This window comes from Drosophila sechellia, chromosome 3L (genome assembly GCF_004382195.2).
Source record: "Drosophila sechellia strain sech25 chromosome 3L, ASM438219v1, whole genome shotgun sequence".
NCBI lineage: Eukaryota > Metazoa > Arthropoda > Insecta > Diptera > Drosophilidae > Drosophila > Drosophila sechellia.
Window position 1 is genome coordinate 24,620,460 of NC_045951.1, and position 67,115 is coordinate 24,687,574.

The 67,115-nt window shown below is 40.3% G+C and overlaps 1 protein-coding gene and 1 long non-coding RNA gene across 5 annotated transcripts; one reads left to right on the forward strand and one right to left on the reverse strand.

The window, feature by feature from the left end:
* Positions 1 to 3,814: 3,814 nt before the first annotated feature.
* Positions 3,815 to 5,129, reverse strand: LOC116801102. 2 transcript variants are annotated; one of them, XR_004361775.1, is made up of 3 exons: positions 5,002 to 5,129; positions 4,507 to 4,922; positions 3,815 to 4,449 (listed from the first exon to the last, which is right to left on the reverse strand). It is a non-coding gene; the product is annotated as an uncharacterized LOC116801102 (long non-coding RNA). The 2 variants fall into 2 exon arrangements; XR_004361774.1 differs by having other exon boundaries at positions 3,815 to 4,458.
* A 9,101-nt stretch (positions 5,130 to 14,230) lies between these two features.
* LOC116801292 (eIF-2-alpha kinase activator GCN1) lies at positions 14,231 to 43,086 on the forward strand. Of its 3 annotated transcripts, XM_032719947.1 has the most exons (4): positions 14,231 to 14,299; positions 14,353 to 14,455; positions 30,278 to 31,242; positions 36,174 to 43,086. In XM_032719947.1, exons 1-4 carry the CDS (start codon positions 14,285 to 14,287, stop codon positions 42,984 to 42,986), a joined length of 7,896 nt encoding a protein of 2,631 aa, XP_032575838.1. In that variant the 5' UTR covers positions 14,231 to 14,284; the 3' UTR covers positions 42,987 to 43,086. The 3 variants fall into 3 exon arrangements, with proteins under 3 accessions (XP_032575838.1, XP_032575839.1, XP_032575840.1); XM_032719948.1 differs by lacking the exons at positions 30,278 to 31,242; positions 36,174 to 43,086 and adding an exon at positions 28,740 to 29,923; XM_032719949.1 differs by lacking the exons at positions 30,278 to 31,242; positions 36,174 to 43,086 and adding an exon at positions 17,583 to 18,077.
* The last annotated feature ends 24,029 nt before the right edge of the window (positions 43,087 to 67,115 follow it).

Consider the following 67,115-nt stretch of genomic DNA (forward strand, 5'->3'; position numbering starts at 1 on the left):
TCAATATTGGCACAGCAGCAGGAACAATTTATGAATTGGCAGCAACAGCTTTATCAACAGGAGCAACAACAACAAAATAAGACAACGACTCGAACGGCTAGAATAAAGGGATTTTGAAATGGCCAATATGCTGAAGCAACGGACTGATGAATGGGGTCTTCAATTAAGGTCTCCAGCGAACTGGGAGATATAGAATATAGCGCGATATACTGTCCACCAACAAATAGAATTGAAGAAAGGCACTTTCGTGACTTGTCTCTTGTGGCCAAAGGTATCTAGTTGGTGGGGACTGGAACGCCCGACATTGGCTATGGGGCGATACGTACAATACACCCAGGGGTTGAGAACTAGCAGAAGCCATTTCAGGCAGAGGTGCTTATATCATGTGCCCAGTCACAGACCTACCTGCATTGATTTTGCTGTGACATAAACTTAGACAGAACAAGTATTTGCGAAAACTGGGATCTAGACTCCGATCATGTGGCCCTTGTTGCTACTCTATAAACAGAAGGTGCCTATGTTAGGCCATGCTTTCGGTTATTCAACAGCCGAACTGATCTTTTTGCTTTCAGACAACATCTAGAAAACTCTTTTCAATTAAATACGGTTCTGAGCTCGAAGAAAGACATCGAGAACGCAGTAGACATTCTAACGCAAAATATACATAGAGCTGCTTCTGAAGTTATGGTATTGTACTAAAAGGAGAGGCCAGAGAACTAATCAGAACAAAAAGAAGTCTTCGAAGAAGAGCAATTCAAACTCAGGATCCAGATCCAGACAGAATCTTGTGGAACCGAGCAGCAAACCAACTCAAGACCATCTTAAGGGAACTCAGAAGTGATTTCTTCGAGCAAAAATTATTTTCCATGGACTACACCGTTGATGCAAACTATTCGCTGCGGAAGTGCCAAAAAGCGCTTAAACGAAAACAACTTCGATGGGTTCCCGTACGTTGTCCAGATGGGGAAATTGCAAAAACTGAGAACAAATAAGAGAGACTCGCCAGTACCTACAAATGTCATTGCAGATGTCTTGGCCTATTAAGCCAATAAGGATAAAATAAATATCTGAAATAATCAAATTACTGCCGAAACCTAAAGGTCCAGAAAGTTGATCCTGAGTCGTATCGGCCTATAAGCCTCTTACCCTCGGTTCATAGATTATGCGAGAGACTTATTGCCAATCGGATCAACGACATTATAAGGCAAGGTAATATCTTGGAGGATCATCAAATTGGATTTCGAAAGGGACACGCAAATAGAACAGGTCAACAGACTTGTGAAACATATATTGCAGGCTTTTGATGACTGCGAGTACTCCAACGCTGTCGTTTAGATATGCAACAACCCCTCGACATAGTATGGTATGTTGAACTGTTATGCAAGATAAAGTACCTTCTAGCTGCCCCATAATTCTGTATTTTAAAGTCATATCTGGAAGAACGAGATTTTAAAATCACGGTGAGAAATAACTACTCCATTATATATCCAATGAGAGCTGGAGACCCACAGGGCAGTGTTCTAGGACCGCTACTATATTCCGTGTACACTGCTGATATCCCTTGCCCAAATTTCGAACAAATGGAAATACCGAACAAGGCTCTTATGGCAACCTATGCAGTTGACATCGCAGTTGTATATAACTCTAGGCACAGCAGAGAGGCAGCTAACGGACTACAACAATATATTAATGCTCTGGCAGCCTGGTGTAAGCGGTGGAACCTAAAAATAAGCCCACTGAAAACAACAAATCCATGCTTTACATTGAAACGCTCATCCCGAGCACACCTCCAATCCTGCTAGAAGGAGTTACCCTGAATCAGCCGCTGCAAGCAATAAACGGCTCATCTTTGGGCCGCATCTCAAAAACACAGTAAAGAAATGTGGTCACAGATCACAACAGCTGTTTAATGAATAGAAGGAGCACTCTTTCATTGAGGTGCAAAAGAGCTGTGTATGCGCACTGTATCGTACCGATGTGGTTGTACGGGATCCAGATTTGGGTAATTGCAGCCAAATCTAATTGCAAAAGGTGATGCAAAATCGGGTACGACAAATAATCAACTGTCCCTGGTATGTACGTAACTCCACACTCCATAAACACATCAAAATTCTCACAGTTGAGACTCAAATTGGGAGACACACAAGTCGATACAGTGACAGATTACTGAGTCATAGCAGTCTTCTTGCAAGACGACTCATCTCCGCTCAACCTCTGAGACGAATTAAACGGCAAGGCTTCCCTAAGACAATTGGACTTCACTTATTTTGATATAGTGCACAGTAGTTCCGCTTGTATGGAGCAGCGGCCATAAATACTTCCAGTATAGCTAGAAGCCTAAGATTTTGTTTCAAGCATCTAATAGAGCTTATGAAAACATGCGAAAAAGATTTTTAAGATTGGAGCCCTCCAAACCTATTTTTACGGCAAAGAAAATATTCTTCCCTCCGTAAAAGTATGCAGCCTTTTTTTAAAATCAAATATAACATGACCATACATCATAGAAGACTGATACAATCATAACTTATGGTCTAAAAAAATATTTTTAAAATGTGGTAAGAACATGTTTATGATTTGGTATGATAATAATTAATTAATAATGAAGCGGAGATAAACCAAATTCAAAATATTCAGTTTTTACGTCATTACTCATACATTTTGCCAAGTTATACATTTCTGTGGGACTTGCTCGACATAAGTAACATTTCATAGACGAAGATTCGCTTAAGGCGTTGCATATTTTCCCATCCACTATGGTTAGTTGTAAGCTTTGTTCAACTTGTACCTTTTTATCATTTTTAAATACTTCAGTTGGATTCAGAAGGTTTATTTTTTCCTTAAAATACTTTTCGTCTTCGATTGAAAGTTTGGTTGTCTCTTTTTTAAATTGATATCGTACTAGCCTGTAGTAACGTGTTGACGATAGTCTGTAGTTTTTCCAAATTATTTGTTGGTTATATTTTGAAATTAGGATGTATCAAATAAACTTTTATCCTGTAAATCATTATTGGGAAACTTTTGATTATATTCGCTATGACCGGTTCTTCCATTAAATCTCCATTTTCCAATTAATAAAAATTTTTTAACACAATCATCAGTAAGTGTTTCGACTACCTCAGCTTGAAGCTCCAATATACTTGACAAATTTTTTCAACATAGGCATGTGTCCGCTATTTTCAATATTACATTGTACTGATGACTTCTTGTAATTTTTCTCCGTGGGTACCCTTCTTTGTGCACCATAAATCAAAAATATATAGGTGTGAAAACACACAGAGCTCTGAATCGTCTTCCATAAGCAAAAATAAATTTAAACAAGTAAATATAATTACTTGTTTAATATAATAAAAGTTAAATTAACATGGAAGATTATACACAAACACAAAAGACATAACCACACAAACTTAACCCAAAAATAACAAATATGGGCGTTTAGTAGATTCAATATTACAAGCACATCCGCAAGTTTCCGCAGCTGAACTCAACACTTTTATTACCTTAAAACTATGCTTAATTTAATATATAAGGAATCTAGCTCTGCATTTTTGAGGAACACAACTAAAAGTTTAAGTAAACATGAAAATACGCACAAAAAAGACGATAAAAAGGCCATTTGAAGATATTAATTTTACTTAACTTAGTAAACCGATTAGTTAATTATAAGTTTTTGTATACAAAGTAAATACCTTCTACTTTAAAATCCACTTTAAATTATTTAAATCGAAGCTCCTCACTGAAAGTGTGATGCCTTTGAAGTTTGCTTTTGGAATGCAGAAATTACAATGCATGCAATTTCGCTTCACAAAAACCGTTAGTTTTGAAGCAAAAACTCGTTTTGGCTAGATATATTTGGACTATTTGGAGACAATTTGGTTACTTTATGCGTAAATATATTTGGATGGTTTTTTTTTATTTTTGGCCTCTGACACTATAGTGTTTGTTAATTCTTAAATAAATAATATATATAAAACAAATACAAAAATATACACAAAAAAAAAAAAAAAAACAGGCAGAAGAATTCTGCCTATTCTTGATCAGGATCCATAGCCAAGTCGATCTGGCCCTGTCCGTCCGTCTGTCTATCCGTCGAATGAATGTCGAGATATCAGGAGCAATAAAAGCTAAAAGGTTGAGATTAAGCATACAGATTCCAGAGACATAGACGCAACGCAAGCTTTTTGACCCATGTTCCCACGGCCATTCCAACGCAAACCGCACACGCCTGCCACGCCCAAATTTTTGAAAAATGTGTTGATATTTGTTCACATTTTTATTTATCTTGTAAATTTCTATGGCTCGTACAGCGACAGGCCGAGAGCACCTGTTCTTCTTTTACTTCCCAGCCGAACAAGGCGACTCGAAACCACTGACGGCAGCCACTCATCATACCGCAGCGACACGACACCCTCACCGGACGTCAAGCCCACAGAGGGGAGCCCGATGCGGACTCTGCTGTAACTTTTCTCTAGATAAATTTGTGTTATTCTCAATGACCGTTTAACTCACCCTGAGTTTTACTCTGGCCCGGGTCGGCCTCTGTCATAGGGGCAGCTTGCAGTGATCGTCCTTGTATGTCCACTTCGACACTCACTGACTAGTTCCATCTGCTTTCTGCGGGTGCGCGTTTAATTTCAAATACAGTTGCCGACAAGTTTCCTTTACTGTTAATAGGAATCCGCACTTGAGAGGTTATAGATTGTGTTAGATACTCTACGAAAGGCTGGGTTTTCATTCATTGCTGAAAAATGTTTAAGGACTTAAGAACTTCTGTAGAATATTTAGTATTAAGTCCAAATGCCTGTAAATGGTATCATTTAATTCTTTGCCAGCCCCAAGATTCGTAAAAGTTTATTGGGTTAGCATAGTACTTCGACAGCTTGTGCCCGGATTTTCACAGCTACTGAAGCCTCTATATTTTCTCGCTGCAAAGAAAAATAAGTTCGATTGGAATATAAAACATGAGGAGACTCGAAGACAGAAACGGTATCTGGGCTTACTTACAGACATTCAATATACAGTTAAGAGAAGGTAAACGTAAGGCCCATCGAAAAGAAATCACAGAAATCCACTTCCTCCGAGAAACTCGACTGAATATCAAAAGGTTGTTGAAAAGCGCATCGAATTAACCAAAGTATCTGAAGATTGAATTCGTGCAAAGCAACAGAAAGGTCAAGATATTGAATGAATTTGCATATAATTTGCCTATGGCATAGGACATGTATAAATATGTAGATTTTGTTTGCCTCGTGGATATCGATGGTCGGTTATTAACCGTCTGGGAGAAATCGCTTAACACACAACACAACAATACGATTACTTTTGGTTTGTGGGCATGGCCAAAGACGTTCGAAGATTTGTTGAAAACTGTACAACATGCTGAGTTTCTAATTGTAAAAGTACAAATGGAGTTACATCCTATCCCTAAAGTTAGCATTCCATGTCACACACATAGACAAATCAGGCAAGCTTAGTTTTAAAAGCGATCGTAATGAATATATTATTGCACATTTTAGAACGATTTTAATCAAAGACGTCTACATTTGGTGAATTTTAATTTCACTGAATTTATTGTGTATAAGTCCTAGCTTAATTCGAGAATCCTAAAACTACTTATCTACAGAGTTCTATGAATAGCACTTATCTCTAAAATATGCTACAACCGCTCAAAGGAGGTTCAATTGAGTGTTTTCAAGTGCATACATAATTTGGTGTTACAATCTAAAATTGTTGTTTTTAAATTTACGGTGTGAGGCAAACAATATTATCTTGTAAGTTAACTGAGTTAACTGGACTGATCGTCGGCACTCCAGCACCGGTCAAATTGCTGACCAAGCATTTGCCCGGAAGCTCATAAATAGCCGGCAAAAGCTCTGCACGTTTTCAGAGGCCGCTATGAAGCTTTTTATATGTTAGCTTTTAAGCCAGTTCGTTTTGGATATTCAAAGAATAAAGAGCACAAGCTCATAAAACAATAACTCCGACTTCCTGTCGTTAACCACTTTATTTTACAATAGCTAGCTGAGTCTCTAGGCCAGTAGTCAAAGGAAGACAGTCATCTTCCCAACATAATCATCCTATATCTTCAATTGCATTCACCAACCTACGCCTCTGCACGCGGAAGAGTAAAAGGAGATTCATCCACCGGCCAACTGGCGAATCCACCACAGTGACTGCAGAGAGGGAACCACCTGTGGCGCATAACTATTATAATTTGTATACAATGTCATGCACATGTGTGAACAGTACAGATTCCTGCAATTACCAATTATGATTATGTTTATCATACTTTCACATTGAGTGCAGAAACTTGTGTAAGGAGTTTTACAGGTGCTAGACATGTTGAACTTTGCTCTTCACAAAAGATGAAACTGCATTTAATTGCAGCTGGAGCAAGTCGTGGTAATGGTCAGGTCGAGAAGGCTATGAGCACTTTGATTTTAGACTTCTTTAGAATTATTAATTGGAAAGGTTGATCGTCCTTTAGGTCTGGTCCCCATTAATGATTCAGATAATGAAAAAAGAAGAAGATAGCACCTGCCCCCAAGCGAGCTGGAAATCGAAGAAGAGCTGGAAACATAAACATATTTGTACCTACAACTTTTGATAGTTTAATAACTATCGAAGTAGATGAAGAGGAAGATAAGAGGATTTCAAAGAAAAAGATCTACACGATCTAAAAATACCAGCGGTAATAGAGTTGACAGAAATAGAAGAGGAATCTTATGAAACATACTCTAACAAAGGTATTAATGAGGTAAAACCCGGAAACAATGACAGACAGCGTGGCAACGTCCAGGGAATATTTTCGACATATTTCGTCCACAATACCTTAATTCGACGGCCAGAAAATGAAACTTTTTTCGATTCCCCAGGGAACTCTCAATAGCGGATCTTACAAAAGAAGATCAGGAACCACTAGCAGTAGAGGTAATCAAAACTAAGATAACTGATCCTTTATCACACAAGGTTGAACATGAAAAGATCATTATTGGTAAAATAAATATATTAAAGGCATCAGTTCAGGCCGAATCGACGGATGTCATTAAAGCAAAAAATTATTAATCTACATCAGCATGGTAAAACAGCAGCGTAATATAAATCAGAGATAGAAAATCTCCGTAAATCACTTGAAGCAGCGTATATAGACGATGATCTAGAGGCCAGCAATGCGTATAGATACGCTACAAAATAATAGATTTCAATGAAAAAGAATTGTAAATTGTGCTTTTCCGAAATAGCCGGCAAATGGAACAGCGTACTATACTATAATAATAAAGGTCACTATCGAGTTTCTAATAACCGAGGAAATTAACAAATTAAAGGTAATTGCAGGGGTAATTATAAGAACTATAATAATAGTTATAGAGGACGAGGTATTTATCGCGGCGGTATTTAACCAAGATAACAATAGAGGAACAGGTTCCTATAGAAGAAACCAAAACGGATACAACCTTGGGAACAGACCAACAATAAAAATGTATAATATCAATCTCAATTTAAGCATTTTTGTTAAATTTAAAAATATGTATACTAATTCAACGGCAACTTTATTAATATATACAGGTGCAGATATTTCACTGCTAAAGTGCAGAAATAATCAATTAAATACTCTAAATTTGCGGAAAATTACAAACATAATAACAGGCATAGGTCATGGGACAATACAGTCCCTAGGTACGAACAAAGTAGATGTGTGTTGCAAATGCAGCAATACCATACGAATTTCATATAGTACCCGACAATTTTCCTATACCAGGTGACGGTATAATTGGCTTGGACTTCATAAAAAATACAATGGTATTTTGGAATTCCAAGACCAAGAAAATTGGTTCACAGTATGGCCCAATAGTTTCAGGAATATTAACATTCCTATAATACATTCAGCTAAAAATAAATTAGTTCTGCCTGCAAGATCTGAAGTCATTGATGTTTATTCAAAAGACATTTACGTCTTAATTCCAAATCAGGAATTAAAACCTGGTATAATAATAGCAAGTGCAATTGTAGACACTGAGAATGCAATAATTCGAATAATAAATACAACAAATAAAGACGCCATTGTGGACAGTGCAGATATAAAAAGCGAATGACTGCAGATGAAAAAAAAACAGCATAGAACTTCAGAAGTATTTAACCTTCTTAAATTTCCATCGTTATTTAAAAACGACTTGACTAAATTACCGAATATAAGCACCGAATATAGCGATGTTTTTGGTCTTGAAACAGAAACCATATCAACTAATAATTTTGATAAAGAAAAATTAATATTAACCGATAATACCATTGTGTAGATAAAAAGCTAGAATCCCAGAAAGTCAAAAGCCAGAAATACAAAGGCAAGTTTACAAACTGATAAAAGACGGTATTGTAGAACCATCTATATCAGAATATAATAGCCCACTTCTCTTGGTACCCAAGAAATCACTGACTAATTCCGCGAAGAAGCGAGACTAGTAGTTGACTACCGGCAAATAAACAAGAAAATGCTAGCAGATAAATTCCCTCTCCCTAGAATAGAAGATATTCTTGATCAATTATGACGAGCAAAAACCCGATTAGCATTTCGTTTAAAAATAGCACAAAATTCCTTCCAAAGAATGATGACACTGGCTTTTGCAGGCTTACAACTTTCGCGTTTTTATATATGGATTATTTAGTAGTAATCGGTAGTTTTGAAAAGCATATACAAAAAAACTTAACAGATGTATTCAAATTATGCAGACAGCATAACCTAAAACTACATCCAGAAAAATGTACTTTCTTTATGAAAGAGGTTACATATTTAGGTCACAAGTGTACTGATAGAGGTATACATCCTGAGGATTCCAATACGATGTAATCAAAAACTATCCCAAACCAGCAAATGCAGACGAAGCTAGACGATTCGTTGCATTTTTTATTTATTAGAGAAGATTCATTTTAAATTTTTCAGAAAAATCATGCCACTTAACGAGGCTTTGTCAAAAGAACATACCATTTGAATGGATGGCCGAATGCGAAGAAGCATTCGAGTGTCTTAAAAGGGAATGAAACCTAGACCTACAACCAGATTTTAGAAAAGAATTTGGCATAACCACAGATGCTAGTAAACATGCATGTGGAGCGGTACTATCGGAAGACCATAACGGTCAACAGCTACCTGTGGCTACCTGTGGCTCCCAATCCATTGGGCAATAAATAATTTCAGACCATATAAGGTAGGCATTCTCTAGTTCAAAGTGACCACAGACATTTAGCCAAATTAATAAAAAATGCAAGTTCCAAACTCACGCTGCGACGCCCTTGGCCCAACGTATTTAGGAGTCATTAAAAACGACGAAGTACGAAAGGTAGTGAAAAATATGATTCGTTCTTTCAAACATGGAAAGAAAAACATTAGAAGATATAAAATTGGTTATTTCTACACTAATAGAAATCTCGATTTATATCAGTTTTTTCAAAGGATAGAAAAGCAGACTGGTATATACAAAATCAACCAAATTAAAATGGCACCGTGGGAAAATATTTTTGAAAATATTTATAGATCCTTTCAAAAATATGGACAATACAAAATTAAACGTATTGAGAGTAGCGCTACTCAACCCGGTGAAGAGAATAGAAAAAGAAATATAAAAATAAGCAATAATATCTACACTACATGATGATCCAATACAAGGAGGACATAAGGGCATTGCAAAAACCTTGGCCAAGGTGCAAAGATATTATTATTGGAAAAATATGCCTAAGTACATAAAAGTGTAAATAGAAAAAAAAGGCCATCATGTCGAAAATAAAAAATAATTAAACATAACAAAACACTGACGATGACAGAAACACCAGAAAAAGCGTTTGATAGGGGAGTAGTAGGAACAATTGGCCCACTATCAAAATCGGAAAACGGTAATGAATATGCAGTCACTCTCATATGTGACCTGACAAAATACTTGTGGCAACCAATACCAAACAAAAATGCAAATACCGTAGCCAAAGCGATATTTAAATATTTTATTCTGAAATACTGTCCAAGGAAGACGTTCAATACGGACATGGGAACAGAATATAAGAATTCAGAATTCTGATCTGCGCAAAGACCTAAAAATAAAAAATATAACATCAACTGCACACCATCAACATAATGAATATATACGATCCAAAACTGATTGGGACATTTGTCTCAATACTTTGAATACTGCTTCAACACTTCTCCTTCTATGGCTCATAATTATTGTCCATACGAATTAGTATTTGGTAGAACTAACAATTTAGCAAAACATTTCCTTACAACCTATAACAAAGAACCATTTTATAATAATGATGACTATGCTAAAGAAAGTAAATTCAGATGTTGGGATATGACCACATATTGAGCGTTATAGCCAAGCTCTTGAAATCTACAAGCCAAGCATATCGTGGTTGTGACTGTATGGCAGCCAAACTGGGCTTGACAACCTAGATGTAAAAGCGCCGGGAGCGCTTCTCCTCGATTTAGGCTAAAACTCTTTATACTGTAGATCTAAAAACCGACACATTATCCAATTTGATAATAAAGGCTCACTGTTCGGACTGATTAAAGAAGTTGTAAACATAAATGTTGTTCACGCTATTTACTGCAACCTCCCCACACTATCATGCATCCAGCATCCCTTAGTGACGGAATTCCCAGCAACCAAATTTTGGCATTGCAAAAACTTCATGCCTGATATCATGGTAATGAACAGACAGAAATTATTACGTGCCAGCAAGACCACGTCCACAGGGCTGCCCAGGAAAATGTTAAACAAGTCCTCCAGGATTACTATTTTCCAAATATGTCTAAACTCGCCAACGAAGAAGTTATAAACTGCAAGACATGCACCAAGGCTAAAAACAATGGGCAAGCCAAGAAGCAGGGATTGGGCGTCACAAAAATCGCCTCATATGCGGGCGAAATGCTGCATATGGACATCTACTCCACGGATAAGAAATTATTTTTAACCTGTGTGGACAAGTTTTCAAAGTTCGCCGTGGTACAGCCATTAACTTCTAGGGCCATAGTTAATTTTTAATTTTCCAAATTTATTTCTCCCAAAACCCAAAACAATATACTGCGATAATGAGGCTTCCTTTAATTCGGAGACCGTAACTTTGTTATTGAAAAACCAATATGACATTGACATTGTTAATGCACCCCCTTTACACAGTAGCTCCATCGGCCAGTGGACCGATTCCACAGCACCCTAACAGAAATAGCTATGTGCATTAAAATTTACAAAAAGGTTGAAAACACCGTCGAGCTCATCATGAGAGCCACGGTAGAGTATAATAAGACATTACACTCAGTCACAAATTTATATCCAAAATATGCCTTACACACTGCCAACGACACTCAGAGACTGGCAATTAGGAACAGCATCGAAAAAGCGCAACAGGCTAATGTAGATAGGTTCAACCCTACTAGACAAAATTTTTGAGGTAGAAGAAAAGGTATATCTCAAAAACAACAAACGGTTAGGGAATAAACTAACTACCCTTGTTTATGTACTCCATACTTAAGCATACTTATACGCACAATAGATTTAACCTCCCGCCTTCTTAGAGACTTCTCGCACTCCCAGTATATTCCTATCACGGACGGTGTTGTACTGGTGTGGGAACAGAAATATTTGCTCAGGCATTCAAGTAATCTGACCGAATTCTTAATGATGGTAGAAGAAACTAGTAGGTTGTCCGATTTATTCCCAGAGTCGCATATGCGAAAATTGTTAAATGTCGATACCGACCATATAAAAAGTTTATTGTATGCATTAAAAGTTCTTCATAGTATCGCCAGGAGCCTACACTTTCTAGGCACCGCACTCAAGGTAATAGCGGGCACACCTGACGCCTCCGATTTTGAAATGTTAATAATTTCGGAATCCCGGTTAATAGAGTCAAATAATAGGCAGGTAATCATTAACACACAACCCCAAAATAAAATGAATGAATTAACAGAGGTAGCTAACAAAATCATTCAAGCAAAACAAAATAATATGGTTGACACTCCTCACTTGTATGAGATACTGTTGGCTAGAAATAGAATGTTAATAACGGAAATTGAAAATTTATTGATTACCGTCACATTGGCTAAAGCCAATTTAAAAAAGCCTGCAATTTTTAACCATGACGATTTGAAGTATCACACCAACACATCATTCTGCATCTAACGGAGAACATATTAACGGAATGCAACAAAGACGTCCTGGCAGTCACCGATTGCGTACTAACAACATACGCATAGTACTGTAAGCTGGCAATCCACGATACTTGCGCGAAGCACTGCACTATGCAAAACACAGCCATTTAAGCCCAATCACCTTGGTAGACGACGAAGTGATAATAACCAATGAGTGCCCAGCTAAAGTCTGCACTGACGACGACCCCGAAATAGCTAGCAACGGCTCACATCTGATTATGTTCGAGAGAGTGGCTTTCACCAACGGCACCAAATACTCCAACCAACGTGAAGCCATAAGGAAAGGAACATCATCGGCCACGATCCAAGACTAAGCATGTCAAAGGATTGATAACGAAAACTTGGAGGTCGTCCAAGGACTTAAGGAGGAAGTGAAAGCGGCTGGAACTACCGACATCTGGTTCGCGGTCGGCGTGGGATCCAGCGTCCTCATAAGCTGCTCTATCCTACTCATATTGGTAGTGAGGAGGAGACGAGATGCACGAGACATACGACAAGTCGTTGACAAGTTCCAGATGACCGAGGACGGTCAAACTTCTAAGAGGGGAGTAGTTAAGACAATTTATGAGTAAACTTTAGTCGGTATATGTCTTGTGTGATTATTGGATAACCCTAGAATCATTATATGCAGATTCAGCAAAAACGCCGTTAGGGGACGTACCTGATTCTCATTGGTTGCTGGTATGGTGACATATGCTGGTTTTGCTAGTGTCAGCACTTTGCTGGATGAGCGGTCGGCTTTCCGGCCGCTGTTAGCTCTAGTACAGTTGAATAAGTTTTACAGGTTTGCTTTGACCTCTGATTCAATAAAGAGCACAAGCTCATACTCTGGTAACTCACCGTATATCTTCTTATTATCACTCTATTTGAGTCTCTAGGCCAGAAGCCTTCGTACACATCCTAATTCTACATTTGGATCTACAACCTGCAATCCCGTGCAAAGACCGTTGCGTGGGAAACCATAACTCCCGTATAACTGAACTGAACAGAAACGCAACATAACAACAAAAATGATTTGTGCTTTTCTGCTTTTATCGTTTTCGTGATAAATACTGTTTCTTTTTGTTGTGGTTGTGGTTGACCTTCTTACTATGGCGATAAAAAATATAAAAAATGTAAAAAAAAATACAAACGTACAGACTTTTAGAGAAAATATTTCATATGGTATATGGTATATTAATCAAAGAACGCATCCAACACCACTTTCACCGCAGGCTTGCAACAAATAACTTACAAACTATAAAGATGCAGTCAGGAAACGGTCGTGTAAGGTTATTCTTCCTGGCTTACGGGGCGATCTCGGGCTAGAGGTGATAATTCGTGAATTATCGTGTGTGGCTTTCGTAGCCTAAAATAAATTTATTAATAATTGTCGGGCATGCTCCGGTAATCGAATTTGTAAGAATTTTCCGATTTCGATTTGAAATCGCTAAATCGGTCCTCCGGTTTTCTAATTCGTCAGAATTTTTTAATTTGTATAACTGTCACTTTTGTCTGGCCAAAATGAAAAGTGAATGCCTTTTTTATATTAAATCGATCTTATTTACTTAGGGAAATAAATAGTTTAGCGGTGATGTGTATACCACGTAGTTATTTTATATACAGTTTATTTCTGGCCCCACCTCAAATTTTACTAACAAAATTTTGGCGTCGGCATAGAAAAAGAATTTTCTAATTATATGATACCTTCTTCACTATGATTTTAAAATCCGTAAGAGTTGTTTTAAGTTCACGTTTAAAATAGTTAATTCCAAAAAAAAGTCTGTACGAAATGGTGTAAGCCTACTATTAAGCGGCGAGGACGAATAATTCTCGCAGCTGCTCTAGGATTAGAATAATGCTGAATTAGCGAAAAATATGACCGGAAACATTAAGTGACTTTAAATTTCAATTATTTTTTCCTGTCATCTTCTCAGATGTGAGTGTGCGTTTTGGGTATAATTCCGAAAAGTATGCAAGCAGTACTGTTCTATTATCAATATTCCATATTTAACATATATGTATATTTCTTAATTTTTGATCCTCCTTTTGTTGTTACCCCGTTAACATATATATGAAGTATATCTAATTCATTGGAGTACACGTTTCTAAAATATGGTGGACGAACAGGTTCTTATTTATTATTATTCCAGTAACAATTGATTACCATTTCATTTTCCTAGCTATCTGCAGCTTTGCGAGATTTACCAGGCAGAGTTCTAAACGTGCCTGTCGAAGAACGACAACATTTATTTCAAAATGTATCATCAGTTTTAAGAAATTCTGGTAAGGGATTAGTTAATCGCCTAATTCTTTCTGTTCAATAATCAGATGAATGAAATTTTATCATATTCGCATATCATTTAATGTACATTCATTTTTACAATTCAGTGCTTTTGTATAATTAGTGAAAACACTGTGCGATAAGTTTAAATTAATTTGTTGCCAAATTAAGAACAAAAAACAAAAAAAATTAGACCCCTTTTCTTATTCTTGGATTGGAAAAAAATTTTAACTAAGCAAATGTGCGGACTACTTTAATGGCGCATTTTGGAGTCGATAAAAACTAGATTGTCTATGCCAGAGGCTGCCATACAGTCTCAGCCATGACATGTTTGGCCCGTAGGTTTCAAGAGTTTGGCTATAATGCTCACTATATGGTCATATTCAAACATTGCATTAGTTTAAAACCGAAAAGTTAAAGTTATGTTTAAAATCAACAATAATGTCGTCTTATAATCATATCGAAAATAGTAGATGTTTTTTTGTAAATTTTAGTCGAGCAGCAATGAATTAGATAATATATTTTATATCATATATTCATACTAATTATTTAAATCTTAAGCAAACTAACGAGCATACATTGGTATGCAGCCACAAAAAGGAATACATAGGGAGTAACAGGAATCTTTAAGGAATCCAGGGGAATTCTCCATACAAAGCGTCAAGGATTTTTCCTATAACATACGTTTGTAAGGATGTATTCAAAGTGTCAAGGAATATCCTCAGAAATTCCTGGGGAGTATCGAAAAAAAAATCATGATTTCCTTGCGCTTTCCTCTAGAATTCCTCTGGATAATATTTTTAAATTCCCCCATTTAAAATACAGAAAAGCCTCTCTAAATGACTTAATAAATGTTTTACATTTAAGAGTAAAAGGTAAACTAGATTTATTGAAAAGTATGTAACAGTCGGAAGGAAGCGATTCCGACAAGTATGCTAAACTATTTGTTCCGTAGCCGCATACTTTTAGGTATCATTATAAATGGATAGAACTTTCAAAGCGAACACCAAGTTGGATCACATAACTTCTATATATCAAGCTTCTTCAATCGTCCCCTGCATTGTTTTGGTTTGTTTTATATTTCTTATTGCGATCATGCTTTTAGATGTATTTATGGGGAGGAATTGGACAGGGTTTGGGCAAAGACACTAGAATAACAAGATGCGTAACGCCATACAAATTTTTGGCACGCGATTTTTTGGCCGTGGCTCTAGAGGTGGCTCCAGGCTCTCTCGAGTTTTTGTTCGAGAGAGAAAGAGCGGAGAGCGCTACAGCAAACAGCTCTTTTCTACGCATACAGTCATAGCAAACAACTGTATGTGTGCACACGTATGCTCATGCATTGTAAATTTGACAAAATATGCCCTTCACCTTAGAAGTTCGTTGACTTTAAATCTATATTATTTTTTCTCAATTGGCACCATGCGAAAAATTCTTGTTTTGCATTGCCTCAACGTTATTATTATTTAAATAAAGCTTAGAAATAGTAATAGCCGAATCTATGTACATCACAAAATAAATTTCGAAAATGGCTTTATATTATTATATTTGTCATTAGAGTATTCATCTTGCGACGTGAGAAAAAAAAATAAGGCAATGATTGTTGAGTGCTTGGTCCGCACTTCGTGCCTCCAGATATGACTTTTGCAATAAACAGTTTTAATATTTTTATTTATTTTATTAATTTTTATTACTTAAATTTTTAATACTTCGGGAAACTAAAGGCACCATCTGATCTTTTTATTAATATTTGTAAAATACACATTAAAGTTTTTGAAATATTTTTAAAAATAATAATAATAATAAAAAAAATTTATTGTTGAGCATTAGTGCACAAATTAAAGTAGTGTATATATATTACACATAATTAATTATCAACATAAATATAAATATGTAAAAGGTAGCTAATTCGAGCGGCGATCTTAACAAACGAATTTAAAAAATTTTACAATTATAGTCAGGGCGTGAATTTTTATTTTGATTCATCATATTGTTACGAAATTGGCCACAACTCCAAATATGTAAATTCGTTTCTTCGATCAGAATTGATTTCGGCCCGAAAATCGTCTTCTAGCACAACACGCACACATATACGCATTCTCGTCTCTTGTTTTTACTCACACAAGCAAGAAAATTCTATTTTTAGATTTCTTACGCTCCCAGCGTAAGCGAGCGGAAAGAGAGCAAATGTGGCCTTCACCAAAAAAGTGGCTGCATAGTGCCAAACGAATGTATGGCCGTTACGCATCTTGTTATTCTAGTGTCTTTGGTTTGGGCATTGGTTTTGGTTAGTTAAAAAGGAAGAACTAAGATTGCGTATGGCATCCTAAAGGGATCCTTAGGGTTCGTTGAGATGATGATGTTCTGATGATGTTCAACACTAACGTGTTGTTGCTGATTTGTGGTCTGTTTTTGGTAATTTATGCGAATGGGAGCAGAGTGGTTTAAGTGTTACGAGTCCTAAGAAAATGTAAATGCAATTTCCTTGTATTTGTTTTTAATTTTGACTGCTATCAATTCTTGTGGTGTTTTGAAGATTTCGCAAGTTCTGGTTAATATTCTCCTCGCAGGTGAAGTCAATTTGTTTTTTGATTAAAAATTGAGAAGTGTTAGAAAGGTCGACAACTGAGTCGGATTTTGAGATAATCATGAATTCTTATTGTGTCCACGAATATTATTGGATGTTGTTATTAGTGGTCGATTTTCCGGCCGTCGGTCGGGTAGATCTCCCATCTAGGTATTGCTGTTAATATGTCGCGTACTTTAATAATTATTAAATATTAAAAGGTATTTATCAGTATATGAAAAACGCCTGGTCACCAGGTTCCTGGTTTGGAACCATATTTTCTCATATTATTACCCAATATCTATCGATATGCCAAAAAAATAAATAAATTTTGCGTTTGCATTTCATTCTCTCGTGTTTCTATTAGTAATTTTGGCCTTTCTGTAGTGGCCTTTTCTGTATCTTGTGCCGACTTCATACACCGTTCTTTTATTATTTATTTTGTTTATTATGTTGCGTGTCCAATTTTGGTTGTCCACCTTTCCTCAAGCGACATAATTATCCTGTTTACCGACAAAGCTAAGATTTTACAATTTCGTCCTATTTTATTTCCTCTACTATAGAAATTATTTGTGACAACACCTGGACCTTCAAGCCATTTATCTGTTGGAAATGTTCTTTAACTTTTGTTTCGAATATTTGAGCTTGACGATTAAGCTCTGTTTATAAAGATAATTCCCACATTTGTGATAATATTTGTTTTTTCCTAGAATTCGTCATAGAGAATAAGAGCACCCAAGAGAATAAGAATTTTTAAATTATGAATTTACGGAAAAGAAGTTTAAAAATTTTGGGTTCTCAATATAGTTTTTTGACTAATCCGATTTTTTATAAAATTTCTAAAAACTTACTAAAAGTTCACAAGATTTCTATTAAAGACTAAGATTTTGTTACTTACTGCTATGATTTGTTGTTTGTTGAAAAGGTGCTCCAAGTGTGGAACACTGACAACCATATTGGGAAGATCCTAATCTTCACCCAAACTCAGCGCATTGAGAGCAAAGGCCGAAAAGAGTAAACGCGAAATAAAAATCTTGAGCCGAGCGTCCGAACACGAAGAAGTTTTATTTGAAACTAACAACTGATACACATAAAAATGCCAGCTTCATGCGGCTGCTTATTTACTAATATATATACATACATACAGTTCATTTGTATGTATGTATGTTCTCATACAAAATTACATATGCACTGTGGAAATGGCCTATATTCAACACACATGTGGGCATTGCCTATATTCAACAGCCTTCCTCAATGCCAACATGTTTACAAAAATTAAAACAAATTTAACATTTTCATAAACCCATTATGCTTTCCCTTTGAAAGATTCTTTGTCATAATGTCTGCTATCATCTCATTCGTAGAAGTGTACTCTAACACAACGTGACCTTCTTTCAAGACTTCTCTAATGAAATGATATCGAATGTCGATGTGCTTCGTCCTAGAGTGATGAACCGGGTTCTTCGCTAAGTGCTGCGCACTCAGGTTGTCGCCATGCATAACCGTCGGGGTCTTCAGATCGCCGCATCCGATCTCCACTATTAGCCTTCGTAAAGCTATAGCTTCCTTGCAAGCCGTGGTCAGAGCCATATACTCGGCTTCAGTACTGCTCAACGCCACGCTCTGCTGCTTCTCGGACCTCCATGATACTGGTCCACCAGACAGGAAAAACACGTACCCTGTGTATGACTTTCGGTCCAAACGGTCGCCTCCCCAATCTGCATCCACAAATCCGGTAAATGCCTGACCGCACTTTTGATAATGCAGCTTGACGTCCACAGTTGACGCCAAGTACCGGAGGATGTGCTTCACAGCCACCATGTGCTCAGAATGCGGGTCCTGGTTCCTCTGAGCCAACTTCGCCACCGAATGTAGTATGTCTGGTCTGGTTGTAAGCCCAAGCCACATTAGCTCACCAATTGTAGACTGATACTGCCCTGCGTCGACCTTCTGGCACTGCTCACCCGAGCACACCACTTGATGCCCTGCATCCAAAGGTGTCGTCGCTGGTCTACAGTTCACGCTGCCATATGCCCGCAATAGTTCCTTGATATATTGCGAATGGCCCAAAGTGATTTCTCCAAGGTCGCCATGTCGTTGCACCTCCATGCCTAAGAACAAATGGAGTGGACCCTTGTCCGTGCACTCGAAAGACTCTGAAATCTTGGCTTTCAGATCCTCCAAATCTTCTCTTGACTGGCACGCTAGAATTAAATCATCAACATATACTAAGATGAGCATCAGATTACCTTGACCACTTTGCTGATAAAGACATGGTTCATGATTACAGGCCTTAAATCCCAAGTCTTTTAGAACACCGTCGAGCTTGGAGTTCCACTCTCTGCCTGACTGCTTCAAGCCGTATATTGCCTTCCTCAGCAATAACACCTGGTCGGGATTAGCAGCATCTGTGTACCCTTGGGGCTGCTTCATGTACACAGTATCCTTTAGCTCGCTATTTAAATACGCCGTGCATACGTCCATGTGATGCAAGTACAATTGCATCTCTGCTGCCAATGCCAAAATGAGCCTCACACTCTCGAGCCTGCACACGGGTGAAAAAGTCTCGAAGTAGTCCACTCCGAACTTCTGCGAACACCCCTTTGCTACTAGTCGTGCCTTGAAGCGCTCAATTCTACCAGAGACGTCTCGTCTCAGGGAATACACCCACTTGCAAGCCACACACCATTTCTTGGTAAATCAGCCAGCTTCCATGTCTCATTTGCAAGTAGTGCCTTGTACTCCAGGCCCATTGCCTCTTCCCACTTTGCAGAATACTGCGAATTGATGGCCTCCTCATAGGACTTGGGAATTTCGACGTCGCTAGCCATCAACACGCCAAGTACATTGTATTGCTTCTTCGGGCGCCCTGGTCTGCCCGTCCGAACAATCTTCGGCCGTCCAGGCCCCACATGTACTTCAGCTTCTTCTGCCTCAGCTGCACTCTCATAGTCGTCGCTGCTGCCCACGGGTTCTGTATCGTCACCTTCCCGTGCATTCGAATCACTCTGCGGCTCCGGGTCATCAGTTGCGGGAAACTGGAACTCAATGGTATTTCCATGATTTACCAAACTACCAGACTCATCAAAAAGGACATCTCGCTTCTCGATCACACACCGCTTCTCTTCGTCAAACAGACGGTACCCCTTAGCCGCTATTGAATATCCAATCATACGATATTCCTTTCCTTTGGATTCGAATTTGCCTTTATGGACTCCTTTTTCCAATGCCACTGCTATGGCACCAAAAAACCCTCAAGTGGCTCACTGCTGGTATTTTTCCGGTCCACTCTTCCATAGGGGTTTTGCTTTGTAATGCTCTGCTCGTTGATCGGTTCCTCAGATACACCGCAGTGTTTATCGCCTCAGCCCATAGAGCCTCACCCAACTCCGATTGCAGCAACATGCACCTAGCCATTTCTACTAGCGTGCGGTTGGCTCGTTCTGCAACTCCATTTTGTTGGGGAGTGTGTGGAACAGTCAGCTGTCTAGCGATCCCATGTGCCTTTAAATAGTCATCAAAAACATTATTGACGAACTCACCACCATTATCGCTCCGGATACATTTTATCTTTCTACCTGTTTGTCGCTCGACCAGTTTCTTAAACTCGACAAACTTAGTGAAGACCTCGTCCTTCTTCCGCAAGAAATATACAAAAATCCGCCTGGACTTGTCGTTTATGAAAGTGAGAAAGTACTTTGATCCAGCAAGTGACGGTGTGCTAAATGGCCCGCACAGGTCTGAATGGATCATATCCAACAGCTCCTCAGCTCTGCTCCTCGTTGTCTTCGGAAATGGTTGCACATGGATTTTTGCTAGCATGCACGTCTTGCATACTGCGTCTGGTTTGAAAACGACCTTTTCAACACCGTACACCATCTTCTTCCTCACCATCTCCTGTAGGCTGCTTGTATTCAAATGGCCATACCTTTTATGCCATAGTGAACCATCAGTATCAACGGCCGCAAAACAACTGTTATGTTTCCCTTGAAACATATACAAATTACCAGCTCTCATTACACGCAGTATTCGCTCGCCTTCCTGAATGACGTCAGCGAAATGTGGTCCAAAATTGACAAAACATTTATACTGAGCTGCACGGCTGACTGACATAAAGTTGCCGTTCAAATCTGGGACGAAGAGTACGTTATTCAATACCAGAGTACATAAATCAGTCTTCAGCTTCACTGTTCCTATGCCCTTTGCTAGTAGGAATCCATTTCCAGCAAGACTAATTTTTTCAGTGTGCTCTTCATACTCAGTAAAAACACCTCTGTCACAGCACATGTGACTGGTAGCCCCGCTATCGAGACACCACTGTGTTTTGCCAAAACCACCACCATCCAGCGCATTTAACAAGGAGCATTGTTTTTGTGTCGCGCTCTCTTTGTTTACTTTCTCGCGACGACAGTTCGCTTTAAAATGCCCACGCTCTCCACAGTTATAACAAACTACGTCTTTCCTCTTCTTTGCGCTCGGCCGAGCTTCTCTCGCCGGCGCCTGTGGCTTATGTACTGCAGTAAATGCCTTTGCGCTCTCCGTTTGTTTTTCTCTCTGCTGCGCCGCTCCTCCCCTTCTCGTGTCTTCCTCGATCAGCTTTATACATAGAGCATCAAAAGGCGGCAGCTCGTCGCGCGTCTCAATGGCGACAACGAAATTCTCGAAACTCTCTGGAAGGCTCGACAGCAAAACAACACTGCGCAATTTCTCGGTGATACCAATTTCCACCGCATCAAGGGCATCAAAGATTTCCTTAAATTCTTTAATATGTGACGATATACTCTGCCCTTCCAACAAACGTATGCTCAGCAACTTCTTATACAGCATGACCGTTCGTAACGGTCCTTTCGGCTGGTGGACATCCTGTAAAACTTTCCAGGCCTCAGCCGCAGTGAGACACCCTTTTACATAACCAAGTTGCGAAGACTTCACACTCAAGATGATCGTGGCCAATGCTTTTTCATCTTGGGATTGCCAAGCACCTCCAGTATCAACCTCAGGTTTTACGGACTCTCCTGAAACCACCTTCCACAAACATGCGTGCACCAACACTGAACGCATCTGGATGCTCCACGTTTCATAGGAGCCATCCTCCAGCTTATCGATCTGATACAGGTTACTCATTCCGGCAATCTTGAGTAGACTCCAAAATCTAACTCCTGAGTTTCACTACACGTTTCTCCTTTAGGCAGCTCCTAGGGCGCTGGGCCCATAACCTGTTGTTTGTTGAAAAGGTGCTCCAAGTGTGGAACACTGACAACCATATTGGGAAGATCCTAATCTTCACCCAAACTCAGCGCATTGAGAGCAAAGGCCGAAAAGAGTAAACGCGAAATAAAAATCTTGAGCCGCGCGTCCGAACACGAAGAAGTTTTATTTGAAACTAACAACTGATACACATAAAAATGCCAGCTTCATGCGGCTGCTTATTTACTAATATATATACATACATACAGTTCATTTGTATGTATGTATGTTCTCATACAAAATTACATATGCACTGTGGAAATGGCCTATATTCAACACACATGTGGGCATTGCCTATATTCAACATGATTTGCCCACTAGGTTTTTTTTTGTTATAGGTGGTATGAAGCAAGGGCCCTTCACTAACAGTAATTCTGAAGGGCTTGTCTACAGAATTTTAACTTATTGTAGTTTATTTCTGTCACAGATGCTTTTCTTATAATAATTTCTTCATGGGTTTCCGTGAATTCCATTGGGGATATTAAGCACAATACTATCTTCTAGACTCCAGAAATATACAATATATTTCAAGAAACAATTATTAAGCGAATTGGCGCTAAATGCGATGTAAAGTTAAATTTTTTAAATAGTTGTACCAATTGCTTTCTTTTGTACAACTCATCTATTTCAAAAAAAAACGTCAACTACATCCGAATAAAAAGAAAACTGAGCAAACAAAATGATTCGACGAGAAACAAAAACATATGTAGATCGACCATAACAATCAAAGTCACAGAACGGAGACCTAAGAGATCACCAGTAGATTGGGAATACTGGAAGATGACGATAAGGATAATTGCCACAAATATGTCCTACTGCATACTGTGCACTGTGAGTTGTCTTTAAACTCCCCACAAATCCGGGTGCAGGAGAGCTGCATAGCAACAGCGAAATAGGCTGGTATGCGAGAAGAGTGAAGGGCAGAAAGGTCAAACAGGAAATAGTGGACCTTGGACCCCGGCAAAGCGGAGAGACCGTGAACTAATAGAGCATGTACCCAGCGGTCCGTCCTCAAAAAGATATATAACGGGATCCCCGAGGCCCATAAATATCAGTCAGAGCACGCGAGGAGCCGTCCGTGAGGATATTAGAGGAGAGTGCATGCGCTAGTCACGTAGTCAGGACGCGGGCTCGGTCAGACCAGTCAGTCAAAGCATAGTCGACGATAGTCGAGGAGAGTATGGACGCGAGACGCGCATTCTGAAACGCCACTCGGGGCATTGAGTTACAACACGCAAGTGAGAACGGTCAACAAGAGATCCGCGAGTCAGAACGCACAGCCAGTAAACAAGCAGTAAGGGATTGAGTACATGTAGTCAGCCGTTAGAGAGCGGCCGCGAACAACCAGTCAGTGTGCACCTGGAACCGCGGTACGAGGACGGTTACTGCAAGTGACGCAGCCGAGAAAGGCGGCGATCCACACGAAGAGGACAGAGAAAAATACTAGGACCTGGTGTGGTCAGACGGGACAGTTGAATCTTTGGTCGGCAAAGGTGATTCGGGAAAGTGCGCTGACTTGACATAACGGACGGTACACATCCGTCACCATAACCTGATATAATAATATTATTTCTGCCCTCTATACATTCTATCTTATAGGGTCTCATATATTTGGCATTTAATTTATGACTTACTTCAATTATTAATAAAACTTTATCTCCTACTGCTAATCCTATATTTTCTGTTTTTATTTTTTTTTTATTATCATTTTCCTTGCTCTTTTATATGTTACGTCTAATCTGAATTTACTTTCTTTAGCATAGTCATCATTATTATAAAATGGTTCTTTGTTATAGGTTGTAAGGAAATGTTTTGCTAAATTGTTAGTTCTACCAAATACTAATTCGTATGGACAATAATTATGAGCCATAGAAGGAGAAGTGTTGAAGCAGTATTCAAAGTATTGAGCCAAATGTCCCAATCAGTTTTGGATCGTATATATTCATTATGTTGATGGTGTGCAGTTGATGTTATATTTTTTATTTTTAGGTCTTTGCGCAGATCAGAATTCTGAATTCTTATATTCTGTTCCCATGTCCGTATTGAACGTCTTCCTTGGACAGTATTTCAGAATAAAATATTTAAATATCGCTTTGGCTACGGTATTTGCATTTTTGTTTGGTATTGGTTGCCACAAGTATTTTGTCAGGTCACATATGAGAGTGACTGCATATTCATTACCGTTTTCCGATTTTGATAGTGGGCCAATTGTTCCTACTACTCCCCTATCAAACGCTTTTTCTGGTGTTTCTGTCATCGTCAGTGTTTTGTTATGTTTAATTATTTTTTATTTTCGACATGATGGCCTTTTTTTTCTATTTACACTTTTATGTACTTAGGCATATTTTTCCAATAATAATATCTTTGCACCTTGGCCAAGGTTTTTGCAATGCCCTTATGTCCTCCTTGTATTGGATCATCATGTAGTGTAGATATTATTGCTTATTTTTATATTTCTTTTTCTATTCTCTTCACCGGGTTGAGTAGCGCTACTCTCAATACGTTTAATTTTGTATTGTCCATATTTTTGAAAGGATCTATAAATATTTTCAAAAATATTTTCCCACGGTGCCATTTTAATTTGGTTGATTTTGTATATACCAGTCTGCTTTTCTATCCTTTGAAAAAACTGATATAAATCGAGATTTCTATTAGTGTAGAAATAACCAATTTTATATCTTCTAATGTTTTTCTTTCCATGTTTGAAAGAACGAATCATATTTTTCACTACCTTTCGTACTTCGTCGTTTTTAATGACTCCTAAATACGTTGGGCCAAGGGCGTCGCAGCGTGAGTTTGGAACTTGCATTTTTTATTAATTTGGCTAAATGTCTGTGGTCACTTTGAACTAGAGAATGCCTACCTTATATGGTCTGAAATTATTTATTGCCCAATGGATTGGGAGCCACAGGTAGCCACAGGTAGCTGTTGACCGTTATGGTCTTCCGATAGTACCGCTCCACATGCATGTTTACTAGCATCTGTGGTTATGCCAAATTCTTTTCTAAAATCTGGGTGTAGGTCTAGGTTTCATTCCCTTTTAAGACACTCGAATGCTTCTTCGCATTCGGTCATCCATTCAAATGGTATGTTCTTTTGACAAAGCCTCGTTAAGTGGCATGATTTTTCTGAAAAATTTAAAATGAATCTTCTCTAATAAATAAAAAATGCAACGAATCGTCTAGCTTCGTCTGCATTTGCTGGTTTGGGATAGTTTTTGATTACATCGTATTGGAATCCTCAGGATGTATACCTCTATCAGTACACTTGTGACCTAAATATGTAACCTCTTTCATAAAGAAAGTACATTTTTCTGGATGTAGTTTTAGGTTATGCTGTCTGCATAATTTGAATACATCTTTTGTATTAAGTTAAGTTCTTTTGTATATGCTTTTCAAAACTACCGATTACTACTAAATAATCCATATATAAAAACGCGAAAGTTGTAAGCCTGCAAAAGCCAGTGTCATCATTCTTTGGAAGGAATTTTGTGCTATTTTTAAACGAAATGCTAATCGGGTTTTTGCTCGTCATAATTGATCAAGAATATCTTCTATTCTAGGGAGAGGGAATTTATCTGCTAGCATTTTCTTGTTTATTTGCCGGTAGTCAACTACTAGTCTCGCTTCTTCGCGGAATTAGGCAGTGATTTCTTGGGTACCAAGAGAAGTGGGCTATTATATTCTGATATAGATGGTTCTACCGTCTTTTATCAGTTTGTAAACTTGCCTTTGTATTTCTGGCTTTTGACTTTCTGGGATTCTAGCTTTTTATCTACACAATGGTATTATCGGTTAATATTAATTTTTCTTTATCAAAATTATTAGTTGATATGGTTTCTGTTTCGAGACCAAAAACATCGCTATATTCGGTGCTTATATTCGGTAATTTAGTCAAGTCGTTTTTAAATAACGATGGAAATTTAAGAAGGTTAAATACTTCTGAAGTTCTATGCTGTTTTTTTTTTTCATCTGCAGTCATTCGCTTTTTATATCTGCACTGTCCACAATGGCGTCTTTATTTGTTGTATTTATTATTCGAATTATTGCATTCTCAGTGTCTACAATTGCACTTGCTATTATTATACCAGGTTTTAATTCCTGATTTGGAATTAAGACGTAAATGTCTTTTGAATAAACATCAATCGTTCTTATGACTTCAGATCTTGCAGGCAGAACTAATTTATTTTTAGCTGAATGTATTATAGGAATGTTAATATTCCTGAAACTATTGGGCCATACTGTGAACCAATTTTCTTGGTCTTGGAATTCCAAAATACCATTGTATTTTTTATGAAGTCCAAGCCAATTATACCGTCACCTGGTATAGGAAAATTGTCGGGTACTATATGAAATTCGTATGGTATTGCTGCATTTGCAACACACATCTACTTTGTTCGTACCTAGGGACTGTATTGTCCCATGACCTATGCCTGTTATTATGTTTGTAATTTTCCGCAAATTTAGAGTATTTAATTGATTATTTCTGCACTTTAGCAGTGAAATATCTGCACCTGTGTATATTAATAAAGTTGCCGTTGAATTGGTATACATATTTTTAAATTTAACAAAAATGCTTAAATTGAGATTGATATTATACATTTTTATTGTTGGTCTGTTCCCAAGGTTGTATCCGTTTTGGTTTCTTCTATAGGAACCTGTTCCTCTATTGTTATCTTGGTTACCGACGCGATAAATACCTCGTCCTCTATAACTATTATTATAGTTCTTATAATTACCCCTGCAATTACCTTTAATTTGTTAATTTCCTCGGTTATTAGAAACGCTGTTCCATTTGCCGGCTATTTCGGAAAAGCACAATTTACAATTATTTTTCATTGAAATCTATTCTTTTGTAGCGTATCTATACGCATTGCTGGCCTCTAGATCATCGTCTATATACGCTGCTTCAAGTGATTTACGGAGATTTTCTATCTCTGATTTATATTACGCTGCTGTTTTACCATGCTGATGTAGATTAATAATTTTTTGCTTTAATGACATCCGTCGATTCGGCCTGAACTGATGCCTTTAATATATTTATTTTACCAATAATGATCTTTTCATGTTCAACCTTGTGTGATAAAGGATCAGTTATCTTAGTTTTGATTACCTCTACTGCTAGTGGTTCCTGATCTTCTTTTGTAAGATCCGCTATTGAGAGTTCCCTGGGGAATCGAAAAAAGTTTCATTTTCTGGCCGTCGAATTAAGGCATTGTGGACGAAATATGTCGAAAATATTCCCTGGACGTTGCTACGCTGTCTGTTGCTGCTTTCTCTTCAGTGGTACTATTGTTAGAGTCTGTTTCAGAAGATTCCTCCTCTATTTCTGCCAACTCTATTACCGCTGGTATTGTTAGATCGTGTATATCTTTTCCTTTGAAATCCTCTTTTAATTCAATTTCGAGTTCATCTACTTGGATAGTTATTGGACTATTAATCATTGCAGGTGCAGATATGTATTTTTAAATTATATCTGGGTTTTACAGTTAGATTTTCGTAAAGTCTGTTTAGAATTTTCTTGATCTATCTAGTTAGTTGCTGTTTATTATTATGTAATAATTGGCGTGCTTTGTTAAAGCATTATACCAATATACAGGCATAGGCATTTATTGTGCCTTTCTGTACCTGTATTTTGTGTGAAACATTTGTATGACCTTTCAAATGTCGATTTCGTGTCTTTAAGATCTGTTATTAAAGTCTACCAGTCCCATTTCTATCGCTTAATATGACACAAATCAGCGGTGCTGACGGACTATTCTTTAACACTATATTCCATTGTTCTATTTTTATTGTTTTGTTTTATTTTAATATTTTGTTCATGATTTATGTTAAACATTTACCATTTTTTATCTCTTAATCATTCATATATAAATTGGCATATTTTGTTTTAGGAAAATTTTATTTTTTTACTATTTTCCATAGTTTATGGTGCCTTTATTTTTTCCTTTTTTTAATTTCCCTTTTCTTTTATTTGTTTCTAAATGATCAGCCCGACTGCCGTAATTTTTGTGTAATTTGTATGCCTTTGTGAATGCATTTATAATTAACAGTATAAAAATTCCCAGCACCAGAACGTTAATTAGATATGAATTAGTCGTTTCCACTTCCACTTTATTAATTACATTAGCAGTGGTATCCATTGCCTTAGAGTCTATTAATAAAATTTTGGGTGCATTTGTTTAATATGTTACAATATTCAATTGTTTCTATTATATATTTTAATTATCTTATCATTGAAATTGGGATTATTCATTTTATTTTATTGTTTTTATTCTTGGTTTTCCGAACCACTGATATCTGCTCTTTGATTTAGTTTTCGATTTACATGTTCCTACCAAACTTTTTGTGAACTTTACGGCTCCACGAGCGTATTGTGCAGTAAAGATACCGCTCAATATTATAATGCATGTTTAATTTTACATTAAGGTAAGAAAAAAATGTAATTTTCTTTCTTTCCAATCGTTCCCGTAGTGAGCGGTATTGTCACCACTATATTCCAGTGTCAGCTGGGCGTCGCCGGTGTTGGCACGCTGACACTCTCTCGAAGACGCAAGGATCGGCTTGCCCCTCTTCTGCTGCTATTGTCCTGGGCCTATGGGCTCAGGCGGTACTGGTGCCGGTCATCGCACTGGTTTTTTTTTGTGGTTGCATGTGTATCTGCACTCCGTGCTGTACAACGGTCCTTGGCCGTCCTTTGGGCAGACGTCTGGTCTCTTTGGAATTTACTTTCTAGGTAGAGGTTTGTTAATTATTTCTTTTTTAATAATTTGTATTATATTTTCTGAGTCAGGTTTAGAAGATGTGGCCTTAATTGCGATTATATAATTTTTTAAATTGTCCAACTCTGCTTGTAATTTACAGGCGGTTGACCAATTTGGTGGATTTTCTTGTGAATATTTTAGCCACTTTAAGTGCTATTTTCTTTGTATTCCTTTCCTCACACCACCGCGCCTTTTTGCCATCTGGCAGTTCTATAACTCTACTCTCTTAGAATTTTCCTCGGGTTTTTTATTATTTGTTTTGTTTTATACTCGTCCGTTTTCTTTTCTCAGTTTTAATTAATTCTCCTTTTTATGCTTCTCTGAAGTCCGAAAGTCACGGTCGCAATGTAGAACACAGTTCCAATAGATTTGATGGATTTAAATCACAACACTTGTATTCATATTTTAATATATTTTTATTTAAGTAGAGATTGGAGCAGGCAAGGTCCCGCTCCAATCGAAGTATCTTTTGTAAGTTTTCTTAGGATCTAAAGTATAAAGGGTTAAAGGCCTAAATCGCAGCGGCGCGTATCTTACATATATATATTCGAATTGTCGGTGAGCGACGGCGCTAGAGGGGGGGAATGTTATAGGCACTCATGGTATGCGGTCAGCGCTTTGGGCCAGCGTGAGAGCGCTTACTATGTAGTTATGGTTTGTTGTCCTTCTAGTGGTTGCTCGCATTGCGCTTTCACTTGGGCCAGACTGTTATAATTAACTTGCGAAAACGATAAGTCGAGATATATGAAAAATGGCTCTAAAAAACTTAATAAATGTTTTACATTTAATTGAAATTTAACTATACCTGTTTCTCGTAGAGAGTTTAAAAGAGTTTACTACTTTTTTCGTTGAAAAGTATGTAACAGGCAGAAGGGAGAGTTTTCGACCATATAAAGTATATATATTTTTGATCGGGATCAATAGCCGAGTCGATCTGACCCTAGGTGTCTTGATGAACCTCGAGATCTCAGGTACTATAAAGGCTAGAATGTTGAGATTAAGCACACATATTTTGCCACGCCCACAAACCGCCATTTAAGAATATAATTGCTCTTGGATGCTAAAGTTGAGAAGAGCTTCAAAAAGAGCAGGCAAAACTGCTTACGTCAGGCTTTAAGGTTTGTTTTCAAGAATGGCTTAGCGCAAATGGCATGCAGTATGATAGTCAATTAAGTACTTTATTGTTCATTGTTCTGCGAAATAATTTAATTGGATGGCTTGGTAATAACTATTATTTTTCTATTTTAGGTATAAATTCAACAATTATTCGTGGAATATGTAAAGTGATTGGAACTACGATAACGAAATATAAGGATCCTACATCGCAACGAATTGTTAGAGATCTTATAGTAGACCTTGTAACTATTCATCACGATTTAACAATTGAACATATGTTAAACGTCTTTAAAGCTTTTATATATAAAGAATTCGCTAGTGTGTCACCTCAAAAATCGTGTAAATTGGCCGTTATAGCATTGGGATGGATATCTATCATACAAAAACAAGCGCAACGTGAATCAAATATCTTTAAAACCGAGAAAAAAAAATTGATTGAGTATCAGACTCTGTTATATCAAATAACAGTAATATCACCAAACCAAAGAGTTACAGACGCAAGAACAAAAATATTGTACGATCTATGGAATAATTCTGATATTTTTAATGAAACAATGGACACATTATTCCAAATGGAATCAACTAGTAATGTTACAATTTTTTGTATGGCCATGTTTCAATTTAAATATAAAAACTGCAATGCTGTAAAATTAAACCAATATACAGAAAAGCTTTCAGAATACTTCGTAAAAAGTATGATTTCATGCAAACACAAACCTGACAAGTCCTTTATTACAGCTTGCAGTCCATTATTGGAATCCCTCACCGACACTGAATTTGATTCTTACATATATCCATCTTTACAACGGTCCATATTGCGAAGCCCTGAAAATACACTTCAGAGTATTGGATTAATTTTTAATATGTTGAACTTCGATTGCAGTCGTTATGCTCAAAAGGTTGGAATAGTTCTCATTCAAAATTTATATAGTAAAGGTGACATCGCACGACAAGAGTCACTTGAATCTTTAAAGCTTCTGTCAACAAAATGCTCTAATTGGATTATCATAAAGGAATTATTAGAACGTATTTTCTCTGTTCTAAATGGATCCGACGGCAAAATTAATGTGATCGAATATAGAATAAATATCCTACAGGTAATTTTAAAATGTACAACTATGAAATTTTATCTACAAAATATAAAATGAAAGAAATGCACTACAGTAGCCTTAGTGGCATTTCGAGGGACAGATTAGATACGTTTTTTTTTTGGCAAACCTAGGGATCCACAGACTACTAAGGCAAACGTGAGCTGCATCACTTAAGTTTTCAGCTCAAAGAAGCTGGGGTCGGAAAAATCGAATTTTTGAAATTGGAAAGCTGGAATCGTTTGGCCATTGTTTGCCCAGTTTTTTTTGTCCACGTTTTTTACGTTTGCCCATCCTTTAAAATAAATAATTTCGTTTGCCTATCCATTAAAATAATTTTTTTAAATTAATTAATTTAATTAATTATAATTAAAAATTAATTTAATTAATTAATTAATTGCCCACTTATTATTATTAGTTGTCTCTCTGGCCACTGATAACTTGTCTGTATTACGAACACAGCTTAATCAAAAAGAACAATAAATGAAATCATGTTCGTGAAACGCAGCTGAATTACCGCTGAATTTTCCTAAAAAAAAAATGGAAATCAACTAGCCACGTTGCATAACGGAATATATATTTCATATTGTGAAGTTAGGTTACATTTCCTGATTTGGATTATAAGCTTGGCAATCAAGCTTAGGCACTTAGCTTTGCATAAACAACAATTTCACTTTTTATACCCGTTACACGTAGAGTAAAAGATTCGTAGACTAGATTCGTTGAAAAGTATGTAACAGGCAGAAGGTAGCGTTTCCGACCATATAAAGTATATATATTCTTGATAAGGATCAATAGCCGAGTTGATCCGTCCGTCATTCCGTCGAGATCTCAGGAACTATAGAAGATAGACAGTTGAGATTAAGTATTCCAGAGACATAGAGGCTGCGCAAGTTTGTTGCCTCACTTTTGAAAAATGTTTTGATAATATTTCATATTTTTATCAGTCTTGTAAATTTTTATTGATTTGGAAAAAAATTGTTTAAAACCGCCCAAAACTTCTACGCCCACATTTTCAAAACATTTAAAGAAATTTTTTCATAAGTTTTGTAGTCTTGTAAATTTTTATCGATGCTAAAAACTTTTGCCACGCCCACTCGAACGCCCAAAAACCGCCCAAAAGTACCACGTTCGCATTTTTGAACCATTTTTCGATATTTTTTTGTATAATTTTATTAGTCTTGTAATTTTCTATCGATCTGCCAAAAAACTTTTTGCCACGCCCACTCTGACGCACCGTCGCACTACATACCACCTTCTCGTCACCCACACTGGGATCTGGCGAGCAGGTTGTTGGATTTTTGATCCCGTTCTCAGTATCACCACGTTTCTTTGTTGCACTTGTGACGATCTGTCAGTGTCGGATGGCTAAGGGATGGCCAGGAACCTATATTTGGTTCAGGTGGGGTTGCGTAAGAAAATACGACCCGTTCCCATAGGAGAAGAGGAGGAAATTATACAGTATCTGATTATTTGGTCCTTATTCATGGGTTTACAATAGTCCTCCAGACGACTGTCTTCGTGGTGGATCTGAATGTCGTTCGGTCCCAAATCCAGGGGTGGAAGCCCAAGAGTCTTCTGGGTTCAGGGTAGCGAGATTATCAATGTCTGTAGACGGGACAAAATTGCCACACTTTAAAGCCATTTTTCCCCATATTTTTTGTCGATTTTCCCGGAAAATAGTCTTTAGCTTAAGAAGTGTCTTCGCTCGAGGTGCACCCAAGATAAGTAACTTAATTTGCTTTTGGGAGTACGCTGTTGGTAATGGTGATCGAGGGGTAGTCTTGCCGGTTAAGTGTGAATGTTACATGCTTAAATTTTTCTTCGATTAAAACTAATAATAATAATAATACATTTGTATCGACCTAAAATCGCTGCGAAGTCATCAGGTATTTTTCAAATAGTCTGGTAAGACAAGACAGGCTAATGGATAATGTCTGTACGATGAAGAATCTGAATGGTCCATTACTATGATCGACTTTTTGCATCTCTCTGTAAAGTACCGCAGTTTTGTGATAGTTAAAGAGCAGGAAAATAATGCATACAGCAAAGTATGGTAGCTCAATAATCATCTTGGGAGTTTTTAGGTCACATTCTGTGGATTATTTCGAGTTTAGTTGATTTTTTATAATTTACAATTTATCTTCGAAATGTGCTGCTGGTCGTTGGCTGTTACCGTCGCTAGAACAAACATGTTTAAGTTGCGTTGCAAATGTGATATCTCCGTCTTTATCGCCTTGGCCCCATCCACCTGCGTTATTTCTTAAAGGTGATAATTTGTGCTGGTGTGGATAAGTTGGATGAGCTTTTCATAGTGAGTTTTTACTGCTGGATGTTAATAGTTGATCTATATAGCGACGTTGGGCGTTTTTGTCTTATTGCTTAGGGGCATTGGAGAGTTTTGTGATGCACTTTTTAATCTTTGCCTTGCGATTGGCGATCTATGAAGCTGGGTGTCTAGGTTTGTCATCTTAGAGCGGCGAGTGGAACTTTGTGTTTGGTGTGTTTCCTGCAGATTCTATATCGGCATCATACCTTAGCCTTGGATTCAAATGCGAACTTTAATATTTTCTATATTTGGCTCAGTTTTATTTTTTTTTTATATTAATCTGTTACTGTGCATCATAGTATCAGCTCTTTGGAGGACGTTCAGATTCAGCACTACTGACGAGTGGTCTGATGAAAGATTCGATAGAGATTCGGCTTTTACAATGTTTCAAGGGATATTTTTGATGATTGCGAACTTTGTTCGGGTCGGTGGCCAGTATGATGGTCTAACTGATGCTACGTAGTTAAGCTTGGCATTTATGATGGCGTTATATAGCCGTTTTCCTTCAGGTGTGACGATGCGTGAACCCTAGTCGGTGTGTTTGGCGTTGTAGTCACCTGCAGCAATAAAGAGACCAGGGATTTTGAAGAATTCCAGAAAATGTAGTTCTGATGCGTGATCTCGCTGTAGTCATCTGCAGCAATGAAGTGGTCTCCTATGGTGTTGAAGAATTCCACAATATGTGATGAGTTGTGAGTTGTTCATTATGCGATTTCTAATGAGGTGTTTTTTTTTATTATTCGGCTTACGGTAGGAAAATTAAAATCTACCACCTACCGTCTGTAGGTGGCATGCGCGATTCATAATCCATAGTGGAATAGTACCTACGTACTAAAACAAAAACCTCCGTGTGCTCTTCAGTCTTGCACGCTCACCGGGACTGCCAGTCAATGTATGACTTCGATGAGCAGGATGTGAGGCCAGGTCGCACTCCCTTCCTTAGTGTAGGCCATGAGGGCTCCTCCTTCCCCTTAGTCGTCTTTTACGACAAGTCGGGAACGCTGAGGTAGTATTCTTCACCCGCCACCACACCTGTTTGGGTAAAGCCAACCATTCTGTCTGATCGGATTCCTTTCGAGACTCTTCTTGCCTGACAGTAGTTACGGTCGCGGTAGTAGATGTTCTCCAATTTTTTATGATTATCAATATGATTTTAATTAAGGAATTTGGTTATATATATTTAATGCCATGAACGCCGTTTGCGTTCCACAATTATATTCACAGGCCAGCCGTGGATTATTTGGATCATTGTGATATTTGCATCTCCATAAGGAGATTTTGGTTCTGCATAAGGTCCGAATGAACGACATGAATTCAATCATATGCTGCAGAGTATGCATAATGTTTTTAATATTGCGTTGATGGTGCGTCGATGAGAAGGTTATGGGAGGTGAGTCCGAGTATAAGTTCCAGGGCGGTGCTATTAGTTCACGGTCTCTCCGCTTTGATGGGGTCCAATGTCCACTATTTCCCGTTTGACCTTGCTGCCCTCTACATTTCTCGCATTCCAGCCTTGTTCCCTGTTGCTAGACAGCTCTCTTGCACCCGGATTTGTGGGGAGTTTAAAGACAACTCACAGTGCACAGTATGCAGTATGGACATATTTGTGGCAATTATCCTTACCGTCATCTTCCAGTATTCCCAATCTACTGGTGATCTCTTAGGTCTCCGTTCGGTGACTTTGATTGTTACGGTCGATCTATGTTTTGTTTCCCGTCGAATCATTTTGTGGGCTGTTTTTTTTTATTTGGATGTAGCGATCCAATTCTTTTTGCTTCGTTTTTGGCTTTATTAGTGTTTCAGCAGAAACGAGCGTTGCAGTTGACACCATGCGTGAGGCCGATTAGTATTTGTTTGTTTGTTATTGTTTGGAATAGAGTGATGAACGAGGTCGACGTATTGGTTATGATGGGTATCATCAGTTTTTTTTGGGTCATCGTTGATTTTAATGGTGAGCTAGAACGCGCTGTTAGGAAGTTCGTCTTTTTACCTAATTAACAAAAAGAATGCTACAGTCGAGTTATTTCCCCCTATTAGATACCCGTTACGCAGCTAGTGGGAATGCGAACGTAAAATGTCATTATTTTTCTGGGATATCGATAAATATTAGGGAATAAAATGGGAAAAAACTTAAAAATTTTTTAAAAGTGTGGACGTGACTGGTTTGGGGGCTTTCGACCGTTAGAGTGAGCGTGGCAAAAAGTTTTTTGGCAAATCGATAGAAATTTGCAAGACTAATAAAATTATGAAAAAAGATCCAACAATTTTTCAAAAAATGTTGTCGTGAAGCTTAGGTCAGTTTTACGGCGTTAGAGTAGGCATGGCAAAAAGTTTGCAAGGCTAATAAAATATTAGATTGAGATTCAGCAATAGATTCTAGAGAAAAAGACGCAGCGCTTTTATAGTTCCTGACATCTCGACGTTCATACGGAAACACGGACATGGCTAAATCGACTTTTATCTAGTCGGAAACGCTTCCTTCTGCCTGTTACATACTTTTCAACGATATGCCAGAAAAATTTATAGTTCGTAAATATTGTTACTTATAAGCATCGTTGCCATTTTATCGCTCTTCCAATGTTATAATGTTATATTGGAATTTAAATTTCAGGGAGCCGGCAATTTAAGCTTCAACAACATAGATCAAGATCATATGCCCAACATTTTAAATGAAGCGGTTACCTTATTTTCGAAAGCACTGGAGTGTGAAACGCAAGAAAAAGTTATTTGCTGCACTTTGGAGATGTTTGGGTTGTGGACTGAAAAATTTATACACAAGTTGCCAAATGTTATTATCAATATTTTTACATCTGGAATGCGGCTGAAAAACACAAATCAAATTATTCGGCAAAGTTATCTCGAGTGGCTTCTACTGTCAATTCAAAATACGGAGGTTGATAACCATGTTTCTATTATACCGGATCTTATTTCATTTTATACTAAAGCTTTGCAAAACTCATCACAGTCATGCAATTTGTCTGAAGCTGCTTGCATTGCGTGTATATTGCTTATTTTGGAAAAACCATCTGAAAACTATAACTTTTTTTGGACCACAGTGTTCGATATGAAAAAACTATTTTTTTATAATGACAAGTTTACTACAACAGCTCCGATTACCACGTTATGCAATATATCATTAATGGCTAGAATATTGATAAATTCATATCCTGATAAAATTAAAGGCAAACTAGAACCTTTAGCTCGAACTTTAGTTTATAACTTATGTTGTAATTCAGTTAAAGTTCGAGTATATACTGCTAAGCAGGTCAAACAAATAATAAACGCATCAAGCGGAATCGACTTTGTTAAGTTAGCCTTATGCGAGTTTGGTAAACGTATGAATTTAGTTAATATTGAAACGGACGGGGAGCATTCAATGGATCAGTTTGGGACTTCGAATCAAGTGTATGTAGACGCACTTCTCACTTTAACAAGCATAAAACATATTACTTACGAAGATTCTGTGGATGTTGCTATAGATCTACTGCTTATATCACATCACCCTGCAATTGTATCGAATGAGCCATACCTATGGGAAACAGCCATACAAAAGAATTTAAAATTGGATGCAAAAAACGTTATACTAGCTAAAACAAATGAAATTGTTAATAAATACATTGACAACTATATAGCTAGTGCGCAATACGAGAATACAATATCAGCATTGATTCGAATTTGTCCGAGTCTTATTGTTCCAACAGTTGTCAATAATTTAAAGAACTATCTTAGTAACTTCTCTAACTATAATGCTTCTAATGAAGAATATTTAATATTTTTGACTCCGGATGGAGAGTTATTTGATAAAAGTGTAATACCTCATATAGATTCGCAATATGAAACAGTTCGTCTTAAAAGAGAAAATAAAGTTTACAGCTACAAGGAACAATTAGAAGAAATTCAACTTCGGCGTGAAATTGACGATAAAAGGGAAAAAGAAGGAAAATTAAAAACTATAAGGTATACTCAGAAGCAAGAAGAACAAATTAAAAATCAAATGGAAAAAGAACTCCAAATAAAATTAAGAATTACACTGCTTTATGAAAAATTAATTTCGAAAATAAGCTTGCTAAAAGCATCATGTTCTGGGAATGGAGAACAAATTGCCCAACATTTTTATTCTTTATTAGACGGCATATTGAATGCTTCTAAAAGTCCCCTATGTGCCGAGGTTCTTACTGACCTGTACATATTTTTGCGTAATATGTGCTTTACTTTTCAGCCAAAACTTGGACGTGCAATCGCATTAGCGACAATCAAACTTCAAAGCCCGTCCTGTATTTTAAAGAAGGAATTTGAAGCTTTAAATATAAATCAAGCTATTAATGATATAATAATTGATCTTGACAATCACGTTAAATCAAACTTTCTTGACTCGCCATCATTTTCATATGCCTTCGAGTTCTTAAAGCGGGCGTTATTATTGTTAAATACCGATTCGGATTTTGATCTTATTTCTAAAGGTATACAGATAATAGCACTCCATACAAGGGCAGGTAATTGTTGTCAGCCACAGTTTATGCCTCGATTTGGTATGTTTAAAATGTTGTTAGATCTTTTAAGGAACAACAATAAACTCTGGGAACAGACTTCAGATGCCATCTTACAAGTTGCGAACTGTTCTAATGGTGATAATTGTTCTTCTAGTCCGGATAACCATATTATAACCATATTTCTGCAAGCATTGCAACATTGTTCTGGCGCTGTAAGAAAAGTGGCATTGCAATCTCTAAAAATAATGGTTAATGGAATTGTAAATCATATAAAAGTTGATAACAGTCTTGAAAAGGTAATTATAAAACGACTTTGGGTTGCAAAACATGATCCAGAAGAAGAAAACCGAGAACTGGCTTTATTTTTGTGGAACACTGCAAAATTTCCTTTACCCGGATATGTCGATATTATTGATGATATCACACACTCCGAGACCTGCATTCAAAAATCCGCTTCAGAATCCCTAATTCCGCTATTAGCTGGCGATGAAGTTGTAATAAAATGCGTTATAAAGAAGTTATTTTCTATTTACAAAGCAAAGCTGGCCCTATTACCGCCGGTATTGGATCAATTTGACCGTGAAATTGAGCCTGCAATCGATCAGTGGGAACCACGAAGAGGTGTTGCTATTGCATTCTCCACTATCGCTTTCCTATTATCTATTGAAGATGTAAACGATATTATGAATTTTATGGTATCACAAGGACTCGGTGACCGAGAAGATGTTGTACATAAGGAAATGTTAGCTACTGCATTAAAGATAGTTGATTTACACGGAAATAAAGCAATTGTAAATTTGCTACCAGTATTTGAAGATTTTCTCGATAAGGCGCCAAAATCCCAAAGTTACGACAACATACGTCAAGCTGTTGTGATATTGATGGGTTCTCTAGCACGTCATTTGGAAAAAGATGACAAACGAATTGACCCAATTGTTAAAAGGTTAATAACAGCACTGTCTACTCCATCACAACAAGTTCAGGAAGCGGTGTCGAATTGCTTACCTCATCTTATGCCATCCGTAAAGGATGAGGCCTCTTCAATGATAAAAAAACTATTACACTCATTGGCGAAGTCTGAAAAATATGGTGAAAGACGTGGAGCTGCGTATGGTATTGCCGGGATAGTTAAAGGTCTTGGGATTTTATCACTAAAGCAACTAGACATAATGTCAAAGCTGACCGCTTTTATTCAAGATAAAAAAAATTATAGGTCCAGAGAAGGCGCTTTGTTTGCTTTTGAAGTTTTGTGTAGTACACTTGGACGTTTATTTGAACCTTATATAGTTCATGTCTTGCCACATTTGTTACAATGTTTTGGTGATCCATCGCAGTACGTAAGACAGGCAGCCGATGATACTGCTAAAGTAGTTATGAGAAAACTTTCCGCACATGGTGTTAAGCTAGTACTTCCGTCACTTTTGGAAGCTCTTGACGAAGATTCATGGAGAACAAAAACAGCATCAGTTGAACTGTTAGGTGCAATGGCATTCTGTGCACCAAAACAACTTTCATCTTGCCTTCCAAGTATAGTTCCAAAACTAATTCAAGTCCTGGGAGATTCTCACACTAAAGTACAAGAATCGGGTGGAGAAGCTCTTAAGGTAATTGGATCTGTTATAAAAAATCCTGAAATTCAAGCTATTGTCCCCGTGCTTTTGGATGCATTGGAAGATCCATCCAACAATACATCCACTTGTTTGCAAAGCTTGCTAAAAACTAAGTTTATTCACTTTATTGATGCTCCCTCATTAGCTCTAATTATGCCAGTGGTGCAACGTGCCTTTATGGACCGATCCACAGAGACTAGAAAAATGGCTGCACAAATAATAGGAAATATGTATTCCTTAACAGATCAAAAAGATCTTGCGCCCTACTTACCAAGTATTATTCCTGGTCTAAAATCATCATTACTGGATCCAGTCCCTGAAGTGCGAGCTGTGTCGGCTCGTGCGCTTGGTGCTATGGTTAAAGGTATGGGTGAAAGTTCATTTGAAAATTTATTACCCTGGCTTATGGAAACTCTAACTTCCGAGTCTAGCAGTGTGGATCGCAGTGGAGCAGCACAAGGACTCTCTGAAGTAGTTGGAGGACTTGGCGTTGAAAAGATGCATAAACTTATGCCGGAAATAATTTCGACTGCAGAACGCGTAGACATCGCTGCACATGTTAAAGATGGATATATAATGATGTTTATATATATGCCTGGAGCATTTCAAGAAGAATTTACACCATATATCGGACAAATTATCAATCCGATTTTAAAGGCTTTGGCAGACGAAAGCGAATTCGTTCGTGATACTGCTTTAAAGGCAGGTCAACGTATTGTTAATTTATACGCAGAAACTGCTGTGGCACTTTTACTTCCTGAGCTTGAAAAGGGGCTGTTCGATGATAATTGGCGGATTCGATATAGTTCTGTTCAATTACTTGGAGACCTGTTGTATCGAATATCTGGAGTATCTGGAAAAATGACCACGGAAACAGCAAGCGAAGATGATAATTTTGGTACGGAACATTCACATACAGCTATTATTCACTTTTTGGGCGATGAACGTAGAAATAGAGTATTGTCAGGGCTTTACATGGGACGTAGTGACGTTTCATTGATGGTGCGACAGGCTGCACTGCATGTATGGAAAGTTGTTGTGACAAATACTCCGCGTACTCTGCGTGAGATTCTACCAACACTGTTCGGCTTACTACTTGGATGTTTGGCAAGCACAAGTTATGATAAAAGACAAGTGGCAGCGCGAACTTTGGGAGATTTGGTAAGAAAACTTGGGGAAAGAGTTTTGCCAGAAATAATTCCTATTCTTGAAAATGGTCTAAACTCTGATCATCCTGATCAACGTCAGGGAGTATGCATTGGTTTGTCTGAAATAATGGGTTCTACATCAAAAGAAATGGTACTTACGTTTATTGAGAGTCTGGTCCCTACAGTCCGAAAGGCTTTGTGCGATCCCTTACCTGAAGTTCGAGAAGCAGCAGCAAAAACATTTGAGTCCTTACATAGCACAGTGGGATCTCGAGCGTTGGATGAAATTCTGCCATTTATGCTGCAAGGTCTTTCAGACCCCGACCCCTTCGTCGCTGAGAATACTTTAGACGGTCTTAGACAGGTAATGTCTATTAAATCAAGAGTTGTTTTGCCATATCTTGTGCCGCAACTAACATCCCCACCAGTGAATACAAAAGCCTTATCTATACTAGTCTCTGTCGCTGGAGAAGCGTTAATCAAATATTTGCCTAAAATATTATCAGCATTATTGGAGGCTTTATCAGACGCCTACGGATATCCTAATGAACCACAGGAGAACGAGTACTGCCAAACGGTTATATTGTCAGTAACAGATGAAACTGGAATTAGGACAATAATGGATACATTGCTTATTTCAGCGAATTCTTCTGACCTGTGCACTCGGAAGTCTGCGGCAAGCTTACTATCTGCTTTTTGTATTCATTCACCCGGCAATTACTATGAATACATTCCTCAACTTTTAAGATGTTTACTTAAGTTGTTAGTAGAAAGTGATAAAGATATACTACAGAAATCCTGGGAGGCTCTTAACGCTGTAATAAAAGGCATGAATGCTGCGCAACAAATATGTCACGTATCTGATGTTCGCCAGGCCGTTAGGTTTGCAGCAAGCGAACTTAAAGGAACAGAGCTTCCTGGATTTTGTCTTCCAAAAGGAATTACTCCACTATTACCGGTGTTTCGGGAAGCTATTTTAAATGGATTACCAGAGGAAAAAGAAAACGCGGCACAAGGACTCGGTGAAGTTATTTTTCTAACTAATGCAAAATCATTACAGCCTTCAGTAGTACACATAACAGGTCCATTGATTCGAATACTAGGAGACCGTTTCAACGCAGCAGTTAAGGCTGCAGTACTGGAAACCTTGTCAATTTTACTTCATAAAGTTGGTGTTATGTTAAAACAGTTTTTACCACAGCTTCAGACCACTTTTCTTAAAGCATTACATGATCAAAATCGAAACGTTAGAATGAAAGCTGGAAAAGCATTGTCTGAGTTAGTGGCAATTCATTCTAGAGCAGAGCCATTATTTAATGAAATTCATAATGGAATTAAAAACTCGGATGATTCTTCTGTCAGGGAGACAATGCTCCATGCACTTCGAAGTATTGTGAGTCGATCTGGAGACAAAATGACTGAACCAATTAAAAAACAAATTTATGTTACCTTATTGAGTATGATCGGACATCAAGAAGACGCTACTCGAAGCGCAGTAGGAGGATGCTTGGGAGCGATATTAAAGTACATTGATTCTGAACATGTATATGATTTGTTTAATAATATTATACTGACGAATAATACAGATGATCTAATAGTGAAACATGGACACACAATAGTATTGTTTGTAGCACTAAAAGAGTGCCCCACCGAAGTACTTGTGTTAAATTTGCCTGAAAAGATTACATCTTATGTATTGATCAATATTTTATCAGAAAAAGTGTCAATTGCCTCCAATGCTGTAAGAGCTGTCACTTACCTTTTGGACTATTACCTTGTCAATAAAAATGAACCCCCTATTAAAATTGTGGTTGCGTTATCTAGAGCAATGAATCATTCAAGCAACGATGTCAAGCAGCTTGTTGCACAAAGTTGTACCTACCTTTCTAAAAATTTGTCAGCAAATCAAAGTAATATTGATGTTTTGAAATATTTGGTGCCTATGCTGGTAAATGGAACTAAAGAAAAAAATGGTTATGTGAAATCAAATTCAGAACTAGCATTAATTTCCATTTTGAGATTAAGATCTGACGATACGACCTTTTTAAAAATTTCAGGTCTGTTAGATTCTGGGGCTAGAGACTCTTTAAATGAAGTAGTTTTAAAAGTTTTAAAACGCACATCTTCACAATCTATTATAAAAGAAGAAGAATTGGATGACACTCTGCAAGCATAACCAATTTACCTTAAAATCGTTCCAAAAATATCGAACTCTTAAAAAATTTATGTTTTTAAAATTTTTTTGTAAATAAAGTGAAATTTAAAAAGTAATTAAATTCAACATCTTATATTATAAATTGTATTTAATATTGGGTAAGTAGACTTGTAGTTGCTTGAAAACGAATAGATGTACTAAATAAATCTTTGGGTGGGGTGATGGGTTTCAATGCCGTAAAAAAAAGCATGAATTCCGAGTACATATGTACATAATTACACGCTAATGTTTTATTACTAAAGGAAGGTCGTTAATAAATAAGGTAAAAAGAAGCGGACCAAGGTGGCTCCGTTGTGGAACGCCGGATGTGACTCGGAAAATACAAGAACGAGGAAATCCAATTTAAAAGATTAACAGGGAAACCTAATAAATCAAGTTTCCTTATTAGAAGAAAATGATTGACAGAGTCATATGCTTTACTAAAGTCAGTGTAGATGACATCAGTTTGAAGATTAATTTTGCAGCCCTAACTTACGAAGGAAGTTAGCTCCAAAAGGTGAGTGGTTGTTCATCTGACATGACATGGTGATATAATTGACCTCAAAGGTGGTGCGAATGAGGAGCGAACTGTAACGAACTGTTTTTTTCGGTTCTGCTCGCTACGAGTTGCAGCGGCTAGCTCAGAGAGTTTGTGTGTTCGTCCGACCAAATTAAGGATTTGTGTGATTGGCCAACCAAGGACAGAGTTTCATTTTAAAAAAGCTTTATTGGCCGATACTTCGACAATGGATTCATTCGGCGATCGCCATCTGCCGCGCCATGTTGCTCCTTCTTTGTCTTTCCTGCGTTGTTCTTAACAATGGACCCCGTGCGGCTAAGCCAACGCTCCTCCTGGGACCCCCTGTGCCGACCACTGACTTCACTGTCCCGTTTAACCACGACACGCCCTTGAAGGAGATTAGCATGCTATGGGGCAGGCTGTATCTTCCTCTAGGTTAAGCTAACGGTCTTCATGGGACCACCTGCGCCGACCACTGACCCTGCTCCGACAATCGCTCTTTACTTGCGTTGAATCCATGTCGAACGGACACACACTCACTGGCTGATTTCACTGATCATATCTTTATATTACCATACGATATTTTGGCACACGATTTTTTCGGCGTGGCTCTAGTGGTATATTATTTTTGTTCAATTGGCACCATGTGAAAAATTCTTGTTTTGCATTGCCTTAACGTTATTATTATTCAAATATAGCTTAGAAATAACCGAATCTATTTACATAATATACCAAAATAAATTTCACAAATGTCTATATTAGAATATTTGTCATTAGAGTATTTACCGTGCGACGTGTGAAAAATTAATAAGGCAATGATTGTTGAGTGCTTGTGTCCGCACCTCGTGCCTCAATATATGACTTTTGCAACAAACTGTTTTCATATTTTTATTTATTTTATACATTTTTTTAAATTTAATTTTTATACTTCGCAAAACTAAAGGCACCATCTGATCTTTTTTTTTAATATTTGTAAAATACACATTAAAGTTTTTGAAATATTTTTAAAAATAATAAAGACAAATGTGTATACAAAATTTATTGTTGAGCATTAAGTGCACGAATAAAAGTAGTGCTTTCTCATAATGGTTTTATGTAAATAATGAATGTTATTTGTATATATTACATATAATTAATTATTAACATAAATACAAATATATAAAAGGTAGCTAATTCGAGCCTCGATTTTAACAAACGAATTTAAAGAACTTTAAAATTATAATAGTCTAGTAGTAATAGTAGGAATTTTTAATTATTATTTTATTTTATCATATTGCTACGAAATTGGCCAAAACTCCAAATATGCAAGTTATCCAACCCATGAACATAGCTCCCTTCCACAGTTTATAAACAAATTTCAATTCTCAATCTCGTCGGCATTTCCTTTGTCTTTGTTTTTGTCATTGCCTTTGCCAGCACTCAGCTACCCGCTAACATAAGCTACCCAAACTTAACGTAAACACAGCTTCCGCTTGGAGACCAAACCACGGCCGACTTATTGCGTATCAATCAAAAACTGCATCGATCAGCATAATTGCTTTCCAGCATAAAGCTTTTATCGAAAGTTCGGTAATTTTCCGAAAGAAAAGCTTCTGGCCGAGGTTGATTGGATTAGGACTTAGAATTTGAAGACCAGTCAGTCGGAGTCGGAGTAGAAACAACACTAAGTCTTTAAATAAAATTCAAAAAAATTAAGATTAAGATACAGAGAATACTACATTAAGATTAAATATTACAGTATCAATTTAATTTAAAACAATCTGGAAGATTTGATAAATAGTTTTGATAATTTAAATTTAACAATGGCAACCGGAGGTTCAGTTTCAACTCTTTCTGCGGGCGGGATATCCAGCGCCAGCAATCTGACAATGGAATTAATAAACAGATTAATAAATGTATAGTTGAGTGAAGTAACCAGAAAACTTGAAGGGTTAGAAGAGCAGTTAACCGCTAACAAAAATGAGGTAGAAGACTATAAGATCCAAACAATTGACCGAACCATAACTAATGTGAAATAAAATGCGAAACTACATTAGAGGTAATTAAATCCTTACCAAAGTTCACAGGTGAAATAACCCAATATGTAGGCTGGAGAGAAGCGGCGGAAACCGCAACGAGTCTATATAAAATTGAAAGTGAACAATATTTTATCGCTTTAAAAATTTTACGTAATAAAATCATGGGAGCAGCACACGATGCTCTAACCAACCATGGTACCGTTTTAAACTTTCAAGCAATTCTTTACAGATTGGATTTTATTTATAAAGATAAAAGACCAATCCATATACGCGAATCAGAATTAAGCATCTTAAGACAGGGACGCATGACCATTACCGAATTCTACAACAAAGTAAATAAGAAAATGACGTTACTTATAAATAAAACTATAATGACTTATGGAAAGGACAGCCTTATAACCAAGGAAACAAATAAAACAATTAGGAGCAACGCTCTAAGAATTTTTATTTCTGGATTAAACGGTTCAATCTCAGAAACACTCTCCTCTCTTAACCCACCAGACTTGCCAAATGCTTTGGCAAAGTGTCAGGAATTAGAGTCTAACAACTTTAGAGCTCAATTTGCAAATAGGTATAATGGATTTAGGAGTGAAAACAAAAATCAAGGAAACAACCTTAGATTTGCTTCTAGACAGATTAATAATACACCAAATAGGGTAAATAATAATTGGCCGCAAAACGGGAACTTCGGAGCGAATAACAATTGGAATTTTAATAATAATTCCAAAGTTCAACCACCACCAGAACCTATGGAAGTAGACGGCTCCATAAGAGTTCAAAATCGTCCGTATAAAAATTATAATCATCCTAGGAATAATAACAACCAGTGGAATTATAATAAAAACCGACACAATTTTAATAATAGTTTCCAAAGCAATAATTATAATCAATACCCAGCGCAAAAACACAACACAAGCGCAGGTCATGTAAATCAGTCCGAAACACACCCCCCGATAAAACGGGAATCAACGGGAACAGTCAACCAGCCAGCTCAAAAAACAATGAGGGTAAATAATATCAACGAGGGCCATTTTTTAGATCACCACGTTAAATTGGAATGCCTCATATAACAAGGGTAGACAGGAAAACTAAAAGACAATATTAATAGATACAGGAGCCACCGCGTGCTATATAAAAAAGGGTATTTATGAGAATAAAAGGGAATTATCAATACACAAAAGTGTATCTACATTTCATGGATATTCAATCATAAAATATTATCATTTGATAAATATATTTGGGGAACAACATTTATTCTAAGAAATTGAGGGTTTAGAATCTGATCTATTAATTGGATTCAATTTGTTAAGAAAGATTGGAGCTAAATTTGATATCGAGAAAGGAATCATGGAGTATAAGGGAAATAAAGAGAAACTCCAATATTTTGACGAGGATAAAAACGATTTGTGTTTAATTGAGGAAAAAAATATTCTTCCATTAAAAGAATATATAATTAAAAAATATTTAGATGAGCAAAAGATATATAAAACCGAAACGGTAATTGCTGAAGGCAGTTTATATAGCTTGGGATCAATGAATCCTGAGCACGCCAGCGTAGATTTATCCGCTAATAAACAATATATCAGTTTGGGAATTGAAAATCCTGAGCACGCCAGCGTAGATTTATCCGCTAATAAACAATATATCAGTTTGGGATTTGAAAATCCTGAGCACGCCAGCGTAGATTTATCCGCTAATAAACAATATATCGGTTTGGGATTAAAAAATCCTGAACAAGCCGACGATGTTAATTCCGTCAGTCTTAAATCAAATAGCTTGGAATCCACAAATACTCAACGACTGCGTGAGTTTTCCGACAAAGAAAAAATTCATAACCTAAACATAATTTCAAATCAAATAAAAGAATTTGAAAATAAAGTTATGAATAAAATTGAAAAGGAGCATTCTAAAATAAATACGCAAATTCCTTTTCGTACCGATATTCGAGGAGAAATAAATACAGTCAATGACAGAGCAATTTATAGCAAACAATATCCTTATGCCATGTCGGTCTCAGATTTCGTTAATAATGAAATCGATAGAATGCTAAAAGAACAAATTATAAGACCAAGTAGAAGCCCCTACAATTCACCGGTCTTAGTAGTTCCCAAAAAAGGTCAAAACGAAGATGGATGTCCAAAACATCGATTAGTTATTGACTATAAAAAATTAAATGAAAGCACAATACCTGACAGATACCCGATGCAAGATCCGTCTGTAATATTATCTAACTTAGGGAAGTCAAAATATTTCTCAACAATTGATCTGGAATCAGGATTCCACTAAATTTTAATGAAAAATTCAGATATTGAAAAAACAGTTTTCTCTATAAATAACGGAAAATTTGAGTTCTTACGTATGCCATTTGGGTTAACAAACGCCCCTAGAATATTTCAAAGAGCAATGGATGACATACTGAGAGAACAAGTCGGAAAAACTTGTCATGTTTATATGGATGATATAATAATCTTTTCTAATACAATTGAACAACATTACACAGATTTAATTCAAATAATAAATATTTTACAACAAGCAAATATGAAAATTTCTCTAGAAAAATCTAAATTCTTTAAATTAGAAACAGCATTTCTAGGTTATATAGTATCTGTTAGGGTGATGGGGTTGCTGGTCCTGGAAATTTCCTAGTTTGCTGAAAATCGAACACTCGGAGAAAAGCGAACACTTGACTTTGTAAATGCGCGGGCGCGACCGGGCGTACGTTTATTGATCGTGGTAGTAATTTCACACTAAAGCTTATTCTAATGAGTTGGGTTCTCCCAAGCGCAGCGGAGACTCCTCGGAGACTCTGTGGTGAAGAGCGGGAGAGCGTGAGAGGGAGTGGGGAGCGTAAGAGGGAGCGGAGAGCGGGTGACAGTCCACACCCCGTAACTTGAACATTCCGCCCCCCTTGCAATCACTGGGGTTGCAACATAGCCATCCTACGGCAGGCTGCAGGCACCGGACACGATCCACCCAAACACAGTTTTTTGAGCGACCGGCATTCCCTCGTCGAAGGTCAGGAATCCGGATTGGATAACCTTAGGATAAACATCTGCTCCTAAGACCATGGAGACGGTAGCCGGCCGATGGAACTGGTCATCAGCCAGCATGATGTCCCGGTACTTGGATACTATGGTGTCGCTCACTGCCCGGACAGGTGTGCGGATCCGCACCCTGGGCTCGATCTTGAGCACGACCTCCAGCTTAGTATTCGCGTCGATCCTGGAGCGGATCGTCGTCGTGCAGACCTTCTCGTCGCCAACATTGGTCATGGGAAGCGTAAAGGCTGACGCCAACGAAGCGTCGATGCAGCTCATGGGGCTGCACGGATCGATCAGTGCTGCGGTCTCGAAGGTCTTCGTCCCGGTCTCCAACTTGACCAGCGCTGTGGGAAGGATGTTCACGCTGTGGCGTTGCAGCAACGACGAGAGCGATGGGCCTGGCGTGGTCGATTCCGGGCGTCGTGGCGATGAACTCCTACGCTGAGTTGGCGGATTGTGCCGGCGGGAACGTTGGGACGAGGCCGAAGCTGCTTGCCGGGTTGGCACCGGTTGGAGACGTGAGCGCGCTCGCGACCGCGACAACGAGCTAACCTGCTCGTGCATGTGGAGCAGCGTGTGGTGGGATCGGTCGCACTTCTTGCAACGATCACCGCTTCGGCAGTCTCCCGTGGAATGCTCGTGAGCGAGGCAATTGGCGCAGTATTTGTTAATGAGGACTGCTCGCAAACGCTTTTCAGCGCTGAGCTTTAGGAACCTCGCGCACTTCCGAAGAGGATGGATACCGCGGCAGACTCGGCATCGGTAGGATTGAATCCTCGGGTACGTCTGCTCTCCACGGCACGAGCACTGCGTGCGTTTTGTTGACGAGGGGCCATGCTGCGCGTAGTCGAATGTCGAACGGAGATCGAAAACGAAATGAAAAATAATGGATGATTAGTGGATGATAATGGATAGCTAGTGAACTACAACTAAGGACGATAGGAGCGCCTATTATTGTCGAGATTCGGAAGACTCCGTCGGCAAAAGCACCACTTTTGCTACTGGACGTTTAACAACTCCACGCGCAGTACGGATATTTACTACACGGACGTTGCCGTCGGCTCCTGGGAAAACAGACTCAATTCTGCCGAGCCGCCATTCATTAGAGGGCAAGTTGTCGTCCTTGATGACGACCATGTCATCGATGCGGAGATTTTTGGACGGGGCCTGCCATTTGGAGCGCTTGTGGAGTTCTTTGAGGTACTCTTCTTTCCATCGCACACGGAACTGCTGATGAAGAGCTTTCAAATGCTGCCACCGATTAAGAATGGATTTCGTTTCCCCCTTTACTTCGGGTTCCACCGTGGACATAAGGGGTCCCCCGACAAGGAAATGACCTGGCGTCAGAGCCAGCAAATCTGTCGGGTCCTCAGACATGGGAGAGAGCGGCCTGGAGTTAAGGCACGCTTCTATTTTTGCCAAGAGCGTGGAGAGCTCTTCGAACGTGTATTTTCGTGTGGCAGTGCATTTGTAAAATAGCGTCTTGAAACTTTTTACGCCTGCTTCCCAAAGGCCTCCCATATGGGGTGCCCCCGGAGGAATAAATTGCCATTGCATCTCTTGATGAATATAGGCATTCGTCACCGACTCTTTTACGGCTTGAAGGAAATCGCGGGAAAGCAGGGTGGCAGCGCCAACAAAGGTTTTGCCATTGTCTGATTGGACTTGACGTGGACACCCTCTTCTGGATACAAAACGAGAGAAAGCGGCAAGAAACTTCTCGGTCGTTAAGTCAGATGTAGGCTCTAAGTGGATGGCCTTGGTGTAGAAACAAACAAAAACTAACACATACCCCTTTGTAATAAGACATGCTCTTCCCGTATAGTTCTTTATATCGAACGGACCGGCGTAATCCATGCCCGTATACGTGAATGGTCGGGAGAACGATGCTCTTTCTTTTGGCAGGACACCCATCAGTTGGCTTTGCAGCCGCTTTTTGTGGATCACACATACTTTGCACGAATTAACTACTGCTTTCATCAGGTTCTTAATTCTCGGAATCCAGTATTTCGACCGGATGAGGCGCACCATTAACTGGTTACCACCATGGAGAGTTATGCGATGAGTGAAATTCGCAAGGAGGCGAGAAAGCAGGCAGTTGTACGGAAGAATCACTGGATGGCGTTCATTGTATTGAAGGCTTTCGGAAGCCGCCACACGGCCGCATGCCCTGATCAGTCCTTGCGGATCTAGAAACGGGTTCAGGCTTAGGATGGCACTTGAACTTGGCACTGGACGCTTTTCACTTAGGCAGTGATATTCCACAGGGAATTCTCTGCGCTGAGTGTTTGAAATTAGGAACCGCTCGGCGGCGGCGATTTCAGTGGCTAGTAGATGCACATCAGATGGAGATGTCTGCTTCCTGCACCGCTGAATGAAGCGATAAACATAAGCAAGGACTCGTAGAGCTTTCTCTAGCTCGGAGAAACGTGCCAACAACTTTTCAGAAGGAGCTGCGAGATGGACTTTTAGAGCACGCTTCTCCAGGTCGGTCACCGGAGCGTTGTCGACCTGAGTTGGCCATTGGTTACGCGGATTTTGCAACCAAGTCGGTCCGTGCCACCATAAGTGGCTATCGGCTAGATCTTGGAGGGAAACTCCTCTACTTGCCAGGTCTGCTGGATTATGCTCAGATTGAACATGAGACCAATTCTCTGTTTTTGTGGCCTGGGCGGGAGAGAATTCCGGCGGAATTCAGAGCGTCTCGGAGCTCTAGCACCATGAGCTGAGCGTCTTCCGTGGAGTCCGCTCCGGCTAGAACATCATCCACATACATGAAATTTCGAATGACATTGCTAGCTTTTGGATGGCTGAGTTCTACGTCAGCTGCTAGCTGCTGCAGTACTCGGATGGCCAGGAAAGGCGCGCAATTGACTCCAAAGTTTACTGTTTTCAGTTCGAAATCTCTGATTTCCCCTCTATTGTTACGGAAAAGTATTCGCTGGAATGGAGTGTGTCTCGGATCTACCCAGATCTGCCGATACATTTTCTCGATATCGGCGTTGAACACGTATCGGAAATAGCGCCACTTCAGAATTTGAATGGTCAAGTCGGACTGTAAGACAGGGCCAGCATGAAGGATATCATTTAAACTGGTACCATTCGATGAAGGGCTGGAGGCATTGAATACTACACGGAGTTTAGTAGTTACGCTCTCCTTTTTTAAGACGGCGTGATGTGGCATATAATAGGCATTGCAATCATGCGTAGGAAGAACTTGTCGCATGTGCTTTAAGTCGAGATATTCCTGGATCACCGAATCGTATCTCGCTTTCAAGGCCTCATCTCTTTTTAGACGCTGCTCATTTCTTAAGAACTGAGCCAACGCGAAAGACCTAGAATGCCCTAGCCCGGAACCGATATGTTCTGGGTCGCGAAAGGGCAGAGTAACGACATATTTGCCGCACTCGTTTCTCGTGGTCGTTTGGAGGAAATACTTCTCGCACATGGAATCGGATTCTTTTACCAACTTTGTTGGTATATCCTCCACCTCCCAAAATTTTGTGAGGAGTTTGTCCAGTGAATTATCGTACGCGTGGGAGATCTGCGTCGAAAAAGAGGAAATTCTGCTTTGGGCTGAGGCTGACACTGGCCCAGTTAGTACCCAGCCGAAAATGGTCTCTTGCCCCAAGAGAGAGCCACAGATGTTGGTTTTTGCTCCACTCAGAAGCACCGAAGGCAGGATGTCGGCTCCGATAAGTACATCTATTTGTGCGCTCTCATAGAACTTTGGATCCGCCAATGGAAAATCGGGAAGATCCCGAAGGAAATTTTGCGGAATTGGGTAGGAAGGCAGATTTCCGGCTAGTTGAGGGAGGACATAGGCCGTCGTCTCCAACTGCAACGCGGGCCTAGTCGGAGATCGGATGGTGAAACTGCAGAGCTTCTTGGACTGAGCAGCTACTGTTTGGTTTAAGCCCGAGACTTGGGCTTGAACCACCTGGAATGGCAATCTAATTAGATTGAACAGTCGCTCGGTTATGAATGTCGCCTCTGATCCGGAGTCGATCAGGGCGCGTGCCTTAAAGTTAGTGCCAAGATGGGAAATATTGATTATGGCAGTGCCAAGAAGGATAGCTCTTGAGCCTGTGGCGAAATAATTCTGAACACCGGCTTGCTCATTTGGAACGAAATTGGCCTGATTAGCGGAAATTGGCCTTGCAGGATTTGAAGGGCTTGAATTGCTGGAACAGAGGTTGTTTCGGTGCAACAACGTGTGATGCCGGCCACGGCAAGTAAAACAATTGTGAGTGCTTTTGCACTCACGAAGCTGATGTCCCTTTGCGAAGCAGTTTAAGCATAACTGCTTCCGTTTAATGTAGGCTGACCGGTCGTCAACCGACATTTGGAGAAAACGCGGATGTCCGCGTTTGTACTCGGACAGGATGGTTCTCCTTGTTGCACAAGTCGCAACTTTTCAATTTTGGAGCCACTCTCGTCTCATAGGAATTTAATTTTCTAGAGGGCCCACTTGAGTTTATCGCTTTGGAATGCGACTGACTCGGTACGGACGGTCTCACATCATCGATGGCCTCTAAGGTTCGATGACGTTCTGTAAGGAAGGTGTTCAGCTCTCCCCATGTCGGGATGTCGGCTTTCTTATGTAGCGACTGCTCCCATAAGGAGAGAGTTATCTTCGGGAGCTTGGATGAGCACAGATATACCAGCAGGCAGTCCCAGTTCTCAGTGTTGATGCCTGACAGTTCTAAGGCAGTCAAGCAACCTTGAACAGTACTTTGCAGTACCTTCAAGGCCGCCCCAGATTCCTGTGGTATCGACTGCACATTAAACAGTATTTTCAATTGACTATTTACCAACAATCGTTTATTTTCGAAACGCTCTATCAGGTTTTCCCACGCAGAGCGGAAACCCTCGTTGGTGAGAGGCGAAATCGAAACTATGGCATGCGCGTCGCCACTTGTTTTAGCATTTAAATGGAATAACTTTTCAACCGGAGTCAGCCGTGGATTATTGATATAAATGGCTGTGAAAAGATCCCGGAAAGTCGGCCAGCGAAGATAGTCGCCTGTGAAAACTTCTGTATCGCATGGAGGCAACCGACAGCCAGAGGAAATGTAGGCCTGGGGCGCAGCGTTCGCGGTTGGGATGGACTGAGAAGTGCCCTGCTCGATTTTATCAACGAGCTGGGCAACACACCTTTCATAGACTGAATAATTGTATTTATCCCTGAGAATAGGCATGTTGCTTGCTGCCGCTTCGCCTGCTGACACAAGGCACTCTGAGCAGAGATCGTATTCCTTTTCAACCTTGTCCCATAGGGTTCGGACTTGGTCGCGACGGACGCCAAGCATCGTGACAGTTGGAGCTGCGGATTCCGGAGTGTTGATCTGAGCCTCAAATTCGCTAGATCTGAAGCAGCCATATTTTTAGCTATGCGCTGTACTGTGGCTTTGGATGGAGTAGCACAGTTGTCGGAAATCTGCGCAGGCGTTCTCACCGAAATGCTTGGGATTCTTGGACTCTTGGGCCCTTGTGGTGAAAAAATAGACCTGGGCTTGTCAGCGGACAATTTCTTCTTATCGTCCCCGATGGGCATAATCGAAGAAATACGAAATGGAAGGGAAGCGGTTTTGGAGCCCGGTCAAACTTTTGAAAAAGTAGACAGATTCCTCAGACTGCACTTAATAATTTAAGTGGTGTAAAATTTACGAAGTGGAAACGTCGTAGTTTAGACTGATCGGACAGGTGACTCGGAGTGAACAGCGAATTTTATAAATGACCTGTGATTTACGGTAATTGGGTCCACCTTATTTATGGTTGGAACCCTTGGAAATTGGAACACGGTGATATAAAATGTTTATTAGAAGGAAGAAAATTTTATTCTTTTATTTACAACTGGAAACGGAGAAAATGGAATGACTGGAATTTAAGTCTTTTCTCCGCGCTGTAAATACTTCTAAAACAACCACAAACTAATATCCCAGCAATACGAAAAGGAAATATTTGTCGGGTGAACGACTTGTATTTGGCCGTATTATTTATTTATGGATGATTATTTTTTTGAAAATTTTCAAAAAAATTTAAAAAATAATTTAATAAATATTAAAAAATGTTTAATTTAATTTAAAATGTATTTATTGTTCGGAAATTAATTTGGAAATTTACGGAAAAACATTGATGGAAAATAAAACGCCTTTTCCGCGTCGGCACTTGGAATAAATTTTATTTGTGGTATGGACTTGCCGACGGGAAACAATCAAAACTTAGGTAAACTTTGGTTATACGCCTTTTCCGCGTCGGCACTTGGGAAACAGGCAATGTAAACTTTGGTACACTTTGGTTAAAGGGAATGCAGATAATCTGCGCAATGTATGTCGCTAATATGTGTGATGTATATGGAGATGTGTGCGTATATGTATGTATATGGAGATGTATGCGTATATGTATTTATATGGAGATGTAAAGCATGCAATGTATATGGGTAAATGGCGGGTAAATATTTAATTAATATTTTACTTGGAATGGCCAGAGGGTATGTGTTGTTTATTGTTGTATTTGAATGTATAGCGAATTGTGTTAAGCGGACTGCGGAGTTGAAGCAAAAAATGTGCGAAATTTGCGAAAAGAATTTGGCTTGCGTTGGACACAGTGAAAACGAGAATAGAATTTTTGCCACTTTTGGCAGAGTGTTGGACTTTAGGAATTTTCACTGAACTTGGCACAAATTAATTTCACTTTCTTCACATTTGGAATTTTTCATTTTTTGGACTGAATGAATATTTAAATATATTCGGAAAATTGGGACTTAGAAATTTAGAACGGTGGGTAATACGGCGGCGCCCGTGAGAATGGATAAGTACTTTTCTTTAATTGCCTTTTGTCGGATAAATCCGTTTGATTTGACAATAAATCTCAGCAAATTGAACGAAATTGGATTTTCGAACCTTTTGCTGCAGACCGGCAATTAAAGGGGATGGAAGTTTCGTACTTATCTTATAAGTTGGTCGCTGGTGGACAAACTTGAAAAATCCAGGATATCCGGCTCGAAGGACCAAAATGTTAGGGTGATGGGGTTGCTGGTCCTGGAAATTTCCTAGTTTGCTGAAAATCGAACACTCGGAGAAAAGCGAACACTTGACTTTGTAAATGCGCGGGCGCGACCGGGCGTACGTTTATTGATCGTGGTAGTAATTTCACACTAAAGCTTATTCTAATGAGTTGGGTTCTCCCAAGCGCAGCGGAGACTCCTCGGAGACTCTGTGGTGAAGAGCGGGAGAGCGTGAGAGGGAGTGGGGAGCGTAAGAGGGAGCGGAGAGCGGGTGACAGTCCACACCCCGTAACTTGAACATTCCGCCACCCTTGCAATCACTGGGGTTGCAACATAGCCATCCTACGGCAGGCTGCAGGCACCGGACACGATCCACCCAAACACAGTTTTTTGAGCGACCGGCATTCCCTCGTCGAAGGTCAGGAATCCGGATTGGATAACCTTAGGATAAACATCTGCTCCTAAGACCATGGAGACGGTAGCCGGCCGATGGAACTGGTCATCAGCCAGCATGATGTCCCGGTACTTGGATACTATGGTGTCGCTCACTGCCCGGACAGGTGTGCGGATCCGCACCCTGGGCTCGATCTTGAGCACGACCTCCAGCTTAGTATTCGCGTCGATCCTGGAGCGGATCGTCGTCGTGCAGACCTTCTCGTCGCCAACATTGGTCATCGGAAGCGTAAAGGCTGACGCCAACGAAGCGTCGATGCAGCTCATGGGGCTGCACGGATCGATCAGTGCTGCGGTCTCGAAGGTCTTCGTCCCGGTCTCCAACTTGACCAGCGCTGTGGGAAGGATGTTCACGCTGTGGCGTTGCAGCAACGACGAGAGCGATGGGCCTGGCGTGGTCGATTCCGGGCGTCGTGGCGATGAACTCCTACGCTGAGTTGGCGGATTGTGCCGGCGGGAACGTTGGGACGAGGCCGAAGCTGCTTGCCGGGTTGGCACCGGTTGGAGACGTGAGCGCGCTCGCGACCGCGACAACGAGCTAACCTGCTCGTGCATGTGGAGCAGCGTGTGGTGGGATCGGTCGCACTTCTTGCAACGATCACCGCTTCGGCAGTCTCCCGTGGAATGCTCGTGAGCGAGGCAATTGGCGCAGTATTTGTTAATGAGGACTGCTCGCAAACGCTTTTCAGCGCTGAGCTTTAGGAACCTCGCGCACTTCCGAAGAGGATGGATACCGCGGCAGACTCGGCATCGGTAGGATTGAATCCTCGGGTACGTCTGCTCTCCACGGCACGAGCACTGCGTGCGTTTTGTTGACGAGGGGCCATGCTGCGCGTAGTCGAATGTCGAACGGAGATCGAAAACGAAATGAAAAATAATGGATGATTAGTGGATGATAATGGATAGCTAGTGAACTACAACTAAGGACGATAGGAGCGCCTATTATTGTCGAGATTCGGAAGACTCCGTCGGCAAAAGCACCACTTTTGCTACTGGACGTTTAACAACTCCACGCGCAGTACGGATATTTACTACACGGACGTTGCCGTCGGCTCCTGGGAAAACAGACTCAATTCTGCCGAGCCGCCATTCATTAGAGGGCAAGTTGTCGTCCTTGATGACGACCATGTCATCGATGCGGAGATTTTTGGACGGGGCCTGCCATTTGGAGCGCTTGTGGAGTTCTTTGAGGTACTCTTCTTTCCATCGCACACGGAACTGCTGATGAAGAGCTTTCAAATGCTGCCACCGATTAAGAATGGATTTCGTTTCCCCCTTTACTTCGGGTTCCACCGTGGACATAAGGGGTCCCCCGACAAGGAAATGACCTGGCGTCAGAGCCAGCAAATCTGTCGGGTCCTCAGACATGGGAGAGAGCGGCCTGGAGTTAAGGCACGCTTCTATTTTTGCCAAGAGCGTGGAGAGCTCTTCGAACGTGTATTTTCGTGTGGCAGTGCATTTGTAAAATAGCGTCTTGAAACTTTTTACGCCTGCTTCCCAAAGGCCTCCCATATGGGGTGCCCCCGGAGGAATAAATTGCCATTGCATCTCTTGATGAATATAGGCATTCGTCACCGACTCTTTTACGGCTTGAAGGAAATCGCGGGAAAGCAGGGTGGCAGCGCCAACAAAGGTTTTGCCATTGTCTGATTGGACTTGACGTGGACACCCTCTTCTGGATACAAAACGAGAGAAAGCGGCAAGAAACTTCTCGGTCGTTAAGTCAGATGTAGGCTCTAAGTGGATGGCCTTGGTGTAGAAACAAACAAAAACTAACACATACCCCTTTGTAATAAGACATGCTCTTCCCGTATAGTTCTTTATATCGAACGGACCGGCGTAATCCATGCCCGTATACGTGAATGGTCGGGAGAACGATGCTCTTTCTTTTGGCAGGACACCCATCAGTTGGCTTTGCAGCCGCTTTTTGTGGATCACACATACTTTGCACGAATTAACTACTGCTTTCATCAGGTTCTTAATTCTCGGAATCCAGTATTTCGACCGGATGAGGCGCACCATTAACTGGTTACCACCATGGAGAGTTATGCGATGAGTGAAATTCGCAAGGAGGCGAGAAAGCAGGCAGTTGTACGGAAGAATCACTGGATGGCGTTCATTGTATTGAAGGCTTTCGGAAGCCGCCACACGGCCGCATGCCCTGATCAGTCCTTGCGGATCTAGAAACGGGTTCAGGCTTAGGATGGCACTTGAACTTGGCACTGGACGCTTTTCACTTAGGCAGTGATATTCCACAGGGAATTCTCTGCGCTGAGTGTTTGAAATTAGGAACCGCTCGGCGGCGGCGATTTCAGTGGCTAGTAGATGCACATCAGATGGAGATGTCTGCTTCCTGCACCGCTGAATGAAGCGATAAACATAAGCAAGGACTCGTAGAGCTTTCTCTAGCTCGGAGAAACGTGCCAACAACTTTTCAGAAGGAGCTGCGAGATGGACTTTTAGAGCACGCTTCTCCAGGTCGGTCACCGGAGCGTTGTCGACCTGAGTTGGCCATTGGTTACGCGGATTTTGCAACCAAGTCGGTCCGTGCCACCATAAGTGGCTATCGGCTAGATCTTGGAGGGAAACTCCTCTACTTGCCAGGTCTGCTGGATTATGCTCAGATTGAACATGAGACCAATTCTCTGTTTTTGTGGCCTGGGCGGGAGAGAATTCCGGCGGAATTCAGAGCGTCTCGGAGCTCTAGCACCATGAGCTGAGCGTCTTCCGTGGAGTCCGCTCCGGCTAGAACATCATCCACATACATGAAATTTCGAATGACATTGCTAGCTTTTGGATGGCTGAGTTCTACGTCAGCTGCTAGCTGCTGCAGTACTCGGATGGCCAGGAAAGGCGCGCAATTGACTCCAAAGTTTACTGTTTTCAGTTCGAAATCTCTGATTTCCCCTCTATTGTTACGGAAAAGTATTCGCTGGAATGGAGTGTGTCTCGGATCTACCCAGATCTGCCGATACATTTTCTCGATATCGGCGTTGAACACGTATCGGAAATAGCGCCACTTCAGAATTTGAATGGTCAAGTCGGACTGTAAGACAGGGCCAGCATGAAGGATATCATTTAAACTGGTACCATTCGATGAAGGGCTGGAGGCATTGAATACTACACGGAGTTTAGTAGTTACGCTCTCCTTTTTTAAGACGGCGTGATGTGGCATATAATAGGCATTGCAATCATGCGTAGGAAGAACTTGTCGCATGTGCTTTAAGTCGAGATATTCCTGGATCACCGAATCGTATCTCGCTTTCAAGGCCTCATCTCTTTTTAGACGCTGCTCATTTCTTAAGAACTGAGCCAACGCGAAAGACCTAGAATGCCCTAGCCCGGAACCGATATGTTCTGGGTCGCGAAAGGGCAGAGTAACGACATATTTGCCGCACTCGTTTCTCGTGGTCGTTTGGAGGAAATACTTCTCGCACATGGAATCGGATTCTTTTACCAACTTTGTTGGTATATCCTCCACCTCCCAAAATTTTGTGAGGAGTTTGTCCAGTGAATTATCGTACGCGTGGGAGATCTGCGTCGAAAAAGAGGAAATTCTGCTTTGGGCTGAGGCTGACACTGGCCCAGTTAGTACCCAGCCGAAAATGGTCTCTTGCCCCAAGAGAGAGCCACAGATGTTGGTTTTTGCTCCACTCAGAAGCACCGAAGGCAGGATGTCGGCTCCGATAAGCACATCTATTTGTGCGCTCTCATAGAACTTTGGATCCGCCAATGGAAAATCGGGAAGATCCCGAAGGAAATTTTGCGGAATTGGGTAGGAAGGCAGATTTCCGGCTAGTTGAGGGAGGACATAGGCCGTCGTCTCCAACTGCAACGCGGGCCTAGTCGGAGATCGGATGGTGAAACTGCAGAGCTTCTTGGACTGAGCAGCTACTGTTTGGTTTAAGCCCGAGACTTGGGCTTGAACCACCTGGAATGGCAATCTAATTAGATTGAACAGTCGCTCGGTTATGAATGTCGCCTCTGATCCGGAGTCGATCAGGGCGCGTGCCTTAAAGTTAGTGCCAAGATGGGAAATATTGATTATGGCAGTGCCAAGAAGGATAGCTCTTGAGCCTGTGGCGAAATAATTCTGAACACCGGCTTGCTCATTTGGAACGAAATTGGCCTGATTAGCGGAAATTGGCCTTGCAGGATTTGAAGGGCTTGAATTGCTGGAACAGAGGTTGTTTCGGTGCAACAACGTGTGATGCCGGCCACGGCAAGTAAAACAATTGTGAGTGCTTTTGCACTCACGAAGCTGATGTCCCTTTGCGAAGCAGTTTAAGCATAACTGCTTCCGTTTAATGTAGGCTGACCGGTCGTCAACCGACATTTGGAGAAAACGCGGATGTCCGCGTTTGTACTCGGACAGGATGGTTCTCCTTGTTGCACAAGTCGCAACTTTTCAATTTTGGAGCCACTCTCGTCTCATAGGAATTTAATTTTCTAGAGGGCCCACTTGAGTTTATCGCTTTGGAATGCGACTGACTCGGTACGGACGGTCTCACATCATCGATGGCCTCTAAGGTTCGATGACGTTCTGTAAGGAAGGTGTTCAGCTCTCCCCATGTCGGGATGTCGGCTTTCTTATGTAGCGACTGCTCCCATAAGGAGAGAGTTATCTTCGGGAGCTTGGATGAGCACAGATATACCAGCAGGCAGTCCCAGTTCTCAGTGTTGATGCCTGACAGTTCTAAGGCAGTCAAGCAACCTTGAACAGTACTTTGCAGTACCTTCAAGGCCGCCCCAGATTCCTGTGGTATCGACTGCACATTAAACAGTATTTTCAATTGACTGTTTACCAACAATCGTTTATTTTCGAAACGCTCTATCAGGTTTTCCCACGCAGAGCGGAAACCCTCGTTGGTGAGAGGCGAAATCGAAACTATGGCATGCGCGTCGCCACTTGTTTTAGCATTTAAATGGAATAACTTTTCAACCGGAGTCAGCCGTGGATTATTGATATAAATGGCTGTGAAAAGATCCCGGAAAGTCGGCCAGCGAAGATAGTCGCCTGTGAAAACTTCTGTATCGCATGGAGGCAACCGACAGCCAGAGGAAATGTAGGCCTGGGGCGCAGCGTTCGCGGTTGGGATGGACTGAGAAGTGCCCTGCTCGATTTTATCAACGAGCTGGGCAACACACCTTTCATAGACTGAATAGCAATAATTGTATTTATCCCTGAGAATAGGCATGTTGCTTGCTGCCGCTTCGCCTGCTGACACAAGGCACTCTGAGCAGAGATCGTATTCCTTTTCAACCTTGTCCCATAGGGTTCGGACTTGGTCGCGACGGACGCCAAGCATCGTGACAGTTGGAGCTGCGGATTCCGGAGTGTTGATCTGAGCCTCAAATTCGCTAGATCTGAAGCAGCCATATTTTTAGCTATGCGCTGTACTGTGGCTTTGGATGGAGTAGCACAGTTGTCGGAAATCTGCGCAGGCGTTCTCACCGAAATGCTTGGGATTCTTGGACTCTTGGGCCCTTGTGGTGAAAAAATAGACCTGGGCTTGTCAGCGGACAATTTCTTCTTATCGTCCCCGATGGGCATAATCGAAGAAATACGAAATGGAAGGGAAGCGGTTTTGGAGCCCGGTCAAACTTTTGAAAAAGTAGACAGATTCCTCAGACTGCACTTAATAATTTAAGTGGTGTAAAATTTACGAAGTGGAAACGTCGTAGTTTATACTGATCGGACAGGTGACTCGGAGTGAACAGCGAATTTTATAAATGACCTGTGATTTACGGTAATTGGGTCCACCTTATTTATGGTTGGAACCCTTGGAAATTGGAACACGGTGATATAAAATGTTTATTAGAAGGAAGAAAATTTTATTCTTTTATTTACAACTGGAAACGGAGAAAATGGAATGACTGGAATTGAAGTCTTTTCTCCGCGCTGTAAATACTTCTACAACAACCACAAACTAATATCCCAGCAATACGAAAAGGAAATATTTGTCGGGTGAACGACTTGTATTTGGCCGTATTATTTATTTATGGATGATTATTTTTTTGAAAATTTTCAAAAAAATTTAAAAAATAATTTAATAAATATTAAAAAATGTTTAATTTAATTTAAAATGTATTTATTGTTCGGAAATTAATTTGGAAATTTACGGAAAAACATTGATGGAAAATAAAACGCCTTTTCCGCGTCGGCACTTGGAATAAATTTTATTTGTGGTATGGACTTGCCGACGGGAAACAATCAAAACTTAGGTAAACTTTGGTTATACGCCTTTTCCGCGTCGGCACTTGGGAAACAGGCAATGTAAACTTTGGTACACTTTGGTTAAAGGGAATGCAGATAATCTGCGCAATGTATGTCGCTAATATGTGTGATGTATATGGAGATGTGTGCGTATATGTATGTATATGGAGATGTATGCGTATATGTATTTATATGGAGATGTAAAGCATGCAATGTATATGGGTAAATGGCGGGTAAATATTTAATTAATATTTTACTTGGAATGGCCAGAGGGTATGTGTTGTTTATTGTTGTATTTGAATGTATAGCGAATTGTGTTAAGCGGACTGCGGAGTTGAAGCAAAAAATGTGCGAAATTTGCGAAAAGAATTTGGCTTGCGTTGGACACAGTGAAAACGAGAATAGAATTTTTGCCACTTTTGGCAGAGTGTTGGACTTTAGGAATTTTCACTGAACTTGGCACAAATTAATTTCACTTTCTTCACATTTGGAATTTTTCATTTTTTGGACTGAATGAATATTTAAATATATTCGGAAAATTGGGACTTAGAAATTTAGAACGGTGGGTAATACGGCGGCGCCCGTGAGAATGGATAAGTACTTTTCTTTAATTGCCTTTTGTCGGATAAATCCGTTTGATTTGACAATAAATCTCAGCAAATTGAACGAAATTGGATTTTCGAACCTTTTGCTGCAGACCGGCAATTAAAGGGGATGGAAGTTTCGTACTTATCTTATAAGTTGGTCGCTGGTGGACAAACTTGAAAAATCCAGGATATCCGGCTCGAAGGACCAAAATGTTAGGGTGATGGGGTTGCTGGTCCTGGAAATTTCCTAGTTTGCTGAAAATCGAACACTCGGAGAAAAGCGAACACTTGACTTTGTAAATGCGCGGGCGCGACCGGGCGTACGTTTATTGATCGTGGTAGTAATTTCACACTAAAGCTTATTCTAATGAGTTGGGTTCTCCCAAGCGCAGCGGAGACTCCTCGGAGACTCTGTGGTGAAGAGCGGGAGAGCGTGAGAGGGAGTGGGGAGCGTAAGAGGGAGCGGAGAGCGGGTGACAGTCCACACCCCGTAACTTGAACATTCCGCCACCCTTGCAATCACTGGGGTTGCAACATAGCCATCCTACGGCAGGCTGCAGGCAACGGACACGATCCACCCAAACACAGTTTTTTGAGCGACCGGCATTCCCTCGTCGAAGGTCAGGAATCCGGATTGGATAACCTTAGGATAAACATCTGCTCCTAAGACCATGGAGACGGTAGCCGGCCGATGGAACTGTTCATCAGCCAGCATGATGTCCCGGTACTTGGATACTATGGTGTCGCTCACTGCCCGGACAGGTGTGCGGATCCGCACCCTGGGCTCGATCTTGAGCACGACCTCCAGCTTAGTATTCGCGTCGATCCTGGAGCGGATCGTCGTCGTGCAGACCTTCTCGTCGCCAACATTGGTCATCGGAAGCGTAAAGGCTGACGCCAACGAAGCGTCGATGCAGCTCATGGGGCTGCACGGATCGATCAGTGCTGCGGTCTCGAAGGTCTTCGTCCCGGTCTCCAACTTGACCAGCGCTGTGGGAAGGATGTTCACGCTGTGGCGTTGCAGCAACGACGAGAGCGATGGGCCTGGCGTGGTCGATTCCGGGCGTCGTGGCGATGAACTCCTACGCTGAGTTGGCGGATTGTGCCGGCGGGAACGTTGGGACGAGGCCGAAGCTGCTTGCCGGGTTGGCACCGGTTGGAGACGTGAGCGCGCTCGCGACCGCGACAACGAGCTAACCTGCTCGTGCATGTGGAGCAGCGTGTGGTGGGATCGGTCGCACTTCTTGCAACGATCACCGCTTCGGCAGTCTCCCGTGGAATGCTCGTGAGCGAGGCAATTGGCGCAGTATTTGTTAATGAGGACTGCTCGCAAACGCTTTTCAGCGCTGAGCTTTAGGAACCTCGCGCACTTCCGAAGAGGATGGATACCGCGGCAGACTCGGCATCGGTAGGATTGAATACCTCGGGTACGTCTGCTCTCCACGGCACGAGCACTGCGTGCGTTTTGTTGACGAGGGGCCATGCTGCGCGTAGTCGAATGTCGAACGGAGATCGAAAACGAAATGAAAAATAATGGATGATTAGTGGATGATAATGGATAGCTAGTGAACTACAACTAAGGACGATAGGAGCGCCTATTATTGTCGAGATTCGGAAGACTCCGTCGGCAAAAGCACCACTTTTGCTACTGGACGTTTAACAACTCCACGCGCAGTACGGATATTTACTACACGGACGTTGCCGTCGGCTCCTGGGAAAACAGACTCAATTCTGCCGAGCCGCCATTCATTAGAGGTCAAGTTGTCGTCCTTGATGACGACCATGTCATCGATGCGGAGATTTTTGGACGGGGCCTGCCATTTGGAGCGCTTGTGGAGTTCTTTGAGGTACTCTTCTTTCCATCGCACACGGAACTGCTGATGAAGAGCTTTCAAATGCTGCCACCGATTAAGAATGGATTTCGTTTCCCCCTTTACTTCGGGTTCCACCGTGGACATAAGGGGTCCCCCGACAAGGAAATGACCTGGCGTCAGAGCCAGCAAATCTGTCGGGTCCTCAGACATGGGAGAGAGCGGCCTGGAGTTAAGGCACGCTTCTATTTTTGCCAAGAGCGTGGAGAGCTCTTCGAACGTGTATTTTCGTGTGGCAGTGCATTTGTAAAATAGCGTCTTGAAACTTTTTACGCCTGCTTCCCAAAGGCCTCCCATATGGGGTGCCCCCGGAGGAATAAATTGCCATTGCATCTCTTGATGAATATAGGCATTCGTCACCGACTCTTTTACGGCTTGAAGGAAATCGCGGGAAAGCAGGGTGGCAGCGCCAACAAAGGTTTTGCCATTGTCTGATTGGACTTGACGTGGACACCCTCTTCTGGATACAAAACGAGAGAAAGCGGCAAGAAACTTCTCGGTCGTTAAGTCAGATGTAGGCTCTAAGTGGATGGCCTTGGTGGAGAAACAAACAAAAACTAACACATACCCCTTTGTAATAAGACATGCTCTTCCCGTATAGTTCTTTATATCGAACGGACCGGCGTAATCCATGCCCGTATACGTGAATGGTCGGGAGAACGATGCTCTTTCTTTTGTCAGGACACCCATCAGTTGGCTTTGCAGCCGCTTTTTGTGGATCACACATACTTTGCACGAATTAACTACTGCTTTCATCAGGTTCTTAATTCTCGGAATCCAGTATTTCGACCGAATGAGGCGCACCATTAACTGGTTACCACCATGGAGAGTTATGCGATGAGTGAAATTCGCAAGGAGGCGAGAAAGCAGGCAGTTGTACGGAAGAATCACTGGATGGCGTTCATTGTATTGAAGGCTTTCGGAAGCCGCCACACGGCCGCATGCCCTGATCAGTCCTTGCGGATCTAGAAACGGGTTCAGGCTTAGGATGGCACTTGAACTTGGCACTGGACGCTTTTCACTTAGGCAGTGATATTCCACAGGGAATTCTCTGCGCTGAGTGTTTGAAATTAGGAACCGCTCGGCGGCGGCGATTTCAGTGGCTAGTAGATGCACATCAGATGGAGATGTCTGCTTCCTGCACCGCTGAATGAAGCGATAAACATAAGCAAGGACTCGTAGAGCTTTCTCTAGCTTGGAGAAACGTGCCAACAACTCTTCAGAAGGAGCTGCGAGATGTACTTTTAGAGCACGCTTCTCCAGGTCGGTCACCGGAGCGTTGTCGACCTGAGTTGGCCATTGGTTACGTGGATTTTGCAACCAAGTCGGTCCGTGCCACCATAAGTGGCTATCGGCTAGATCTTGGAGGGAAACTCCTCTACTTGCCAGGTCTGCTGGATTATGCTCAGATTGAACATGAGACCAATTCTCTGTTTTTGTGGCCTGGGCGGGAGAGAATTCCGGCGGAATTCAGAGCGTCTCGGAGCTCTAGCACCATGAGCTGAGCGTCTTCCGTGGAGTCCGCTCCGGCTAGAACATCATCCACATACATGAAATTTCGAATGACATTGCTAGCTTTTGGATGGCTGAGTTCTACGTCAGCTGCTAGCTGCTGCAGTACTCGGATGGCCAGGAAAGGCGCGCAATTGACTCCAAAGTTTACTGTTTTCAGTTCGAAATCTCTGATTTCCCCTCTATTGTTACGGAAAAGTATTCGCTGGAATGGAGTGTGTCTCGGATCTACCCAGATCTGCCGATACATTTTCTCGATATCGGCGTTGAACACGTATCGGAAATAGCGCCACTTCAGAATTTGAATGGTCAAGTCGGACTGTAAGACAGGGCCAGCATGAAGGATATCATTTAAACTGGTACCATTCGATGAAGGGCTGGAGGCATTGAATACTACACGGAGTTTAGTAGTTACGCTCTCCTTTTTTAAGACGGCGTGATGTGGCATATAATAGGCATTGCAATCATGCGTAGGAAGAACTTGTCGCATGTGCTTTAAGTCGAGATATTCCTGGATCACCGAATCGTATCTCGCTTTCAAGGCCTCATCTCTTTTTAGACGCTGCTCATTTCTTAAGAACTGAGCCAACGCGAAAGACCTAGAATGCCCTAGCCCGGAACCGATATGTTCTGGGTCGCGAAAGGGCAGAGTAACGACATATTTGCCGCACTCGTTTCTCGTGGTCGTTTGGAGGAAATTCTTCTCGCACATGGAATCGGATTCTTTTACCAACTTTGTTGGTATATCCTCCACCTCCCAAAATTTTGTGAGGAGTTTGTCCAGTGAATTATCGTACGCGTGGGAGATCTGCGTCGAAAAAGAGGAAATTCTGCTTTGGGCTGAGGCTGACACTGGCCCAGTTAGTACCCAGCCGAAAATGGT

Excerpts from the sequence above, each read along its gene's own strand:
- LOC116801292 (XM_032719947.1), top strand. Across the intron at positions 14,456-30,277 it reads ATCAGTTTTAAGAAATTCTG|GTATAAATTCAACAATTATT; the intron begins GTAAGGGATTAG and ends TTTCTATTTTAG. Across the intron at positions 31,243-36,173 it reads ATAGAATAAATATCCTACAG|GGAGCCGGCAATTTAAGCTT; the intron begins GTAATTTTAAAA and ends TTTAAATTTCAG.